At 40.1% G+C, this 60,948-nt stretch overlaps 4 protein-coding genes and 1 long non-coding RNA gene across 5 annotated transcripts; 3 read left to right on the top strand and 2 right to left on the bottom strand.

Annotated features, from left to right (window-relative positions):
- Positions 1–332: 332 nt before the first annotated feature.
- On the bottom strand, positions 333–8,029 carry LOC111856619 (DDB1- and CUL4-associated factor 12-like). The gene is made up of 9 exons (XM_023836735.2): positions 7,599–8,029; positions 4,379–4,675; positions 3,813–4,055; positions 3,541–3,601; positions 3,225–3,415; positions 2,992–3,057; positions 2,476–2,638; positions 1,884–2,062; positions 333–1,708 (listed from the first exon to the last, which is right to left on the bottom strand). The coding sequence occupies exons 1-9, from the start codon at positions 7,653–7,655 to the stop codon at positions 1,550–1,552; spliced, it is 1,416 nt and encodes a 471-aa protein (XP_023692503.1). The 5' UTR covers positions 7,656–8,029; the 3' UTR covers positions 333–1,549.
- A 3,087-nt stretch (positions 8,030–11,116) lies between these two features.
- Positions 11,117–26,082, top strand: LOC111856588 (ubiquitin-conjugating enzyme E2 R2). Its single transcript, XM_023836683.2, has 5 exons — positions 11,117–12,586; positions 23,257–23,343; positions 24,126–24,223; positions 24,308–24,442; positions 24,850–26,082. The coding sequence occupies exons 1-5, from the start codon at positions 12,410–12,412 to the stop codon at positions 25,109–25,111; spliced, it is 759 nt and encodes a 252-aa protein (XP_023692451.1). The 5' UTR covers positions 11,117–12,409; the 3' UTR covers positions 25,112–26,082.
- LOC140581990 (uncharacterized) lies at positions 24,950–30,056 on the bottom strand. Its single transcript, XR_011985037.1, has 3 exons — positions 29,833–30,056; positions 29,588–29,695; positions 24,950–25,037 (listed from the first exon to the last, which is right to left on the bottom strand). It is a non-coding gene; the product is annotated as an uncharacterized lncRNA (long non-coding RNA).
- On the top strand, positions 30,048–33,021 carry LOC111856586 (Rieske domain-containing protein). Its single transcript, XM_023836681.2, has 4 exons — positions 30,048–30,376; positions 30,753–30,948; positions 31,205–31,239; positions 31,346–33,021. The coding sequence occupies exons 2-4, from the start codon at positions 30,780–30,782 to the stop codon at positions 31,619–31,621; spliced, it is 480 nt and encodes a 159-aa protein (XP_023692449.1). The 5' UTR covers positions 30,048–30,376; positions 30,753–30,779; the 3' UTR covers positions 31,622–33,021.
- A 19,417-nt stretch (positions 33,022–52,438) lies between these two features.
- LOC140587692 (uncharacterized) lies at positions 52,439–59,951 on the top strand. The gene is made up of 9 exons (XM_072709231.1): positions 52,439–52,610; positions 55,389–55,697; positions 56,628–56,687; positions 56,938–57,057; positions 57,476–57,571; positions 57,867–57,986; positions 58,405–58,500; positions 58,801–58,920; positions 59,373–59,951. The coding sequence occupies exons 1-8, from the start codon at positions 52,578–52,580 to the stop codon at positions 58,879–58,881; spliced, it is 915 nt and encodes a 304-aa protein (XP_072565332.1). The 5' UTR covers positions 52,439–52,577; the 3' UTR covers positions 58,882–58,920; positions 59,373–59,951.
- The last annotated feature ends 997 nt before the right edge of the window (positions 59,952–60,948 follow it).

Here is a 60,948-nt window from a genome sequence, read left to right as displayed (position 1 = left end):
AGAATGTGTAACCCATGATACTTAGAAAAATGGTAATGCAAGAAGTAATATTGCTTCACATAGTGAAATAGATTACCTTGCATTTTCTTCCAAACCATTTGGAATTGACCACAAGTTTAATTTAAACAATGAGAAGTCACTTCCTTAAAATACATGGCCACCAATGTGATCTTTTCTTAACCAAACATAAGTGTCTGTTATAATGTTAAGAGCAAACTTCACTGAATAATATGGCTGATATACAATGTTTTACCTAAAGCCATTGGAATGACTGTTTGCATCTGTTGTTAGATGTGTAGGCTTTGAACAAAACAGTCAAGAGCAACACCCACTTCAATAGAAAAAGGTACATCAGTAGTCTTTTATTTTAAATACTTTGTTTTGCTCGACGTGTAATTTCTTCACTTCATTTGTAAAAACATGGTTGTGAATATAGAAAAACCAGGCACCACAAACTCTTAGCTTTATGCATGTGTAATATTTGCACACAATTTAAAAATAATTTTATAAAAGTGATGGTTATTTGTCATGTGGCTGTAATGGTGTGTGTTTTTTTCATATTATACAAATAACTTCATAAAAGACAAATGTCAACCAGAGTTAGTCTTTCACAGAAAGACAGGCCTACTGAGTAATGGAGGACAGAACAGCTTGATGGGAAAAGGGAATTCCATGAGAACACAAAGACAGACAGACACACACACACACACACACACACACACACCACAAGATAATACAGGGTGATTATAGTGGAGACACCTGTCAGAAAAAGGGAGGCTATAATAAATAACTGACAATTAAGACGACTAAAAAATAAATGATTATGAAAAATCAATCATAGTAAATAAAACTGGGTGGGGGACTCAAGCCCAAAATCTTTCAAAGTCAAAAAAAAAAAAAAAGGTTTCCCTCCATGTCATGGTACCACTCTAAAATAGCAAATAAAATCTCTGCAGGATTGAAAGACTGTGGGAGAACAGGGACAGTACCTGATTAAATCATCTCATTATTCTGATGTTCCTTTCTTTATATTCCACCTTTGCAAGACATGCAATCATCCTCAATTCTCCCTTAGGTATTAGCCAAACAGATTCTGCTAAAAGCACTGAACACAATAAAAGAGGGAAATACATTTTCTTTAAGCCAAAATATAAATATATTAAATCTCCAAGAATCTGGCAGAAGATTATTCATTTCTCCCCATTTAGTTAAAAAAAAAAAAAAAATCAGTGAGCTGTGTCCGAAGCTTACTTCTTCACATCACCCCCCCCACACCCCCCCTTTTCTCCGTCTAAACATAAAGCCTTATTAGGCAAGCAAAGACCTTCCACAAGCGAACAGAGTAAGTATATGACTTAAAGACATAACCAAACTTCATAAATCAAAAGGAATACCTAATGCGGTTTCTGAGAGAATAATGCGTAAAGAAAGCATCAGTGGAAACAGACAGATTTTTGTGGGATGAGAATGATTTTCAATGAGAGAACAGTCAAGAGGAAACAGAAAAAAAGTCTTTGATGAAAAGGCATGATGATTATACATTTACACGCTAGTTCCACAGCCCGGCATAATTCCCATGAAGACCAGAGCAAAGGGGGCCACCAGCCACAAAAAGCTTTGTTCCGGAGGCGTCGTAGCAATGCGTGTACACAGCATTGGGAAAGTAGCTGTTGTCTGAGAAGTAACTCCTCCATGTCTCGTCATGGTTCTGAGAAATAGGTGAGACACCCAATGAAACAATTGCTCCTCATCACCAGACTAAGGCTGCTACTACATAAACTACAAAAGACAATGTTTTGTTAGAGACTAAGACACAGCAAAATTCACATAGTTCTAGAGTTAGACATGAAACGACAGTTCAATGGAACCAAAGAGGGACTGACCAGCCAACCCTTGCCGGTAGTTAGCTTAAGGACTCCCTCTCCTGTGCGTGACCAGCATCCACAGTTTGAGATGTTTGTCTCTCCTATAAAGCGCTGGGCTCGGATGTCGTAGAATAGCAGGGAGCCTTGCCCTGTGCCCACCGTCACAACATGCTCGTAGAAACTCACAGACCGGATGCCTGAACACAAAGCACGTTCATCACTGATTAATACCCTTTTCAAATGACTCTGAATCTGTATGAAGGGTCATGGTAATATGAAATGGCCTTGAAAAACAACAGACTGAAATCAGAGCATTTAAGGTTTTTTTTTTTCCTAAATTAATTTTGAAGAGAATAAAACCATCTATAATAATTTGGACCCTTTGCCATCAAGAAATGGACTCTACACAGATCAGCTACTTTAACCCCATTTACAGCAATACCCACATTTCCCATTTCTATGTAAAATCTGCCTCCTGCAGTTACCTGCACTAGATTACTAAGGAATTTTAAAAGCAAGTTACCGAACAGAAAATGTTTGCATTGTAAAAGTATTTTTTCTGCTCAACCCAAAATTAACATACCTTGTATATATCAGAAAGTGCACTTACCACTGCCCTGTTCCTGAGAGTCCACAGACTTGACGTTGTGAAGAGGTTGGCGAGGGTCCAGGAAGGACACGTGTGCCTGGGACCCGACAGCGTACACGGACCATTCCTCCCCGTAAGCCAGGCACACGTTCTCTTTGCAGTGTGGTAACTTAGTCGAGAGCAGCTGCAGAATGAGAGGAAAGTTCCCATTACAAAGTTCTGTTAATAGATTTACAAATCAGTGAGAACTATAGTACAGTGAGCACTGCTAATTCAGACCTCCTGCAAACCTAAACACTGATCATTTAGCCAAGTAACGAAAGGAAACCCAGAGCAGCTAATACTGCAATGTTTTACCAAGTGAAAAATCAGTAAGCCACGGGTTAAAGGGCCAATCAGCAACCAAATACACACGATGATTCTAATCATGATAGCGTCATAACTTTCATTTTCTCCTAAGCCAAGTATTAAAGAAGCATAAGCCAGCCAAAGATACATAAGGCCCAAAGACAGCCATCTTGATAAAACGGCATTCACCTTGCACAGACTATGCTCTGCTTCCCACAGGTGGAAATACCCATCCAGGGACACAGCCCCCAGTTCCTGAAACGGAATGGTTGATTAAAGCAACAATAAATGATAACAAAATGAGTTTCCTAAAAATGGTAATATTTATCTGCACAGATTAGCATCAGAATATAATGCAATACATATTAAATTTAGGAAAAAAAGTACTGATATATGCCACCCAAAATCAGAAAACCAGCTACCTTGTTGTTGTTGTTGAAGGCAAGTGCACGCACTTTGCAGTTGTAGGGGTTAGTGTACTCCTTAGGGAGGTCTTCCAGGGCACGGTGGGAGATGTGAGAGTAACTGGGCACTCCATCATCCTGGCAAGCGTTCCTTTGACTGAGCACCTCCTCTGACACCTCCCACAGCCCCATGGAGCCATCCCGGGATCCTAGGTATTTTCAAAGGGATGGACAATTGGAGCAAAAAGAAATATTTATATGAATGAAATATGTAACATGAGATATGACTTCATATGTCCTTTATTCACTTGTCAACCTATTTCACTGCACTTACCCGATACAGCCATGGTATCACTAATCCACGCAATGGAGAAGATCCAGTCATTGTGCCCATCCTAAGAGGATTAAACAAACAGACAGAAGGTATTGGATTGAGACCACTGTTATCCCAACGCCCCTCAATGACATACTTAATTTAGACACCTCTAACATCTCTTACACACAGCTGGCTTAAATACATTTTGAAATATGTGGAAATAAGATAAGTATGTGAGCAAACAAAAATGAACACACGTAAAGTTTACGTATCCCATATGTAGCACTTACATCTCCTACACAAACAGGGTCTAGCGTTGGCAAACTGTAGATAGCCAGACTGTTTGGATTGTCTCCACCGGTAGCCAGCAGGGTCCCTGAAGCGTTTATCTCGATGGCATGGATTCCACAGCCCTGCTGATCTATCCCAGACACTGAAGAGACCCTAAACCCTAGCCCTCCATCATGGACCTCCCTGTCCTTAAGCATGGGTATTTTGGTGATCTGTCCAGTCAGCACATCCACGATAAAGAGCTGCAGGAAAATGACAAGTGCATTTAATATTATTTAAATTCACATGAGAACACTAGACAGACACCCTCACAGAAAGACAGACGCATGCACAGATAGACACCCTCGCAGAAAGACAGACGCATGCACAGATAGACACCCTTGCAGAAAGACTGACGCATGCAGACAGACACCCTTGCAGAAAGACAGACGCATGCAGACAGACACCCTTGCAGAAAGACAGACGCATGGACAGACAGACAGGTACCCTCGCAGAATGACAGATGCATACACAGGCAGGCAGACAGACAGAAACAGGCAGACAGACACTTTCTTTTTCCTCTGACCGTGTTGCACTTGGTTCCACACACCACCTGCCGCTGGTTGAGCCACTGGGACGCAAACACCTTGTTGAGGCATCCTAGGGAGAATTCCCTCTCTCTCAGCATGGCCGGCAGCCGGGCAGCAGCAAATCCCCGCAGTCTGCGCTGGAGATGCCGCTCATGCTGCTGCCGTGGCTGAAATTCCCGGCCTTGGAGGGCACACACCACAGAGCGCTGCCGGCGCCATGACAGCCGCGGGTGCTGCGAAGAGGAGGCGTCGGTGGAGCGCAGACGCTTGTAACTCGAATGGCACCAGCCCAGCTGTCAAAAGAGGCATTCATGAAGTGTTACTTAAATGTATGCCGACATATGATCCAGTGTCAGTTAGCCTCATTCAGTATGACAGTGTATGCTTTATTTGCTAGGTTATATCAGGCGATTATGAAGCTTAGGTATTATTAGATATTATTTCCAGCATAACTGTGTGACCCTCTCCATTGAGATGCTGCTGAACTACGACATGCATACACAGACATGCATTTGATACGTTTCTGACATTGTTCCTTCATCCTTAAGTATTTCAAAGCTAAATGTGTGTAAAGCACATGGCCCGTCATGCTACCACCTTTCCAGACTAAAAGAACCATTTTGAATATCTCTTAAGAGCTTTATGTTGCCCATAATTACTCAAAACCAAGTGTGTAGATGATGGGAATGATGAAGAAGGTAGTGATGATGATGATGATTATTATCAGTGTTTCCCTTACCATTATATTTGGGGGGCGCCCCCCCCCCCCCTTGGCACCTCCTGCCCCCCCCTTGAAGGTCAAGTTAATTTCATTTTATTTTCTATATAGCGCCAGATCACTACAAAAGTAATTTAAGGTTACCTTTCCTATAGAACAGGTCTGTACATTGTGCTTTTATTAAATTGCCTTGTAGAACTGCCAGACTGGTGACGCAGTTTTAGGCGGTTTATTTTTCCACGCAATGAGAGGTCTTGCATATATTGTGTCATCTGACTGGCGCTTCTGATCGGCCTTTATAGACAGCGCCGGTCAAATTGGTTAGAATGAATATCAGCCGATAATGATCGATGGCCGATCAAATGAACCGCCCTTAGTTTAGCTGTCTCTTTCTTCGATGCCACAACAGTGCTTATCGATTCCACTATATACCAGCAACGTAGTATGTGGCACGCTCCACTAAGCAAATTGAATAAACAAAGATTCGCCCTGGTGACTATTGTGCATACATCACATAATTGCGATTATGGTGCGATGTGTTATTGTGCAGCCCTCTTGTTCCCCTGTTTGTGTTTTGATGGCTTTGTCGGTGCTTGAGCTCCATTGCTGATCACCAAGGAGGCGATATTTCATCGCAATGCAAAACATGTCACAGGGGGATACAATGCCAAATTACACTGAACTTTCATCAAGCATTTGTTATATTAATAGAGGAAAACCGTGATAATTATTGCTATAGTTTTATCACCCAGCCTTAAATGTAAGACACTAGCAGATTCTCAAAAAACGAATTTGAGAGAAAAACCATAATAGGGCACTGGTTCATCCAGTATACCAGTTTTAATTTCCTGTATGGTATGAATCGTTCATATACCATCATACTGCAGCATAGCTGAAACAACAACTGTAATGCTTCAATAGGCAGCAAATTATATTATATTGTTCACTGCTAGAAGTGCTGTGGATTGTTGTGCAGAATGTATTGAGAGGGAATCCCTGCTAACTCTGCGTACCCTTCACACTGACAGATATAAACACAACGATTCTACATATATAACTGTTCAGCATTGTAGTATTTATAGCTGATTCACTGTGCCTGAAAATTTAGATTACATGTGATATAACTAGTTCTGCAATTAAATTCATATCAGTAAAGCAAAATCCATAAATACCGATTTCTCATGGCAATAATTAAGATCATGCCAATTAAGCAAACATGTAGTAATCAAAGTAAATACACAATAAAAAAAAAGTTATCTAATAAAAAAAATATTGGTTATACTATCAAGCTAGATGTAAATGATTTATAATTAATAAAAACACACCTTTTCAAAAACATTTGCGAACATTTTATTGATGTAAATATTTGCTTTATCCCATAATCAATCAAAAGAAGCAATGAGCTGAAGTCACCTCTGTAAAGTCAGAATTGCTGTAGCATTCATTTAACAGGAGGAAAGTGAAAGACACTATGTAGCATGCACTTGTCAATGAAGGGTCACCTCCAACCTACCACTGGCTCTTTGTATCTGATCATGATTAAAACTGCATTCTTTAAAAAAAAAATTAAAAAATTAAAAAAAAACACAAACTACATACAACCAAGCCACCCAACACTTCACAGGGTAAAAAGAAGGAACACAGGAACACATTTCAAAATTCACTCCACCGCTATTTTCCGTAAATGTGAAGGACAGTAATAGGGGGACTGGCAAATCTATATTGTTATCTAAAAAGAAGAAGCATTTGATTCCACATTAGAAAAGCAAGTAATAATCGATTTTTCTATCAATGATTTATTGAAAGTTGACCCTTGGACATAAATCTATTACCCAATAACGAATAATAATGTCAATAACGTTAATAAGGTAAATAAAACTTTAATGCCTATCATTCAGATGTCGATTTAGATGCATGAAACTTTTGCTTCTCAGTTTGCTCTACAGGAAGGCGAATAATTCCCAAAAATGACCAAGTACTTTTGACAAATAATTCCGAGGACCAGACCACATAAAAATAGCTACATACACAAACAATACGGGCCGCAAGGTACCGGTGCATATTGTCATTCCTAGTAAATATATTGCTATCTTCGTTTGTACGCAAAACAGATAACACCGGTGTGACACTGCAGATAATATGCACTAATGCCAGTGTGCAATTCAAAACAAGCGATTAATTTACTATAATAGACTATATTTTATATTTATTAGATCAGTATGTTTGCTGTTAGATAAATAAAAAATGCATTATGGGATACATGAATCATCTGGCCTGACCCAGTAAATTCGATTTTCGAAAGATTATAAAAGTAGCGTATTTTACCTAGGCCAACTCGACACTTCCCCGTGTGAAATCGCAGCTTTAGCTCAGATTTTATATCGGGCTTCTCGCCAAGTGATTAACATATAATGCGGTAGCTCATCAGCCCTGTTTTGTGGGCAGCGGCGAACTGGGTCAAGACCGAGGACAGCGCGACCCCGTCCGATCCAGCCTACCTGTTGTTCCTTGGACTCTGCCGCCTTCCTTTTCCTGCTAACTGTTTTTCTCGCCATAGTCCGACACACACAGGTCCCTGACCCACATGGAGGACAGCACTGGCGCCGGGTACTGGATCATATAACGGCACTCCGTGTTTTTTTTCGCTCGATGCGAAACAGATGACCTAAGGGCAACCGTGTCGCTCGTTAGCACTACGGCTAACTACTTTAAACACGACGGACAAAACGTGGCCCTACTATCGTCGGTTTACCCCTCCCTCAAGTAAGCAGCGAAACACCCCCTAAATAAATGTCTATGCAAGTTTCCCTACAACATCTACCAAGGGCTTCATAATAGCCCTTCGGCCTGCTTAGCAAAGCGCTCCTGCACCGACCTAAAATTGTCTGAACGCTGCGTCACTAACAGCACCGACCGGGCGTGCGCAGGCGCACTAAACTCAATCGTCGACAAACCAGGGGGCCAGACGTCCTTGCTTCATTAGCGACTTTAGCACTGTATTACTTTTTCCCTTTCTCTTTCAGATGGCTAGTTAAAATAACTTAAGACCGAGCCTCCTATTTTCTCCCTTTTAAGCCACCAGGACTATGTTATGCAGCTAGTGTCGCTTTCCTGGGCATTCGAGTCCGCAGCAAAAGCAACATCGGGGATAAGAGAAATTAATTCAAAACTTACATACAGGAAGCAAGAACAGTAGGAGGCACAAGGCGATGTAGGGGCCGGTTCTAGTCCTAGCACTGCGAAATTACTAAAATAAAAAGTAACATCTGTGATTTGAATAATCAGTGACCTGTTGAGAGAGTAATATAATCATGATAACATTCATTTATCTGACTTAAAAGCTTTGAGATATTTTTTCTTTCATACCAAATAGGATAGGCTCCAGATTCCCTGTCATCCTGTAATAGATAAGCAGGTGGAAGATGAATGAATCACTGGGCATGAGCAGGCACACTGAATACCAAAATGATCCCGACAGACAATTAAACCAGTTCCATGATGATATAACAGTAAAGTTACACTCGGCATGCTTCTGTTACCCATTTCTGTAGGATGCCAAATTATCTCTCTGAGATTTCCTTCTGCTCCAGGCTTATCCAGTACAAGCTTGCGGTGACATGGAGCCTATCCCAGTAAGGTGGTCACAAGCTAGGGAACTCCCTGTATAGGATGTCAGACGCCTAATCATTTACTAAGGGCAATTCAGAGACACCTATACCGCCTGTTTTAAATTAAGTTATTAATTCATTAATAAACTTATTTGACCTAGGGGATGCAGTCTGGGTACTCAGAGGAAAAAATACATGAACACAAAGAGAGATCAGCTGGAAAAAATTAGACTACTCAGGAGTTTCCAGTACACTAGAACTGCCTTCTGTATTAATCTATATACTTTAAATATTCAGACTTTTAAATGTTATAAATAGCTATGTTTTTGTTCTTATATGACAGATATTTATGAGGTGATTGCCTTGGTTTAACATTGGAAAGTTGGAAGTTTTGTTAGAAATTGTTTTGATGGCTGTCTCTGTGCTCCACTGCTGATCCTGACAAGCAGTCACTGAGAAAGTGAGAAATTGTATTTTGTTGGAAATTGGCATTTGTGATTATAAACAACCTCATGCAAAGTGTCAGGCATAAATATCCAGTTCTGTGAGACTCAGCTATATAAATTACAAAAGGGTTGTTTCGCCAATTTCCATCCATCCACATATGCAGTACAGGGTCACGGAGAGCAGATGGTGACAGGTTAAAAAAGTTGCACTTGGTACCTTTAAAGCTCATGCACAAATTCATATTAAATAGTTCTAGCAAAACAGGCAGGTGCTCAGGCACCCCATTGTGTGTGCCTGATGGTGTATCATCAGTGTGTCTCATAGGGTTTGTCAGTCCACACTGAGCACAGTCACTCACTACTCACCGTGGAAGGAAAACTGTGCAGAGGTGGGTAGAACATGCAAACTTCACACACACAGAGCCAGGTACCCACTGAAAATTCACCAGTGTTCCACAGTCTGTATCTTTCTTACTTTAGGTAAAGACATTCACAGGAGCAAACACTGTCATAGGTTCAAAGTTTAACAAAAGAATTTGCCCAAGATGGTTTAAATTAAAATCGATCCATTATAATCACACTATTGTAGTTTTAGTGCCACACATGCAAGAGAACTTGGGTCAGATCCAAAAATAAGAACCAGATACATAGATACCATGCATACAGGAGATCATGAAGCGAGCTGTAGGCCCCCCAACTGGAGGTGAATTGTGACTGGTAACTGGCTCTAAACATCTCATTTGAAAGAGGAAGAGCAATGCCTCTCTCTTTATCCCACTCTTCAGTGTCTGTGGTGATTTTTGGAGAAGCAGAGATCACACTGGAAAGCTTGTTTGCAACCCCATTTCCAAAAAAGTTGGGATGGTGTGTAAAATGCAAATAAAAACAATGAAATGATTTACAAATCATATAAACCCATATAATATGATGATGAAACTCCCAAATTCTTTGTAAAATTACATTGAGGAATAAAATTCTTAAATTGTTGCACAATTTGCACACGCGATCTGTCACAGAGTGGTGAACCTCTCCCCATCTTCACTGCACAGAGACTCTGCTTTTCTGGGAGGCTCTTTTTAAAACCAATGATCTTACTGACCTGTTGCTGATTAACCTAATTAATTGTGAGATATTCAACCAGGTGGTTTGTTCTAGCATTACACAACTTTTCCAGGTTTTTGTAACCCCTGTCCCAAATCTTTTTTAAACGTGTTGCTGGCATCAAATTCAAATCGAGCATATGTTTGTCATAAAACAATACAGTTTCTCAATTTCAACGGTTGATATGTTGTCTTTGTTCTATTTTCAATTAAATATAGGTTTATATTATTTGCAGATCACTACATTCTGTATTTACATTTACATTTACATTTTACACGGTGGCCCAACTTTTTTGGAAATGGGCTTGTAGCTTTCCGGCTGTCATGCTTCATATTGCTGCAGGGCAATGGGGGACAGACTTCACAATGCAGAGTGGCAAAGAAACATTCTGACACTCTGATTTCATTAGGCTTGCTGTTGAGTTGTGGTTCACTGTGGTTGTCATTTTCATACGCAGAAGAAACAGCATGGCTAAGCTTCCAAATATGGAAAAGTCCACCGGCATGGAGGTGCATCTGTGACTGGATATATGTAATATTGGCTTCCTATTAAAAAATGCTTATACTAATGAATCAGGTCATGTGCCTTTCCAGAAAAATGTGCTGTAGTTGTGATGTTTTAATAATAAGGGTTTGTGTTAAACACAGTTACTGCTTGCTGTCAGTAGGTATGATACAGTTAGTAGTCACGTAGCATTTTATTAGGTTAAATATATGAGCACATTTATGGATGCCTGTGGTCTTAAGCGCAGTTTGCACCACCAGACACTTTCTGTTTTTAAACATAACGCGGGTTGACGGCGGCGCTCGCGTATAGGCGCGCGCCCGGTCGCTCCTGATGCACGCTGCGTGCCGGAAGCTACGAGGAAAACAGGAAGACAGCTCAGGCATCCTGACAGAAACCAGTTTTACACCCTTGTGTGGGTCTGTGCGCGTCTGCATTGCGAAAGTCAAATCCGCGACCCGTGTTCGCCGCTTTGGAGGAGAGCGGGTGTGGATCGAAGCGGGAGCTAGAGACAGAACACGCCATTAAGGCAGCTTAGCGGTAGAAGATCGCTGCGCACATGTAAACAGAGGAGCATACAGCTGTGCACACACAAATACAGACCACCATTGCATAGGCTGCAGGACGCGCACGGTGCATAGCAAGAAACTGGGAACTGCTATCTTTTTTCCATTTGGACTTAAGGACTTGAACGGAAAGGAGCGAACTGTTTATCAGATAACGTGAATTTGAAGGATATACCATACGCTGGCCCATCCGTCCCTTCTCGCCCCCCTGAGAAAAAAACTGCTTTGGCAGCAGCTCAGCTTATATCAGCTGGTGTTTAAGTTACCCGGCCGCGGCGCTTTCTATGCATGGTGTAGGAAAGGGTTGAACTAACCTCCCTGCTCACATGCGCCCGTCATTTATCATCTCATGCTCTTGTAGACCTTTAGGGGAGTCTTAACTGCATTTGTGCTATCTTTCTGTCATAATCTAGTCTACTGCCTTGCATTTTAGTGTTACGCATTTTTAACTTAAATCAACATGAGTGAATCCGTAAGAAAAATGTTATAATCTATTATTATATTGAGTATTGTCGCTATCTGAGGTAGCTTAGTAAATCTGTTTGCATAAACTAATATTTTGCTTGCAAGTTAGCGTACAGTATGAAGCTTTGTTGTCCACCTGTTATGTCATTTAATTCCTAAATTTTACAAATTTGTTTTTATAAATATGTGTTGAATTGCAGTAATGAATGCCATCTGGAACATTGTTTCTTAAAACCTACATTTATTTGAATGTTTATGTGGTCTCTAATGAGAGTAAATGCTTGCTTTGTCTTACGTCTTGCAGCCCAAGATTTTTATTCACCTGCAGTATTTCAGCTAGTTGTTTTCTGAGTCATCACTATTAATTTGAATTAAAACTTTAATTTGATCAAGAATTTCACGGTTTCTGACACCTGGATTTTCTGCATGCCCGACATTTGGTTAACTGAGCAGCTGGAGAAGGACTTTTTCAGCAAAACACAAGAAAGAGTGACTTGTGCTCCTACCATTGACGGATAATCAGACGAGTTCGGATACCATATCCCTACATATTCTCGTTCGTCCACGCAAATATTTTTCCTTGCACCATCTTGACTCGACTCTGTGGAGCAGGATCGCAATGGCGCAACAGCAGATGCCGAGTTCTCAGAAAGCTCTCATGTTGGAGCTGAAGTCCTTGCAGGAGGAGCCAGTTGAGGGATTTCGCATCACATTAGTAGAGGAGTCAGAGCTGTACAACTGGGAGGTGGCCATCTTTGGACCACCTAACACACTCTATGAAGGGGGCTATTTCAAGGTAAGCTTTGCATCATCTGCCAGTCTCAGGGAAAGTGGTGCCAACATAGTTTATGGATATAAGTAAGATAGACACAGAGGTAGAAGTACGTTTTTTTTTCCCTCTGTGTTTAACTGTACAGCATCTTATTTCCGTGTTCTCCTCTTATGTAGCTGCAAAACACTATTCTGACGGGTGAAATTTGAAAGACCACGCATGAAGAAAACCTTTTATCTTGTTTTCTAGATAAGATATTTTATTTATTTTCCATTTCTACAAGGTACATAGGAATTCATCGTATTTTACATACCTCTTCTTCTTTTTTTGTTTTGTTTTGTAATGAGAGCCCCCAGTTTTGGAGTCGCAGCACAGGGTCTGCCAGCTTGCAGTGTCTCTGGAGCAGGTGGGGTTAAGGGTCCAGTGGTGATCTAGATGCTCTGCTGATGATTCAAACCCATGACTTTCTGGATGCAGGCACAGATCCCTAACGCACGTAGCTACACACTGGCTAGTGTGTTCCTGTCATTTGCATCAAATTACCCTTTTTGTGTGACATTCCTTCAAAAGTAATGAAATAGCTTAGATTTTTAGATTGTAGATTATAGATTTGTAACTTGCATTTCGCACAGTTAACTTGGGAAATAATGGCAAAACAGAAGAAAATGAATGAATGTGGATTTCAAGTTTAAAATTTGATCTCCTTGTGCATTACCCTGTTGGCTTATATTGGTGATTCACATCTTATTCAAGCTCTTAGGTAAATTTATTATCCATTGCTTTGTGGCTTGAAATCTCACATTTGATGTACTACCAAACAATGTCCTGTGATGCCCAAACAAACTAGGTACTTTTTCTCAGTCATGAACGGTATGGTAAATCATTCAAAATGCATATCTGATGGCAGGGGACTGGATTACAAATATCTAAGCTGAATTATTCTATTGTTATATTTGTCTATATGCTGGTTACCAACTTGGTTTGAAACATGACTGTTCACATTAACATTTAATGAACATAAATGAGCAAATCTATTTAAGTATATTATTGATTAGGTTCTTGGTTGGACAAAAACCATTGTTCAAAATGCTCCACTTGTACTACAGTCATTTAGACTTCTGTATGCATTCTCTTGTCATAATTGACCCAAAAGCAATACATAAGACGGAATATTCCATTGTTCCATTAAGATGTGATGAGACATCTGAATATCTTCCTTATTCTGCTGGAGGGGAGTGTTCATGTTTTGTTTATAGAGTATTCTGTGTGAATTGTGACACCTATTAACTTATACAAGTGAAATCTTACAAAAACACTCACCAGTGAAGAGTGTTTTATGTTGGTAACGCTGTAGACCACTCCTGTTTGTTTGGATTGTCCATACGTCAGACAAGCATCATGAAAGTCTGAAAGAAGAATGATAAAACAAATGTTTTACAACTTTAATATTCAGCTGGCTTGAGTGTCGACAGTGTCTATATTCACAAATGTAAAAATGTAAAATGTGTCTCCATCCACCCACTTATCCTGGTCAGGATCATGATGGGGCCTGGAACATATTCTGTGGGCATACAGTATGTGAGGTAACTTAGAGATGCAGGAGAACCTCCATGTGTTCACATGCAGAGCTGTGCTACCCAGTGAACCACCCACAATGCTTTTCTAGCAGCAAAATAGCTGTTAATTTAGTCTGTCTGTCTGTCTGTCTGTCTCTGTGTACAGCATTTCCTTCAGTATTTGTTTTATGACGTCCTATGTTAAAATCAAATGCATTAGCCAAACCTTCTTGAAAACCAGTTTGAAGTAAACAAGCTCTCAGCATGTGATGTGTTCTTAAAAAAAATTCCCCAGTATTATGCATTTTCTATACATTTTAGTATTATTTACATATTACCATATTACTGTAAACCAAGCACATAAAATGATCTGCACGGCTATAGGAAATGATGCACATTGAATTTCTAAATGTCTGTCTTAACTGCATTTGTCTATATCAGGGTTATTCAACTCACGGTCCTCGAGGTCCGAGCACTGCTGGTTTTCCAGCCTTCCTTTACCTGTCAGTCAGGTGTGAAGCCTCTGACCAATCAGAATCAGTAATTATTAAACAACTACCTGGGGGAACTGAAAACACGGCCTGGATTTGGAATCGAGGTCCAGAGTTGAAGAACCCTGGTCTATATCTTCAATGGCGTAGGAGAGAGTTTGATATTGGGGAGGAGGGGGGACCATGAAGCCAAATTAAATATTGGGGGAGAACACAACCTAATGCAGAAATTACAAATTGAGAAAGCAGAGTCGATTTGCAAGTGTGTCAGTTAAGGTGTTTAGTGTGATGTGGTTATGTGTGAATTTAAGTGCACTAATGAACTGAACTAATGTCATTACTAATGATTACAACCTTTTAATGCTCAGCCCCCTTGTTTCACTTTTGCCCAACCTTACATTGCTGGTGGCTGTTTTTTTTTCCCCCAGCCGATCAAATTTAAGTCTCCCACATATAGCTTCTCCAGGATATTAATGGCATCTCCAAGGACAGGATCTGAAACTGAGAAGGAGATGGAGGAAAATGCCAGTGGTCCTGGATCCTTCCTGTTTCCTTTGCTGATCAGTAATTCTGTCCATCACTAATACTAGATCAGTGGTGATTCAGCCTGCGGCCTGGAGTTGTGGCTCAGGTATTGTGCTCTCAGATGAAGGGTCACGGTGTCCTGGTTGTGATTATTTAAAGCTGAGCTTGGGACTTTAACATAGTGCAATGCAAAAGTTTGGACACCCCTGGGCAATTTACATATTTTGTCAGTTATATAAGTGAAAAATAGTAAACATATCCTACGGGGAGCAGTGTGTTAAACACAACATATTGCTTTTTATTCCATGAACATCAAAACATAGGGACGCATAAAATAGTAATTGTGGCATGTGCAAAAAAGTATTTAGTGACACCCCTTAGGTAGGTATTGCAGCTTGTAAACACTGTTTGTATCCAGCTAAGAGTCTCTCAGTCCTCGTTGGGATTTTTTCCCGCTCTGCCTTGTGGATCACTGCTAATTGTGACATATTCTTGGGCCGTCCTGCATGCACAAAATGTTCAAGATCTACCCACAGATTTTCAGTAATGCTTAAATGTGACGGCCATTTTGAAACCTTCAACTTCCTTTCCTTCGAATGGCTCCTGGTGTATTTTGATGTATGTTTAGAAGCTTTGCCGTGTTGTAGTCATGCCATTTTCCATCATCAGCTTCTTGGCTGACTGTATAACATTTCCATTTGTTAATATTTAGTGGAATTCATCCTTCCTTCTACCCATACAATGTTCCCTGTACCACTGGCTGTCACACAACCTCAAAGCATAATGCATCCACCCCCATATATTACAGCTGGCAAGGTGTTTCTTTTCCATTGCGCTGTTCCTTCTTTTCTCCAAACATACCTCTGGTGACTACAGCCAAATAGTTCAGTCTTTACTTCATCAGTCTGCTGCACTTGATTCCAGAAGGCCTCTGGCTTTTCTAGATGCTGTTTTGCATACCTCAGATATTGAGTTTTGTGATGAGGTCGCAGGTAAAGCTGAGCTGCAGTGTGGAACAGTGCACCACCACCGCTCTGTCAGCCAAACCTTCCCATAGCTCCTCGAGTCGTATCAGGCTTTGCCTTTACCTTTCTGGCCAGGATACCTGCAGTTCTTTCTGCAAGTTTCCTTGGTCTTCCAGATCTTGCCTTGACTTCCACAGATCCCCTTAACTGCGATTTATTGATTACATTACGGACAGTAGAAATTGCATGCTGGAAGAAATCTTTTTATAGCCTTCCCATGCTTTGTAGATGTCAGATAGCTTTATTTTCAGATCCTTACTTAGATGCTTAGAGGAGCCCATGGTTGTGGAGAGACAGATCAGTGTTTGTAGTGACACAAAATGTATTAAGCTCTGCAATTGTCAAATGGTGACAACTACTAATGGCTACTAAGACAGATCCCTGGACAAATAGAAGGGGGTCCAAACTTCTGCACATGCCACAATTACAGTTTTATTTTTTTCTGTATTTTGACATTCATGGAATAAAAAAGTAACATTCGCCAATATGTTGTTTTTAATACACTGTTTCCTGCAGCAGTTGTTCACTATTTTTCACTTACATAAGTGAATAAATATGTAATTTGACAAAGGGTGCCCAAATTTTTGCATACAGCGGTATTTTGAACGTACAGAAAGGTAGCCTGCGTCTATCTAGGTAGCAAAGAGTACATGTTTAGTAGGTGTAACAGCCTTTCCTGTATGTTTCATTTTTTTTCTCAAACAGTCTGTTTGTATCTTGATTTGGACTACATAAATGAAACCTCAGACCATAACTTGTATGGTGGCTTAAAAATGCTTGGTCATTTCTTGTGTGGTGTCATATAATTATGCTTAGGGAATCTGACTCATAAAGGGGTGTGACAGCTATTTTACGCTCATCCATAGCAGTTTATTATTTGTACAGTATTCTTTGGAGATTTTTTTATACCCCATTCATGGGAGCCCAGCAGTAGCGGCAAAGATCGTTCAGACACTGGAATACTATGATGATGATGATGATGATAAATATAATTTTTGCACGGTAAAAGTCTAAGTGACATCTACCCTCTGTCCAAAACCACATTTATGAAGGATTATCGATATTCAAAAAGACCTCATTGGGATTGGGATAGGTATTTGTTCCCATGTCTGGAAGGTTTGTGGGGTTACATCCTGTGGCCGACGCTGTTGGACCTTGGAGCAACTGCTCAAATAGTGCTGGGCGACCTTGCTCTCTGACCTCTGCTCTCTGACCCCAAGCTCTCCCCACTTGTATGTCATGGAAACCCCCTGCCAAGTAAATTTAAATGTGATTTTTAACTGAAAGAACACATGAAACTTCAGAGAAGACACCCAGGAAATAGAAAAATGTTCAGAGGGATTTGTTTCTCCAAATTAAACATTTTTGAGGCTACATATGTCCAACAAATCTAATAGCTATTTTAAAATAAAGAAAATTCTTAGCATTTGATTGAATAAATTCTTGTATGTATAATAAATGCTTTTTACAGTCTGTGGCCTTTTCCTGTGGATGCGTGAAGCTTTAAATCCTGTTAGTTTGGTGTGACCAGCTTTGCGCAACGAGATCTGATGGACACGAACAGATAAGCGTGGCGGGCGGTGCTCCAGCGAATGTGCCGTCAAGCCTGAAGGCAGAAGTCTGCATGTATTTCAGATTTCAGAAATATGAAGACAGTGAAGAGCTGGAAGAAAGCAAAATTGTACGTAAGATGTGCAAAATGGAGGTGAAATACTGTGGAAATACCATTTAATGAAACATCACCAAGTTGCAAAGACAAGCGATCTGAAACTTATTGTCAAAGTTCATTAATGCAAATGCTTTGGGGTCAATTCTTAATGTGCATATTAATATTTTTAATAGTGCTGTCAAATGATTACAATTTTAATCAGATTAATCACAGGGTTGTTGTGGATTAATTTAGATTAATCATGATTAAATATCATTCATTTTTAATCTATATTAATCACAATTCATTTTGCATGAGAAAACAGACTCAAGAAAAAAGGGAATATATATGCACTTAACATGTGTATTGAACATCTTGAACACGAGTCGGATGCTTTCCATCTGCCACAGAAGTGCAATACCATGGACCCATATCAAAAAGCAAGATATTTTGCTTAGCTGGACAACTTGTCGTATTTAAGGTACCTCAGTTTAAATGGTCTTTATCTTCGTTCACTTACAATTAGCCCGAACTACCGTAAATCCAACAAATAATCTGACTAATCATGAAATCCAATTCTAGCCTGGTTAATTGCCATTGTTATCAATATCAGTTGATAACACATTACAAGCGGTGCTTTACGTATAAAACTCCGTAGCAACACGTCCACAGATAAGTTGGACGGTATAGTGTGTGCGACCGATTTAATGAGCCACAAATGAGAAGTAGTGCTTAAACAGTATAAAACTACAACTTTCCCTTCTGTTGATAAAAGGCGCAGCCATCTCGGATTCTGAACTCGGGATCCTCTGTGCTGCTCCGAGATATTTCTCGGATGTCTGAGAAACGGGAGCGCGCATGTCGTCACTTCCGGCTTCAAAACTCCGGAATACGACTCGGAATACGAGTTCCCAGGGCAAATGGAACGCACTAAAACTGCCCGAAATGGGTTGACAGAGACATTTCAGGGATTTTGAGTCATTCTGCGCTGCAGATGGGCTAATTGCGTTAAAAATTTAAATCAGATTAATCATGATGATGGATTAATCTGTGTTAACCCGTTAATTTTGACAGCCCTAATTTTTAATAATGAACCAGGTGAGAGGGTTTCTTGTACAACTTACAAAGTTAGTTCACTGAGAATCTCTTTCCTAAAATTGTACTGTAAGTGAAATATCCCTAATCGAATCAGAAATCGATCGATTCGGGACCTTGTGAATCAGAATAGAATCTCTTTGGGAAATCAGTGGTGATACCCAGCCCTGGTTTTGAAAGGTTTATATACCACCCCAGATAGATGCAGAGCACACATTGTGCTAGCTGGTACACAAACACATACCCTTTGAGATAAACTTATCATCCTCTGTCGTACCACACATTGTTGTGGTAAACTTGTGGCACCTTCTTTTGTTTGTCAAAACAAACATGAAAAAGTTATCAGACGCTAGCATAGCACACTGAACACAGGCTGTAAACACTAACGCACCTATATACCTGAGGCACAGGGCAACAAACCCAACCCAAAGCTAGGAGACCCTTAAATCTTTTTACCTAACTATAAGTATATACTGAATCCACTTTCTGAGCTGCAGGACGGTCTGTGGCTTCATTCCATTTTGCTCAAGAACTCCCACAGGAAAACAAGCGCCATAGAAAAGCTTCTTTTCATGCCTGAAGGTGCTTTAAGAGATGCACCCTGTCTCTTGGAGACAGAAGTTCTTGGATTCGGTTTGAAATAGTATGAGTATTAAGTAATCTTAAGCAAATCACAATCTAGGAGGAGTAGACAAGTTCAGATGGGGAATGAAGAGCAATGCTTGACAAGAAATGAGATAATGTGTTTCATTTGCAATTTATTATTTTCAATTATTTAATATAATTTGCAATATTAGAAACTGAAAAGAGGATTACTGTGTAGTTGTCCTAATAGCCAAGAAAATGTGTTTGTGCAAAATGTTACATTTACAGTATGTCTAAGAACCATACAGTGCAATCATTTGCCATTCAAATGATGTCATCTTTATGTTACAGTACATTAAAAGCACTCGAAGCACAATTGACCAGTTTGAATTAATATGGACCTGTTATGAAAATGTCCAGTGTATGAAAAAGACAACTAGCAACAAGATGGATGGATTCAGTCATCTGAACACTGAACAGGCCATTAGGAAGCCTGCAGACCAAGACAGAAGGCAGAATGTTCTATAGGAATACCATCTATTTCAGTGGTAGCCAATCTCTTCCACAAAGGGCCGGTGTGTATGCGGATTTTTCTGCATGATTTCATATGGGCAAAAGTACATTTTTTTGCCCATGGTACACATTTCTGGTACGAGGTAGGCAGCAAATCACCTCATGTAACTACTTGTTTTGACAAAACACATTTAATTTTCATCCAACTTTTTACTGGTTGAATGAGAGATGATTAACTTTTTGTATATTATATCACTTTTATCAAATCCTTGAAAGTATCCCCCACAGCTATTTAAATGTACGATTATGGCTTTCTTCTCAGCCTGCTTATATAAAATGAGGCCAGAGAATTACACTCCCTGCCTCTTTCCAAACTGGAATTTGGTCATTAAGTACAATTGTAAGCGGCACAGTGGATTATATTCTGAATGGGAGAACACCCTCTTGCAAGTTTTTTAAGGGACTTACTGAACTGGGAGAGGTGTGATGTCATCCTGCCAGTTTTCTGTTATTCTGCTTATAGTCTTTTTTGTGTTTCTGTGTAATTCCAGGGCCTGTCATGCCCGTTCTCTGTTCCTTTTCATCCTGTTCTCTTATCTAATAAATTTAATAAGTTGCCCAAAGAGTGAATTGGATTGGCTTAATGCTTATCTCCTTAGTTCTCGAATGGCCCTTTGGGTATTTCAGCATCAGATTACTGTCTGCAGTAACTCCCAGAAACATATAATAAAAGGAGCATTCCCCTGAAAATAGCATAATGCCAAGCAAACAGTACATATGCTATATTTTGTATGTATCTGTCCATCAGTCTGCGCATTCTTGTGTCACACAGGTTTCTGCCAAGTACCGGTACTTGGGTTTCCTCCTGCAGTCCAAAGACTTGCAGTTAGGTTAAGTGGCATCTCTGAATTGCCCATAGTGAGTGTGTGTCCTGCGAAAGACTAGCATCCTATCTGGAGTCTACTTTTGCCTTGTGTCCTGTACTGGAAGAAAGGTGGATTTTTCTTTTGAGATTATAAATTTGTTTTCATTGAATGTGTTTACAGCTTACTGTATTCAATGTCCAGTACTCAATGTCTGGTGATATTTAAGGTGTTTGACCACACTTTATCACTTTGAGGCTTGTTGATGTGCTTTCATGTGTATAATACTGTTCGTGATATACAAGCATAATGAGGCTTGTTTGTATTCTGCAAATTATGAGGGTCTGATATCAGTATTAGTCTTCAAAAACATTTCTGCCCCACCCAGTTGCATTTTATATGTATGCTTATTTTGATTTATTAGAGTTTCACAAAAAAAATGAAACTATATTCTATCATTCATCCATCCATCCATCCATCCAAGCACAAGGCAGGGAATAACCCAGAACTGGGTGCCAAATTATCACAGATATCCTGTAATATGTTCTATAATTCTTAAACAAGCATGTTCTTTTGGACTTTAGTAAACTAGATTAATTTCAGATTAGTTTTTCGGAAGGTCAGAATGTGTTTTGAATGGAAAAAAGTGCATGTGTGTGACAGTTTCACCATGAACCAATTTATATGAGTATATAAAAAAGGAAAACACCTTATAGGTCTGATTAATGGTCAGGTCTATTTCGGGTTGGCTGTGATAGAACTGGAGTAAGTTTTATTGAGAGTGTGACTAAGTGGAAAATATTTGATTGATCAAGAGTGGAATAATTAATTATTATGAGTGAATGTTTTATAGTTCGGTTGAATAAGTAGTTGACTGTGCAAAGGTGTATTTCTGCAGCTTAGATAACGTGTGGAATGTTGAAGGACCATGTTTTATTAAAGATAGCTTGTGGTTTAGCAAGACTGTGGATGGATTTGTTTGCCTTCAAGCTATCTGACAACTCTGTCCTAAATGTGGATCCCTCCAATAAAGGCCCTGATATATTTAGCACAGAGAAAGACCAGACTTCCACCCCCCCCCCCCCCCTCCATGCCACCCCAACCCCTCCAGATTGCTCCCACCATAACCCTGCCTGTCTGACTTGCTCTGGGGTTGGAATTATATTATGTAGCATGGCACAACACAGCATCTCGTTTAAGCTCTCACAGTGAGTCAGCATGACTGAGACTGCTGGACCTACAGACCTTAGATACAGGATATCTTGTTTTCTCTAAAAAATTGACCAAGAGAATTTTATTCAAAATGATTCTGTGAGTATTTAAGCAAAATTTTCTGAGATACGGGAAAAATAGATACATGGTCATGGATAAAGACTTTTTTTTAATATTAAACTAATTGTGATTTAATTCCATTCAAAATGGAAAGTCTATCGTTCAAGATTTGCTAATCATCAGAATTCAGTCAGATATCAAAACATAAGTAGGACATGTATTTACTACTTATGTATAATTAATTTACATGCTCAGTTTTTCTGAAAGGTATTCTAATTCTTAGACACTTGTCCATCTGAATATTTACTACCGTGAAGGAGACTCTTCGACCTACATGGTGTTGGCTGATTGTACCATTTTACTCCTCAGAGTAACTTAGAGTAACACTAGTACTTAGACCTCTTTGCACTGGGTAGTGCATAAGGCCTCCACCAAAGCCCATGTGGTCTCTGTGAGGCACATCTCTCCAGGTAGCCCCAAGTCCATCCCGGACCCTTCATTTCTTTCTCCTCTGTCTTCCTCCAAGTCTCCTTGTGCTTGCCTCTGTTTCTCCAGCCTGAGGGCTGCTCTTAGTAGAGACATTGGTGGCACACGCAGCACATATTGGATCCATCTCCATCGACGCAATAGTGGAATGCTATTGGAGAATTCTTTATGAGTTATCACTCATATGTCAGAAAGAAAAGCAGATGAATGGGGCAAGGTGGCATGACATTTGTGGTCGTTTATCCTCACCCAAAGGAAAAATCTGGCTAAAAGGGCAAATTCCCACTAAGAGTCATTAAAACTTGTATCTAGTACTTGTTTTTTGATGGTTTACTTCAGTTTTTCCCAACCCGATCCTAGGGGACCCCTAGACTGTCTATGTTTTTGCTCCTTCCTGGCTCCCTGCCATACAGTCCACATTTTTGCTGGAGGGGAGCAAAAACATGGACCTTCTGGGGGTTCCCCAGGACTGGGTTGGGAAACACTGGTTTACATCATTTACAGGCTTGTTAACGTACTGAACTGGTGTAAGGTAACATAACCAAAGGCCTTCAAAGAAATTGCTATTATTTTTTGCAGACTTGACAACCTTCTCATCAAAACTGTTGTCTTTTTTGCTTTGTATTTGTCCACAGGCTCACATCAAGTTCCCTATAGATTACCCCTACTCCCCCCCAACCTTCAGGTTTCTTACGAAGATGTGGCACCCTAATATCTATGAGGTATGGCATCTTTCTTTACACACAAATTAACACATGACTGCAAAGATAATACCTACAGCTGAAAAACATACATAGATAGAAATAAATAAAACACATTAATGTATGTTAGTACCGTTACTTAATTACCTACCATTAGTAGGTAATGGTGCATATAGCATTGTGAAGGGGATGGGAATCAGTCATCTTGATGACTGATAGCTTTGCTGTCATCCATCTTTTGGCAATAGCCTCAAATGTGTTTACAATGTGTTGTGCCCTACAGTCCAGTTTGTTGCTCCCGAGTTGCTTCATGATATTGCTCCCCCAGTAGACCACTGCATATTAAATTACACTGACTGTTATGGGCTGGTAGAACATCACCAGGAGCTCGCTTCACCTCAAAAAGACTAGCCTACTTTGGTCTTGCTTGTACAGGGCTACTCTATTTACCCTGCTGTTTAGGTGGGCATCCAAGTACTTCTATGCCTACATTGCCTCCACTTCCTAAACAAACTGTAGAAGTCTCCTGTATTTCCATTCTCCATCATCAATGACCCCAATAGTGGTGGAATCATCAGAGAATTTTTGTATATGGCACAATCTGTTGGATCAACAGAAAGAGACACAAGGACCACAAGAGGTGGAAAATTCAGGTTCAGAAAGTAAAAATCCAGACCAAGAACTTTCCACCTCTGGTAGGTTCTGTGGGGCGTGTAGATTTGTGCATCAAATGAGAATGAATAAGAACTTGCTCTGTGTGTGTTTATTTTACTGTATGCCTAATCAACAGTTGTTTTTTGCAGAATGGAGATGTATGTATTTCAATCCTGCACCCACCTGTGGATGATCCGCAGAGTGGGGAGCTGCCATCGGAGAGGTGGAACCCTACCCAGAACGTCAGGTATCATTGGCATGGGCTGGTATAACAAATAACACCACTGGTATATATGACAAAGTACAGTTACATACTTTTCTACATGTTCAGGACTATTCTGCTGAGTGTAATCTCACTGCTGAATGAGCCCAACACTTTCTCACCGGCCAACGTAGATGCCTCTGTGATGTTCCGCAAATGGAGGGACAGCAAGGGCAAGGATAAGGAGTATGCTGAAATAATCAGGTTGGAAAACATTCCAGAACAATAATAATGATAATAATGTAATAACCTTCCCCTTAACATGGTACATGTTTAATAGAACTGTCATTACTATAGAAAAGTACTTAATATAAACTGTTCTAGGATATTTATATATAATATAATATAATGTGTAGTATAGTACAGTAGAGTATTAGTATATAGTGTGTAGTATAGTATAGGAAATACGGGTGTGGTATAGCATATCATTAGCATAGCATAGCATAGTATAGTATAGTATAGTATAGTATGTTACATAGTACAGGCCAAGGCGGGACAGAATATTGTGTAACTTTTGAAGCAATGTAAGTATTTGAAACTAGCTGTATGTAATAGTAAAAGAATATTACAAATGATAGTAACACTTTCACTCTCTGATTCTCTGGGCTTAGGAAGCAAGTTCTGTCCACTAAAGCAGACGCAGAGCGAGATGGAGTCAAAGTTCCCACCACGTTGGCTGAGTACTGCATCCAGACCAAAGTGCCTTCCCACGACAGCAGCTCTGACTTGCTCTATGATGACCTGCATGACGATGACATTGAGGAAGAGGATGACGACGATGATGGGGAGGCAGGAGGGACTGGTGGAGAGAACAGTGGAGAGGGTGCTGATTGTTACAATGACGATGAGGACTCTGGCAACGAGGAGTCCTGACCTTTCCCCCCCGTGGCTTCTTCATTCCTTCAACACCTCCTCGCATTAATGTTCCTGTTCAGATGCCCTCTCCCTGAATATGTCTTTGCACAAAAGCACGTGTGTCCTAGTCTGTCTCCTCCTTCCTTGTTCACACTCTTCCTTGTGAAAGCCAGGGCTTTTTTTGTTGTTTAAAAGAATCCAGAACCAGCGCCTTCAGAGCCACATCATTTCAGAACCTTCCTCCCAAAACCACCATTTGCAGACGAGTGTAGCATTATCACAAAATACCAAGATCGCGCAACAAGAGCATTTCCAGATGTTCCTGCTAAAAGCCACCAAATCAGTAATGTCAGTCCTAAACCCAGCATTGACATAACATTTCTAGTAGACAATCTTCTGCTTTTGGTGGGCTTGTCCCGTAGTACTACAATATGACCTTTCTTTCTAAAATGAATCATTTGCTCACGATTTCTGAAACAAATCATTTGCTCACGATTTCTGAAACAAATCATTTGCTCATGATTTCTGAAACAAATCATTTGCTCACGATTTCTGAAACGAATCATTTGCTCATGATTTCTGAAATGAATCATTTGCCCATGATTTCTGTACTCATCATATTGAACCATCCCTCACTGAACCATATTTGCTCTACAAATGGCAGCAACACTATCTGTCAAACCATTAACACCCATCTTAATAGAATGCCCCATGAAAAGATCCTTACACTTGAAGTCCTGTCTGCAGGTGTGAACTTGATTTACTGCGGCACTGACTGTCAGGATGCAAAGCAGAGTCAGGGTCTAAGAATTCTTCAGATATATCCTGCAGGTCATTACTGTTTTATTTTCTGTACACTAATTTTTGAAGCTTGCACAAAATGTTCCTTTGTGATGAACATAAGTTTTTGTTTTTTTTGAGAAAGTAAGGGCTTTGCATGCATATTTCAGAGTACTGCTTGACTGGATGTATAAATGGATATCAGCTACTGTTTTGTTTCCATGTTTTTTTTTAAATACTTGCTCAGATACTTGCTCAGATACTTGCTCATGTTATCTGTGTTTGCACCATGTGCCCCTGCCTCCTCGCAAGTATGTTCCTTTCCTCTCTCCAAGAGGAATGTCTCACAGTCTGCAGTTGATGGCGCAGGGAGAGAGGCAGAGGACTTCTCTCCCCTCAGCTTTGGGACGACAGAGCAGGATTCCCTGTCAGGGATGTGGACGTGCAGAAATGACCTGCTAATGATCACTACCTGCTCAGTGGATGCACAGAACGCCTGACCTCTCAAGGTCAAGCAGGGGGCCAGAGTGCACCATCACAGCACAACTGCATGCCTGCTTGCGCGTGAACATAAAATTGACTATTTTTTAGTAGTCGCAACCTTCCAAAAGCTGCATATACACAACTGCAAATTGTATTTTTTACAATGATAAACCCAGCATAGGATATACAGGTAACACAGCCTCTTTCAGTTCTGAAGAAGACTTGATGCAAGTATTGGATTCCACATGCCTATTCTCTGTCTGTTCCATCACATGTGTCTCAATCACATTTTTCTACATCAAGAGTAGCAACAAATATGATATGGGTCTGGGAAACGGCAGTTCATTGTTTTTGTGTCTTCTGCTCTTTAAATTGTGACCTTCAAAAATCTAGGCGTTGTTAATGTGATTAATATTGCGACGCATGAAGAACATGTGAGGAAGTAATCAGACAGCTTCTGGACCGTGAGTGTGGAGAGTTATGGCCTTGTCTCTGGAGGGAAAGGCTTCAGAACACAGTGTACATGTGAGCAGAGAAGCTTTCTTGGTATATACAGCTTGTGTTGGGCGGCAGAGAACTTCTGGAGCACCATATACTGCTTAAGAAACAGCTTTATGGAGTTTCCCAACAGCATTTAACAGTCATAAATTGTTGTGAAAAAATAAGAACAGCTCGATATTTTTTTTCTTAGCAAATCTGCTCTCCCACTTCTGATAACAGATAAGAAAACCACACGTACTATTAAACCATTAAATAATATTTAAGTGTTGCTAGTGGTTATACACAATTGATAACAAAATATTGTGTAGTTTTTCCATCCTTACCTGTTGTTTTGTGAGGAATGAGACAATTGATGAAAATAACTTGCTGCAATAATGGAATACTTTCAACATGTCATGAAACAAAAGTGTAGCAGATTGCCCTTGAGTTACTCGATTTAATGAAGCCTGCTGGTGAGATGGTCTCTCCTTAAAAATCTACAGGAAAGCAATAACTTGTTCGTGGTGTAGCTAGAACCTATCCGAGGTACTATCGGATTGTTGATCTGAAGATAAAAGCATTGTAGCAAACTAGAATAATTCAGTGTCAGTTGCTCCAGATAAAGAATGGGCGTTGCACAGTCAGTCATGTAGGTGTGTCCATCCTCTCACCTGTTACAATTTTTCACTGTAGTATAACAGGTACTGATGTGGACCAAACTAGGTTTGGAGGTGTTCGTTATTATGCTTGTGAATCATTAGTATAGCCGAAGATACTGGCGGAATTGCGACAAATAATACAGGAAACAATGATACTGGAAAAACTCTGGACTTACACAGATGGTGAAACGATTTCACAAAATCACCCTGTAACATACCACATTGTATAGCAGACCCCTCTGATATACTTAGCAAAATGAATGTTTGTATAGAAATTGTCATATTTGTGGATTTTATTTTGGTTTTGGTCTAACAAATTAATGAAGATCACTAAAACTGGTGGCATAAATACTATTTAAATCTGTTTTGCTCTGCTAAAGTTCCCATAAGCCAGTGCTTTCTGTCTTGTAAAGCATGATTATGGAATAAAACACAAGCTGTTAGGTTTTACCCCCCATTTGTCACGTATGTAGCTCTAGAGTACTAAGAAATATTTTCTATGTAAAACCTCACAACTGCTCCTCAGTTACAGGCACAATGTGTAACCATATGGTTGGAGTATAGATAACTGTGTATATGTCCACCATTCCCTGGGGAATTGCCATTGCATCCACGTCCACATCAGTGACCCAAATGCAGCAAATCATAGTAGAGTATTTTAAGATTTTTACTGCTGTTGTAGCAACTTCTGCCTCATATTTCAGCCTTCTTTTGTGAAAAGCGTTGCAGTTGGTTTTATGTGTCTAAGAGGAACACACCCTGTTTAGTGTGCAGGTCATGTGACTTCTGTGTTCGCGCTCTGTAACACTCCAAGCTGATTTTATTTTTGTTAACAGACGGTATTTGTCATGAAATGCTGATTACAAGGGGCACAAAAAAGAGCTACAAGTTTAAATGTAGGAACTTAATATTCATCTGTCTTCATCCTAAATGATATTCATGCTCAGTTTCTCATGTTGTATACTGGTTAGGTCATTTTTATTTTTGATTTTACCTTCTCTGGGCAATCAGCATTTCTTTAATTCCTTAATTTCTCTCTGTCTTTCTTAGTCTCACACCGTAGATTTGTCTCTTTGCATCAATTTAATGACAAATATTAATGTGAAATAAAGTGTGCTGTGTGATTGATATAACATAAAGTGTATTATCTTTCCTTCCATCCTCAAACTGTAGCATAAAATGACTGAGTGAGAGTAAGAGGTTTGGAGCACACACACCACAGGACAAACCTCAGGGACGAGAACCTGATTGCAGCCGTGCCGTCCGCAGGTAATACCTCAGCACCACACTAGTTCGAATGGAATGGAACAGGGTGAAGTTTTTTTTCTGCTGGCTGGAGTGACAATCCTGCCACCAACCTCCAAGTTTCCCTGTAAGTAGGAGGACCTGCTTGCAGGGCTGGATGTAGGTTAACATCATACCCAGGATGACGCAATTACAGGTTAAAGGTGTTGCTCAAGGGCCCAATGGAATAGAATCGCTCCTGGCATTCACAGGATTCCTTTTCACAACATTCCTGTTGATGGTGCAGATCCCTAGCCTCAGAACTATGATTTACATAAGAAAAAATAAGTAAGTAAAAAACAAAATAACTGAAAAAATTTAATGCATGATGAATTTTACTGGAAAACAGGTGCTATACACATCGGGATGTTCAAAGAAAACGTGTGAGCTTAAATCATTGGTCTGTTAACAGTGCAGCTTACTGGTTTTGTATAAGACACTAAATGTGTTGTGAATTGAGGTACTGTGTATTTGAAATATGCCATAAGGCTGGCATTGACTTTGTGATTTGGCACAATATGTTACGACTGAAAACAAATGATAGCATGTAATGCAACTGGTATACAATTCCTGCATCACCCATGCCTTTTGACAAAATAACGGAAGAACAGGAAGTAACAGCCTCTTTCACTCTTTCAAGCAGTGTTTCAAAGCCTGTTCAGTCTCACAATAGTATACTAGTAGCAGCCAGCCTAAGATTCAAGGTCAGCCTCAGTTACCTATCTTGTAATAGATAAGCTTATGCTTGGATCCTATGACAAGGAGTCTTTTATTCCTCTGCACATGCAAGTATATGAGATGGCATTACCTTGTGAAAAAGGTCCGAAGGTTGGCTTGGAGGTACAGCCTCCTTTAATGATGACATCTCAAGTTACAAGATGAAGACAGATGCTAGTCTTGCTGCTGGCTGCGGATTCTGTTGACCCAAAGCACATAAGTTTATCTAGTTTTTCAAATTATATATGCCTTTGGTCTGGATACAAATTTGAATAACCTGTAATATTTTCAACATTTTTTAAACTCTTGCTCATTCTCAAACCTTAAATGCCTGACCTCTTTCTCTATGTCTGCTTTCACTCCCAGAGATAATTTTTCGTGCTCTTTTTGATTTTTTAGCACACACACTGCCACACAACCGCATACAATAGGTGATTTAAAGGCACCAGGTAATTTGCACTTCATGTTTTGGTCTGCGAAAGGAAAGTCACTTTCGCCTTCTACTTCAATCCCGCTCCGAATCCCGTCCGGCTTTTCCGCCTCACCTTCTGTTTCCGGGTCACCTACTTCCTGTACATCTTTTAAATAGACGTATGTCGGCTTCAGATGCAGGTTCTGTTCGCGTATTTGTGCTGTTTTTGTTTTTAAAAATGTTCCTACTTTCGTTTGGATTTGTATTGGTTTTTGACAGATTACGATGTTCCTAAACCTCTTTACGATTGCTATTTAACTATTAACGTTGGACTGTGTGGACTCCTTGGTATAGCACTTTTGCACCTCTGCAACGTTATTATAGATATGACTTAATATCTTGTCCGGTGTAAGGACTGGCTTTTTTTTTTTAAATGGCTTCGTCTTTTTTCTAACTTGAGTCAGTGAGGTATGTCTTTTTGTTACATTGTGTGGTAACACTTTACTTTAGGGGGCACAGATAATGTAGCGCTACACTCTTGCATAATGTATTAATTAACCAGAAACTAAGCGTTAGTTACCAACTAATCCCATGTTCGTTATTAATAAATCATAACGGTTCGTGTATTTCATGCAAGTACTGCACTTGTTCATAGTTTGTGCTTGAGTAGTAATTGAGTTAAGTTACTTGTGCCCATTAAGTAAACTCTTACCCAGTTTGTTTCGGCCAAGAAAACTTTATTTTTTCCTCGGACATTTGGCGTGTTTGTGTATTATCGTACGATTCCGTTTGATTATCCATTATTCTCCCGATTTTAGTAGGCTAACAATTCGTTTTCATGCAGCCTGTCTTTGCTGCTGACCTGGTCCTCATGTCTGCTGAAGAGAAGAATGAAGACCCATCGCCACCATCCTCCTATTTTATAGGGAAAAGAGAAGACATAGTCAAGGTCAAAAGGGTGACCAAATTCATAAATGGAAGGGATGTATTGGTCCTCTACCACAATGGCACTTTCCATGCTATGGACATGCGCTGCTATCGTAAGTACTCACTGCAAGTTACCATGTAAGCATTCATATCTCCTCAATATTTTAGTGGTTTCTCTTGACAGTTTACAAGATTTAATTTGCACTCACAGTATTTGTGATTGGATATATGTTTTTTTTTTTTTTTTTTGGTTAGGCAGTCTTCTATTGTTAGGTTGTATTTAAAACCAGTTTATGCTTATTGAGGAAAATGCTCCCAGATAACAGCATGAAATCGTAACATTCCCTATCTTCACGGACATCTTCACAGATTCTGGAGGACCACTACAAAATGGAGATATCGAGGCAGGTCATGAATTTCATCATATATGCTTACTTAAATCCTGTCTTCATCACTTTATATGTAAAGATATCATCAGCTGACCTGTTTCTTTGTCTACTCTAAATACAGGAATTCAGTGGCAAACTTTGCATTGTATGTCCGTGGCATAAGTATAAAATCACACTGTTGGAAGGCGAAGGATTATATCAAGCTGTGGATCCAAGTCAGAAGGTCCTCAAACCCAAATGGGCCTCCAAAGGAATAAAGCAGCGGGTTCATCTGGTAAAGGAAGTAAATGGAGACGTTTTTGTTACACTGAATGACTTTTCTGGTTCTATTGACTCTGATTATTACCAGTCAGAGCAATACAGAGCCATTTTTAAGAAAGCTGAGAATAAAATGTGATTTTTTTTCTCTCTCTACTCTATTAAACAGGTCCAAAAGTAAGCACTAAGGTGCTATAATGGTGGTTCAGTGGGGAGCATGGTTGTTTCTCACCTCCACGGTTGAGGGCTTGAATCCCACCTCGATGTGTAGAGTTTGCATGTTCTCTCCATGTCTTGTGGGTTTTGTCTGGACACTGCTTCCATTGACACAGTCCGGAGATGTACAGCTAAGCTAATTAGCATCTCTGAATTGGCCGTAGGGTATGATTGCATGTGTGTAGGTGCCCCGTGTTGGACTCCTGCCTTCTTGTCCTCTGTGCTGCTGACATTACATCCATCCATCCTTCCATCCATTGTCCAACCCGCTTATCCTACTGGGTCGCGGGGGGTCCGGAGCCTATCCCGGAAGCAACGGGCACGAGGCAGGGAACAACCCTGGACGGGGGGCCAGCCCATCGCAGGGCACACTCACACACCATTCACTCACACATGCACACCTAAGGGCAATTTAGCAACTCCAATTAGCCTCAGCATGTCTTTGGACTATGGGGGGAAACCGGAGTACTGGGAAGAAACCCCACGACGACACGGGGAGAACATGCCAACTCCACACACATGTGACCCAGGCGGAGACTCAAACCCAGGTCAAATTACAAATGAAAAATTTTTATGTTATACAGTATATTCTTATTTCTGAATATATAAACATCTGAAAGATTTCTGGTGATGAGACTAATTTCAGAGAGATGCTGATACCCAGATACCTCCTATTCTGCACAAGTTTACAGTCTGCAATATTGTATATTTTCTAAACCAATTTTCCGTAAATGCTTCATCCAGGACAGGTTCACGATAAGCACAGGGAACAAGGGGTGGCGCCGCCTTGGATGGAAATGCCAGTCCACACTCAGACGCTATCAATAGGCAGTTTAGAGACACTAAATCATCAGTGCTCTTCCATTGCAGGGAAAAGCCCACACAATACAGGGAGAAAATGTATATACCACACACATATAAATGCATTGTAGTATTACAAGGAGTTAAAAAGTTATTTCCTGCTAAATAATTATAGGTGAAAAATAGATAAATCTTACCGTGCAACTGCCTTTTTAATATTTCAGAAGAGCTTGAAATTATATCATTTGCTTAGCTGTTTTTAAACAGCTTGTTTGGTGGAGGAAATGAAAAGTGTGAGTGTGTGTGCGTGTATATATACATACATAGATACATAAATGACTGTGTCATCTATGTATTTTTACATGGCAACTGGTAGATTTATCTTTACAGAATTTACAACTCAATGTAGGATCAGAAATGCTTCATGGAGATATGAAGAAAGCAGAACATCCGGTGACATGGTCCTTTGCGGTTTCATTTTTAATCACTATATTTTTTTGCATTAAACATTCATGTCTATTACCTCTCCTTGTCTTTATTCAATTCACTGCAATGCAATGCAGGTGGTCTTATTGGACCAGTTTGCTCAAACACATTTTAACCAACTAATTACCAGGTTTTTAGGAGTGTTTCAGCAGGGAAATCTAAGAAAAAAGAGAATTCTGCAGTGTGTCATGGTATGATTAATACCATGTAATCTGGAGACTGCACACTGCTTCACATGTATCATGTATTGTTATGTGTTCATAGTATGTTCAAAGGGAGATACATTTAAATTCACTTTTTATTTTAATTTTCCATAATTGCTTTTATAAGCAGTGTTAAAAGACAAATGCCTCTATGTTTACATACAAGAACTCTAAATAAATATAACATCAAATGAAGTCTGAGGTGGTGTGGTGGTCTCCACCCTGGATCTAAATGCATGGGTTTGCATGTTCTCCCCATGTTGTCGTGGGATTTCCTCTGGGTTCTCCGGTTTCTCCCTACAGTCCAAAATCACGCCGAGGTGAATTGGAGTTGCCAGATTGTCCGAAGGTGTGACTGTGAGTGTGTCCTGTGATGGGTTGGTGCCCCATCCTGGGTTATTACCTACGTTGTGCCTGTACTTTCCAGGATAGGCTCCAGACCCCCGTGATCCTGCAATGGACAAGTGGGTGTAGAAGGTGGGTGGATGCATTAAATGGGATGATAACTATACCGAGTAACAGACTATAGTGTGTTTGTGTTCTGTACTGTCCTTTCAGTGGGTTACCATGATTTCCTGACTTCCAAAGCAGAAATGATTTCACTAAGTTAACGAAGGGAGAAAAACAGAGAATTTGGGAATGTCATTTAATTCCAATGATAGATGTCCCTCCACCCGCCAACATTGAATTAACTAATTACTAGGGTTATGTGGGGTTATTTGTAGAGTACTTTGTGTGGCTAAGTAGGCTAAGCCTCTGTGCCTGTGATTGGAAAGTCGCCACTTTGGGTCTGGGCAGAATAGTCACATGGCCATGTACCATGAGTATTTGTATATAACCTACCAACTGAAACAATCTGACATAATTAATGAAATATGGAAAATTCTTCTAGGTCAAGATGGGATAAGGGTGAAGACATCTACTGGCATAGAAAATAGTTGGTATACTTCACTGATGCGTTGCTGAAGTATGATTCTGCTGGTTGTAGCATCGCAATAGCTTCATAAATATAACTTACACATTCTTTTGGCGTCATTACTGCACCTTTATCGAACACATTGTAAAAGCATTCTGGGTTACATTCCAACTAATAAGAAAACTTCACTAAAAGTAGTAAATTGCTACTTTCCAGTTATTTTTTCCCCAAGCCTGTGAACACATAATTTCCAAATGTTTTAAAACATATTGCTTATAAAGTTTTATTTATTTTATTTAAAAGTTACATTATTTTAAACTGAACTAAGTTTACATCTATTAAAGGAATTCTTATGAAACAGATTTCCCTCTCGTAAAAAACGTATTTGCAGTAGCCAAACCAAAAGAGTTTTTTTTTAAGAATTGTCAGCACTGATGTTATTTTCCTTTAGACCCCTTTAAACATCCAAGAGGGACTGTCAACAGTGCCCTCTCAAATGACCTATTCTAGGATTCTGTTAACGCTTTGCAGTCAAAACATCTAGAGAATCTGTAGCATGCTGATAGAGATCGTCATTCCGGACATATTTTTTCATCTAAGAGAAGCTGTTTTTTTTCACTTCTACTGTTTTTGAAGACATACCTAGTGCTTTCTTGCCATGCTTCTTGAAGAATTTTTCACCCACCCCTAAGATTTCCATGGTTACCTCGTGCAAAATATTTAGAAGAGTAATATCAAGATCTTCTTGTTGACCTACAAGTATATTCACGGCTTAAATAAGATTTTCAACCCTGATATAATTGCCACACTTAGACTTGATGCAGGGTTATTCAACGCTAGAATGCAAATAGTATATTACTCTTTATCTTCAAGCTACTTACTGGTCTGGGTGATAGGACTGTGCACAGTGTGCAGCCTATCAGAAGCGGGGAGTAAGATAGGGGTCTGCCCTGGGTGGGATACCAGGACATGCTAATATATTAAAGGCATTGCATCTAGCTTGACAAGTAAATACTGACAAGTCAGTGATAAAAACGTCTTTGTCTAGATCAATGTTTTTCATCATGGACCTTGAGGGGACCCTAGACAGTCCACATTTTTGCTCCTTCCCAGCACACGGACTATCTGCAGGTTCCCGAAGGACTGGATTGAGACATGCTGGTCTAGATGAACTTACTTCTCCAGTCTAATCACATCAACCTAAGACAGGGGCGATCCCAAAACAATACTATTTTTATTATATACACTTACTGATTTCTCAGCTTTTCACGTAGTTTGAACATTTGCAAAGGATCTGCAAATATGCAGTGCATATACAGTGGGTTAGAACTTCGAAACATCAGAATGTTTATGATAACCAACTATTATGTTTCATGTTTACAGTTTACGTACATCTTTATCTGTGTAATATATATTTATATATAACCTCAAACATTCATGCAATTAATATCATACGTATTGCCTCATTTAGTCACATTCCTACAGAGACACATTTTATATATTTGCTGTTTTTTCCCCTTTTTTTTTGCTGGAAGTATCACTCGTAGTTGCTTATTGCATTTTGTCATACCTTTTGTGTGCAATGACAATAAAGGCATTCTATTGTATTCTAAATGATGGCAAAAAAAGTACAACCCTATAAATCTATAGAGCATTGAGCTTTGCTGACAGCAGATACACTGTGGCTCAGAGCATTACATTTATGGGTGTGCACCTCACTGAAGGTCTCTCTAGGAGCCAGCATGTATCATCCTGGACCAAGAAGGCCCCAGCAAACTCACTTTCTGCAGCACTTGAAACTAGCTGTCAGCTGGCTGGCTTGAGATATTCAATTCGAGACAAGTCTGCACTCACATATACGCTCATTTACTTAAACTACTTAAATGATCTCATGCGTACGCGAAAGTAAGGTCATTTAAAATGTTTGCACAGGTCCCTTCAGGGACTCTGTACATTTGCATTATGACAAACCACAATGACATTTCAGGGGTGAATTTCCCGAAGCCCTCTTAACGCTACGTCGTTCGTTAGTTCTATCTTTTAACACAGAACTTAAGAACGACGTAGCGTTAAGAACGACGTAGCGTTAAGAACGCTTCGGGAAACTCACCCCAGCTCAGTGCATGGCTCCACGTATCACATCTGAAACTTACAATAAAAGTTAATTTGACTTCTCTTTAAGACATGTTATGAACTAAATGGGTATCCTACAAATTCTCTGTAAGGCAGATGTGAATTGCATAAAGTTTATATGAAATTAAATTGATATACTTTTATATTGATATCAGAATTTGATATGTCTGGTATAAAATCCGATGCATGCACCGAGATTCTTTCAGCAAATGGCAGGTCTGTGATGTATGTGGACATTGCGAGTCATTTGCATTTTACAGGTTAATGTTCTATACTCTTTATTAGCTGTTAGTCATATCCAGACTTACTAGGTCCCAGCCAACAAAGACGCATCCACCTTAATATCACTATCACCACGTCCTCTTGAGGGGGCTGTAATAAAGCCCCAACTCAAGAAGCTTAATCTAGATCCTTATGACTTACTAAGTTATATGCTTTGCCAAACTTTCCATTTAATATATAATTTAAGAGAAAATCCAGTGACTCGGTCCTTTTAACAACTCTGAGCTATTAGTTAAGTTCTCCCCAAGCGAGCTTGATGGGCCGAATGGCCTCCTCTCGTTTGTATAGTTCTTATGTTCTTTATAAGTGGTCAGAAGCTATATGGACTGTTTAGGCCAGCAGTTGCCTGTTTTCAGAAATTTCAACAAGATTTGAAATGCTTTTGTTTGAGTTCAGTTCAAATAAAGTTCCTGTTTGTTTATATTGCCCGTGCCTCTTGACTGTCATGGGACATTTACTAAATTATACTATAGCCTATAGTAGCCTATATCACGTGTATAATTATTTTTAAATTAAATGATACGGGTGTATACGTCATTATGACACTTCAGGCTCTCTTAATGACTCGAGTACACCTTTACTAATAAATACTAAATTCATTGTGTTCACAATAAAGCTAAATATTATATAATAAAAGTACAATATTTTAAGTTATTAACAAAATTGGTGGCCGAAACCCAAAGCAGGCTTCGCTGTACGGGGTGGGGTGGGGTGGGGTTGACGGTAAAAGTTGTCGGTCGGGGCGGGGGGGGGGCGGAGTTGCACGCCCTTGCCAGAATCTGCCACCGATCACGACAGTAATTTTAGCATGAGCAATGTAAGTTAAAGAAGGTTTATCAGGAGTGGTTAAATACAAAAAAATTCTGACATCACCGACGCATAACCGCCCGATTTACGCCCATCGCGTTTCGCAACAAACCTAAGAAAGTCTCTGCTAAAAGCTCTTATTTATAACCACGGAGGTCGATTTCCCCCAGTCATTTCGTAGGTTACACGTTTTACGGATTTCGATTTCATCTTAATAGCGCTTCTGCGATGGCCTACGCAAAATACTGGATGTGGCTTGTGAGTACTGACGGAAATTAAAAATGGAATTAGAGTTACGGCATAAAAAATATGATCCTTGAAATAAGGTCCTCAAACCAGTTGGTATATGTTTAATTAAGTATTTATGCAATAGTTATTACCTAGGATGGTAAAATTGTCATTATGAAAATAGTGTTTTTGACGAATAGTTCATTGATAATGAATTGATCATTTTTTCTGATGTTATATTATGTTACACTATGTTTGGGACGTTGATTGTTTTAAATGAAGAGTTTCACTAACATTTTTTTCTTTTCACATTGTTTGTATTCAAAATTGAAGAATATGCGTCCTGGTGATATCAGAAGAGTAGCACTTTTCAGTTATCATTGTCTGACATCCGTCTCTTTGCATAACGAAATGATCCGTAATGCTCCAATGCAGTGTTACAGCTGGAGCCGGCGGTCACCTGCGCACATTTTAGAGGTGCCAGTCCACAGGCTGGCCAATGCAGGATGAAACACATGAATACACGGAGAAAACGAGCTTAAGTTTAATATACACAAAGGCATGGGGGGATTCATTAATATAGATGTCTTTGGATATTAGACTCATAATCTAGTAATGAAGAAAACTAATGGGTTTTTTTTTGGTGGAGTTCACTTGTCAGACTATTTTCTTATAGTTATTACTGCCTTAAAGTTATTCTACAGAAGAGCCAAGAGAGTTAGTTTCCGCTGTGACTAGATGGCTGGAATGGGTCATTAGTTCTATTACAATAAAATGGCGTGTTTGTTTAATGTGAAATGCAGCTAATATACCTTAGGAGTATATAGCCTAATGAAATTAATACTTGATATCGAATGAATATGGCGTAAGTGTGAAAAGTTGGCATTAGTTTTCAGCTAATTAAGGCAGGGGGAATGGGAATGAAAATTATGACTTGCCAGGTGGGCTGTGACAGATTTTAATTGGTTATAAAATTGCTAAGTAATACCAAAGCACAATTGAACTATTCATTTAGAATTTAATAAAGAACATGGTATCCTGATGAAAACATTAGGGGCTGGGGCTGGGGCTTGGGGGGGGGGGGGGAGAGAAGATGTAGGGAATATTGATTGTTGTGAGACTGAGCTCATTCATCTTATTATTGGTTGTTCACGTCCTCCATTACACAAAATTTTTCCAAGAACTATATTTTTTCCCCAATCCACAGGGTCTCCTCATAATATTCCCAAAGTATGCAAGCTTCAGTCTGGTAATTTGTGATTGAATGGAAATAGATCAGAGGCACAAGACAATGAACGTGAGACAATATAAATACAGCAACTGATGATATTTAACAGTAAATAAGGTGCTGGACAAAATTGTGGAAACATTTCCGATTTTTAGAGATTGCAGAATTTTATTCCGGTTACCCCAGTTACTTATTTAATCATCCAGTGTATGATACTTGTGACCATTCTTTGATTGCTTATAAACATTACTGCCAGTATTTTGTGTAGTAATTTTTAAATCATAATGCCAAAATACTAGATGTTTCCACAATTTTGTACACCAGTACAGAAAGATTCAAGCAAATAATTATAGTGCAAAAATGGCCACAACTAAATTTTATTCAACTGATAGGGGTTGAGTAAATGTAAGTGTTTAAAATCTTGTTCCGTACTCTCTATCATTACCATCTATCTGAATGACAGGAATTCTGATTAGTGCACTCATTGTACCAAAGTTTCCATTTTCAGGGAATGCATCCACACCCAAAAAAACAGGTTTATCTTGTTGAAGCTGTAGTCATTAGTTTAGCTTGCTACAAAATATGTAATGCCATTATTCTTAAAGCTGTATTTGAAAACATTATCATTAAAAATATACCATGGACATTGGTATATCTCCCCCAGAGAGCAGAAGAAACTTTGGGAGGAAGCAATGTTAGAAGGGGAAGCTCATCCTCCTCTGATTGGCAAAGGGCAGGACAAGTTTACAGTCTTTTAGTACAGGGCCAATTCAGGCAGATGGTGGGATGGCACAGGTTAGCGAGCGGATTGTGGTTAGATGGGCAGGTTGTTTAGGTCAGATGACAGGGTGGGACAGGGAGGTGGCAGGTTGAGCACAGACAGGTTACTCCCTTGTATCTGGACCTCTGAGTGGTTCTTCATACCTTGTTTTGTAATGTAGTGCATAAATATAGTCTAGCTTGATGGTGCTGTGTGTCACAGTCATGTTACATTCAAGACACTGTCTCTCATATTTCCTTCTATTTCTATACTGCAGCAAACCCAGAACACAACACCCTATGACAGCAAAAGCCGACTTCCAGTGGATGTTGTGTCTGTGGTAAGTATCCACCCCCTGTTTACTAGACTGTATTCACTGTGACTCACGCCCAGCTTAAGACAAAATACCATTCAATCTGCAAACTAGATAATGTTCACTTATTGTGTTATTTGTGTTCAGGATGATAAATGTAACATCAGTCAGGTCTTTGTTTAACACTTAATTTTGTGTATAATTTTCACATTGTGGCAGGCAGGGAGCAACCTCATATCTTTGGAGTTCAACTTAAAATACCCAGGTGTGGCAAGAAAAACAGAAAATGATTATTTATTTGATTCAGGAGAAAACAGAGAAATGGGGCATCAAGACTGAAATGCACAATGAATGTGTTGATGCAGAAATTCTTGTATAATGAAATATATTTGACACTCCCTTTTCTGGAACATTACAAAATATGACTCATACTATTTTCATTGGCTTGCAAGTAAATCGCCAGAACTTCTACTTCACCTATAGCTGTCACTGTATCATCCTGGATGGTAGATATGGATCTGTGTCACTCACAAGATGAGAAAGTAGAGAGCAAGTTAGTTCTTGACAAAGTATCAAGGAAGTATCCCTCTCTAAATGTGGTGCTATCATAGAAAAGTGAGATAATTACACAGAATGATGTGTCTGCTAGATACTTTGACACCTTTGGCTCTTCCTCATCCATTAAATACTCCAGACCTGAGGACCACACGACGCTGAGCATTTTACCGACGGACTTTCCCTGGGTTAAAAATGTCCAACTTACGAACAACTCTTATTTACGAACAGACCACCATAATGTCTGTTATATAAAAAATTTGAGTTACAATGATTCGTAATAACGAACGCATGCACTACTTTGTGATGTTCAAGAAAGTGTTGCGTGGCTTCAGCAGTTTGTTGGCTCATGGTACAGTATAGTACCATATTTAATTAATTTTATTATTACTGTATACTTGTTATCGTAGTAATAATGTGCTGCATTATTATTTTTCTGATGGCTACAAATTTGACTTAAAGACAGACCTGGGGAACAGATCTCATTCATAACGTCTATGGTCTGCCTGTATTTGTAATTTCAGAAGAAGAAGTAGGAGATCCACATCCCTCACATTATCTATCTATAGATATAGTCAGATTAATAGTAATACTGTTTCTAGTATCATAACCTATAATGCATTCAGCAGAGGTATTAATTGATTGCTTGGAGGATCTCAGTGGTGAAGGGAGGTGTGACTTTTCCACTGAGGTTGGGACTCAAACAGACACCCTTCCGATCCCAAGCACAGAGGCCTGTGAGCCACACTCTACCATCATGGTACTGTCTGACCATGTTACCATGGGGACCTTGTGTGATGCTCTAAACCCACATAATTCCAGGGGCACTGGCTGCTCCTTTGGACAAAAACGTCTGCTGAATGAATGCATGTGAATGTACTGAAGACAAAAAATACTTGTATTTGTAAGACTCCCATGTTTGTGTATCTAGAGTCATTCGAAGCACGTGTCTGCCTTCAGTAACTTCTCAACCAACCTGCCTGCTTCAAAGCCAGCACCAAAGGCTCAACCTGCAGCTATCCTTGAGGTACATAATTCATCGCAATCAAGCATCTTCACAATGAAAATAAAGCTACACAGAATTTGAATTACACATATTAATAATTATAATATATTGCCAACTGAGTAATTGAAGTGGTGCATGTATAGTACTAAACAGTATATGGTAACATTATTATTAATTATCACTGAGTAAACAGGGGTAATCTGTTTTATCCTTACAGGTATGATTGTTGTGACATATTGATGCAATGGGACATTTTAGAGTTGACAATGTTATTGATATAAATGCTGAAATTTCTTTTGGTGCGCAGGAAGGCATCATAAAAGCTGAGATAAGGCCGCGATTGGGTGAGAGAGACGACACTCTACCTCCAAATTACAGGTTTCCAAAGGAGCCAGTACCTGTTGCACCAGTTGCTGTGGAAAACACGGTATTTTCCTGTCCAGACAAACCTTAATTCTCAGCTGAAATAGAGATCAAATCTTTGGTCACACTTCCAATTTATCACTAATCCTAGAGATTCTGCTTATAACTGATAAGGAATTTTACTTGTTTGTTCATCTTTTCATTGACCATTGTATTGAATATCAAGTAAACTGGAAATAATATAAGGTCGCATCTGTTTGACAGCAATGGTTAAGTATGGAGGGAATTGAACATGAACGTTTTTCCCTTTCAGCCTGCGATGGACTCTGAGACAGCTCTGGACATACTGACTGGAGACTTTATCCTTCCTTAGTTACCACTGAAGGGGCGGCATGGTGGTGTGGTGGTTAGCACAAGTCTCCGCCTCGGCTCCATGTGTGTGGAATTTGCATGCTCTCCCCATGTCATCGTGGGGTTTCCCCCCCACAGTCCAAAGACATGCTGAGGCTAATTGGAGTTACTAAATTGCCCATAGGTGTGCATGTGTGAGTGAGTGTATCCTGCAATGGGTTGCCCCCCCACCATCCTGGGTTGTTCCCCACCTTGTGCTCATAGCTTCTGGGACAGGCTCTGGACCCCCCCCCCATGACCCAGAAAGATAAGCAGGTTCTCCACAAATCAAAAACATTGATTAGATCACTTGTGATTGCTCTACAGGCCATCTAATGATGATACCTCCAGTGATAGTCCTTTTGTGAAAGCTTGTTTTTAACATTGTCTCATTATCTGGGCAGCTGACAACAAACACCACATGAAAACTGTAATATCTGTTCAGTTATAGATACTGTATGTATAGGCCTCATAGCATCCATGTTCCTAATGGTTGACAGTGGACCAAACATCAAGGAGTTGGTCCAAAAACAGTAATACGTATAATATCCCTTTTAACCAAAACACATGCAAACAACTTTGGAATACCAATATATCTATCTTTAGAAATTCCTGTAATAAACTATAAACATAATCTGGCTGTAGACATGTGGATAAAATAAATAAATTGGGGAATAATTTTGTCTGCTGAGTCTTGTGATTTATAAGTTATGGGCTGCAATTTTGTCAAACGATTAAAGGTCAGTAGCAGGGTTGGAACTTAAGAATTTTTGCTTCTGGCCAACAGGGTTAATTCGGCAAAAATGTAGTCTAACATGGAATTATTTTTTACTAGCCAGTAGGCCCGTGTTGTGTTTTGTACTCACACTTTGTCTAAATTACTTGCTTCAGGCAAGTGTGTAAGCTTAATTCTTAGCCCTGCTTCCCAGAGGCACAACCTTCTTTTTTTATTCCTTTTCAATTCCAGACAGATTAATCACCACACATGCCTGTGAGCAAACCTTACTCTCGTATAGGCTTCTTTTAATGCCTGTACTTCATGAACACCACCAACGGGCATTGCTTGGTGTCTTTTGAGAGCCTGCCTGCCTTTCCACTGGTTATACAGCTGGAAGTGAGAGTTAAGTCAAGGTTCATATCAGAGCGGAAGAAAAACCGAGTGGTGACACTCCCATAGAGACCCAGTGTAAAAAATGGAGCAGAAATTTCCGGACAACAATCCGGGTCACGGGGATGGTGAATAGTTCCTAACATTACCATCCACAGCAAAGAATCATGCTCATTTACCCAGTGCTTTAAGCATTGTTGATAAAATAACAACATTTAATGCATTACCTGTCATCAATATAGTAAATACTGTAATGTTGTTTTTATATTATGGAATATTATTTAGCATTGTACGACAGTTAGAGAATGTAATCTGTAGCATATTACCAAAAAGCAGGCCAAATACTCATGATGTAATCATTACAATGTAATCAATTATGTATCTGTACCTTATGTTAGCCTCAAAGCTTCTGTTGGCTATTTTATTTTAGCCCTGGTTATATGAATATCCACCTTAATTAGCTTTGCAGCTTACCAGGCCCTGCAAGCCTGAACTCTGAAAAGCCTGCACTGTTCCACCCCAGGCAAAGGTCCACTGGCTTCAACAAGAATGGGCCCAAACCACCAGATCACCATATCAAAGGGTACACCTTAACCCGCACTGGGTGGCCAGAACCCCACAGCCAGATTGCCATGGGAATGTCAGGCTGCCTGAAGACAGAAACACATACTACACTCAAGTACAGGAAGCACCACCCCAGATTACCATTAGGGACACATACACCCATGTTCGGTCTGAGAAGTGATAGATCAGTAGTTCAGCGAGCCACACACAAAAGTTCAAACCCTAAAAATAATCAATCACAACATTTGGTCAGAAAATTCGATCTTCAAAGACATTCCATCACTTGGTTTTCAATACTTAAGGAAGAACTCCAAATACAACGTCATTAAGTTTGCATTTCACTCTATCATTCTGGTTAACTCACTGAAAATGCAATCTTTCATATTGTGATTTTCACCAACAATGAATTTCCCAGAACATTTTTAACGACAACCATGACATCGTAACGTATCTTTTCCATGAAGTTGAAGATGGAAGTCCTTTAGTGACCAGGGGTGGGGGACGCATTCTGTCATCAGAGCTCCCACATCGTGCTGTGTGAATTTCCATCTGTAATCAAATACTTCCCAAAGTTACTCTGTGCACATTCAGCTAAGATATGTAATTGTTTAACTTTAGATGAGTTTCTATGTCTGGTAAAATGCATGTTTTGTTGTGTTAATTGTGAATAAATGTTGTTTTGATTACTTCTCGGCTGTCTGACTTTGCTAACTTCAGTATGTTTCCAATAGATGGGGCTCATTTCCCTGGTCAGAGTTAAACTGTCATTTCACTCGAATAAGTTGAAATCGTTACATATAAATCTTGCAGCCTCTGAATTGTCCCCATTTCTCTGGGACCCGATGCGACTGCCCAAGCTGAATTACGGTGAATACCAGCTCTGAGGCACACACAAGCTGAGTTATGGTGAATACCAGGTGAGCCTCTGAGGAACGCACAAGCTGAGTTATGGTGAATACCTGGTGAGCCTCTGAGGAACGCACAAGCTGAGCTATGGTGAATACCAGGTGAGCCTCTGAGGAACGCACAAGCTGAGTTATGGTGAATACCAGGTGAGCCTCTGAGGCACGCACAAGCTGAGCTATGGTGAATACCAGGTGAGCCTCTGAGGAACGCACAAGCTGAGTTATGGTGAATACCAGGTGAGCCTCTGAGGCACGCACAAGCTGAGCTATGGTGAATACCAGGTGAGCCTCTGAGGAACGCACAAGCTGAGTTATGGTGAATACCAGGTGAGCCTCTGAGGCACGCACAAGCTGAGCTATGGTGAATACCAGGTGAGCCTCTGAGGAACGCACAAGCTGAGTTATGGTGAATACCAGGTGAGCCTCTGAGGCACACACAAGCTGAGTTATGGTGAATACCAGCTGAGCCTCTGAGGAATGCACAAGCTGAGTTATGATGAATACCAGGTGAGCCTCTGAGGAACGCACAAGCTGAGTTATGGTGAATACCAGGTGAGCCTCTGAGGCACGCACAAGCTGAGTTATGGTGAATACCAGGTGAGGCTCTGAGGCACACACAAGCTGAGTTGCGGGAAGCACCAGCTCAGTCTCTGAGGCACACACAAGCTGAGTTGCGGGAAGCACCAGCTCAGTCTCTGAGGCGCACACAAGCTGAGTTGTGGGAAGCACCAGCTCAGCCTCTGATGCACGCACAAGCTGAGTTATGGTGAATACCAGGTGAGCCTCTGAGGCACGCACAAGCTGAGTTATGGTGAATACCAGGTGAGCCTCTGAGGCACACACAAGCTGAGTTGCGGGAAGCACCAGCTCAGCCTCTGATGCACGCACAAGCTGAGTTGTGCACCCATAAGCTCAGATACGCCAAATGCTGCCTGAGCTTCTGAGGAGTTATATGAATCGCTGGGCCTGAATGGTCATCTAAGCTGACATTGTGTAGCTATTCCTCAATCTATGAACTGAGCACTACATAGCAGATCCATGGATCGCACGGGGATCTGATGTACTCCACCATCCAGGATAAATGAGAGTTTAGCAATAGCAAGGAAAGCCCAGGAGTAACCTGAATAATGGAAATGTCATGACTAAAACACCCTAAATAAGTCTTTAATTAAATTGGAGTCACATATGGCTTTACTTTGCTTTAAAGAGTAAGGTAACTTTCAAATGCACTCGGAACGACCGACATGCATTCAAAGCCTTTGACTATCCATTTGGATTTCGTTGTTTGACCAGTGGGTGGCTCCCTACACCATTATGTTGAAGATTGACCATATTATCAATTAATATGTAATGTGTAGCCAGCTGAAGCTGCCAAGATTTGGTACTGAAGAGAAGGGAATTGCCTGAGTTTGCCAAGAGTATTTAAAGTAATTTAAATTATTTAAAGCTGAGTATTTAAAGCAATCCAGTAGAGATGGTTGTGCCACAATTATGTTCAGCTGAGGGACCAAAGAAATTACTAACAACCTTATCACCTAGGGGTGTGGATCAAGTGAGGAAACAATAGTGAATGGCTGCGGGAAGGATGATGTTTAAGTGATGAGTCATTGTTAAAAGACAAGAAAATGTATAAAATCAGTGTAACCCAGCATAGGACACACTCCTGCAGGGTGTCCAGTCTTGGTTGTAACTTTGTTGTTGCAATAAAGACAGAATCTGAAGATCTACACGAGTGGCTCCTGACTCCTGATTGCCAGGGAAGGACAAACCATAACAATATGTGCTCAGAATTACAGTACAGTCATGTGAAAAAAATTAGATATTTCATTCTTTATCAAGAAATATCAAAATATCAGTATTAAATATTCTTTCAAATTATGTCTGTAGATAAAGGAATTGCATAACCTATGAAAAAACAAGAAACAAATTCACTTATTTAACAAAGGGAATTAACTAATATGCCAATTCCTACTGAGGAAAGAGTTAGGACACCCTGTGCCCTAATACCTGGTATTTCCCTCTTTGACTGAAATAACCTCAATGAGATGTTTCCTATAACCATCAATCAATCTCTGACATCGTCTGCCAGAAAATTTTCCCCACTCTCCAATGCAGAATTCCTTAAACTGTGTGATGTTTGAAGGGTGTCTTCCATGCGCTTCCGCTTCAAATCACCCCGCAGCACCTCAGATTTGACTTCCATTCCAGAACTCTCCAATTCTATCTTGTAAGCCATTCCTTGGTAGATTTACTGGAATGTTTTGGGTCATTGTCATTTGCATGGTCAGCTTCAACTTCTGGACAGATGTTTTCACATTGTCCTCAAGCACCCTCTGATATGATGAAGAATTCATAGTGGATTCTATGATGGGGAGCTGGCCAGGTTCTGCTGCAGCAAAGCAGCCCCAAACCATGATCATTTCCACCCTCATACATCACAGTTGGTATGAGGTTCTTTTGCTCAAAATCTGTCTTTGGTTTACGACAAACATGCCCTCCTTTACTGCGCCCAAATAATTAAATTTCAGATTCATCTGTCCAAAGCACGTTGTTCCAAAAGTCTGGGTCTTTGTCTAGGTGGTCTCTGGCAAACTTCAGTGTTGCCCAGATGTTTTGATGAGAGCAAAGGTTTCCTCCTTGCACAGCTCCGATGTAAACCAAACTTGTGCAGTCTCTTTCTGGTGGTAGTGGCATGTACCTTGACATCAACTGTTGCAAGAGCTTCCTATATGACCCAATATGACATTTTTGGATTTTTGGAAACTTCTTTCAACATGTTGCGATCTGCTCTTGGACTGAACTTGTTAGGACAACCCTGGCTATGTTGGCAGTTGGTTTAAATGTTCTCCTCTTGTAAATTATTTTCCCAACAGTGGAATGGCTGATTTCAAACATTCTTGAGATCTTTTTATATTCATCCCAGACTCATATGATCACTATAAGCCGTTTTCACTGTATTATTAACTCTGTTGCTTAGCAACGTGTAGGCAGCTGAAGCTGCCAAGATTTGCTACTGTAGAGAAGGGAACCACTGGGGTTCGTTCAGAGTTCACTGTTGGGTTAAAAAAAAATCTAGCAGAGATAGTCGCACCACAATTATGTTTAACTGAGGGACCAAACGGTAAAAGAAATGATTGACAAACTTATCACATAGGGGTTTGTATCAAGGGGAAGCACAATGATAGTAACTGGTCCAGAAAGATGCTTGGAACATCCCCTGTGATAAATATCTTGATAAGAAATAAAAGTGTATAAAAATCAGTGTAATCCAGTATGTGACGCCTTAGTTGTAACTCTGTTATTAAAATAAAAGGTAGACTTTGAATTCTACTCAAGCAACACCTGACTCCTGTTCGGCTCCAAGGGAAAAACCACAACACTTCAGACGTGACCGCCTGTTGCGCTTTCGCTGATGTTGTGGTATCAGATTCTGAAACCAGCTTTTCTGGGTTCGGGGGCGCTGACACACAACAATGACGGGGTTAACGAGCAATAGCACAGCTGGGAAGAATTTAGAGCGTTCTGAAGGGCCAGCAGCGACCTCTATAGACAGGACAGGTGATGACACAGTACTTACATTTTTTCCAAGAATTATATATTTTTCCCAATCAATGCACAGGTTCTGTTCATAGCATCTGTAAAATCATACATTGAATGATTACATAAGTAACTGTGGCAACAGTTTTTCCACAATTTTAGCCAGTAGTGTGTGTGTGTGTGTGTGTGTGTGTGTAGAGTAAGAGAGTAAGTTGATGGTGACAATTCCAAGCAAAACCCTAAATAACTCTAAATAAATATAGCATCAAATGAAGTCTGAGGTGGTGTGGTGGTCTCCACCCTGGATCTAAATGCATGGGTTTGCATGTTCTCCCCATGTTGCCGTGGGGTTTCCTCTGGGTTCTCCGGTTTCTCCCTACAGTCCAAAAACACGCCGAGGTGAATTGGAGTTGCCAGATTGTCCGAAGGTGTGACTGTGAGTGCGTCCTGCGATGGGTTGGTGCCCCATCCTGGGTTATTACCTACGTTGTGCCTGTACTTTCCAGGATAGGCTCCAGACCCCCGTGATCCTGCAATGGACAAGCGGGTGTAGAAGGTGGGTGGATGCATTAAATGGGATGATAACTATACCGAGTAACAGACTATAGTGTGTTTGTGTTCTGTACTGTCCTTTCAGTGGGTTGCCATGATTTCCTGACTTCCAAAGCAAATCATTTCACTAAGATAATGAAGGGAGGAAAAACTGAGAATTTGGGAATGTCATCCATTTCCTATGATAGATGCTCCCCCCACTCCCAATATTTAATTAACTAATTACTGGGGTTATGTGGGGTTATTTGCAGAGTACTTTGTGTGGCTCAGTGGGCTAAGCTTCTGTGCCTAGGCATAATGCATAATTTCTAAATGTTTAGTTACATGTCATTTAAAAAAGTTTACATTTATTTAAACAGCACTAAGTTTACATCTATTTATGGATATCAGGTGAATTCTTATAAAACGGACTTCCCTCGTATGAAAATCTTATTTGCAGTAACCAGACCAAAAATGCCCTCTCAAAAGATCAATTCTAGGATTCAGTTGCAGTCAAACCATCTAGAGAATCTGTAGTATGCTGATAGAGATCGTCCTCCCGGGCAGATTATCACTTAAGAAAAGCTGTTTTTTTTCACTTTCACTCTTTTTGAAGGCACACCCAGTGTCTTCATGCTATGCTTCTTGAACATGCCATGCTTCCTGAACAACTGTTCACTCACCCCTAACATTTCCATGGTCACCTCATTCAAAATATTTAGAAGAGTAATATCAAGATCTTCTTGACTTACAAGTATATTCACGGCTTAAATAAGATGTTCAACCCTGATATAATTGCCACACTTAGACTTGATACAGGGTTATTCAAGGCTAGAATGCAAATAGTATATTACTCTCCATCTTCCAACTACTTACTGGTCTGGGTGATAGGACTGTGCAGCCTATCAGAAGCAGGGAGTAAGGTAGGGGTCTGCCCTGGGTGGGATACCAGGACAGATATATTAAAGGCTGTTAGCTGGTTCGAGTGTCCAAGGTGAGTAATAAAACAACCAATCAGGAGACCCAGAGGCAGAGATGCTGTTCAACAAAGAGTTTCCTTTATTTTTTGGCACCGTGTTCACTAAAATTCAGCCCTTTGCCTCCAGTGGCGACTGATGGTCTATTAAACAGGGGATGGACATTTTAGGCTAGTCCCCCCCTGACCTAGTTTGAAATAAAAGAATATACTTTACTAACCCAGTAACAAACAAACCCTAACGAAACAGGGAGCAAACTCAAAAACACTATATCTATGTTTTTACTTACAGTGGGATATGTACAAATGAAAATTGAAAAAGTAACACAACAACAACAGCCTCAAAGCCAGGAAAGTGCTGCTTTTTCCTCAAATTATTTGACTACTGAACAGTCTGGACCTACCCAGTCTAAGACTCATATTTCCGTCTTTTGTGATTGCGAATTGACCCTAACCTGCTTCTTGTTGGTTTGGTGGCAATGACCCTCACCTGCTTCTTGTTGCCCCTAGTCTATAGTGTTTGATTGCTTGTAATGGTTCTCCCATAGCTGTCAAGTCCCCCGTTTTGGCCGGGAAACTGCCGTATTTTACCCCTCTTTCCCGCCGTCCTCCCGTATTAGTATTTTCCCGTAAATCTCCCGTATTATCATAAAAAATTTCCTCTGCCTCTCCAAACTGAACTGTCAGTAGCCTCGCGAGAACTGCCACCAGCAGTAGTCTGCCGGTCATTTACAACATTAACCAGGTCATAAACGCGGAGGTAAAAATGGCAATGATGTGTGCCAAAAACAACGTTACTTTCACTTTCTGTGACGACTTCAACAAGGATACAAAGTCTGCAACAAATCTGTATAATAAGTCATTAGTGAATGCCAGAGAGCCACATGAGAAATTAAAAGAAAGTGTGTAATGAAAATAAAATGTAAATGACAAGTGGTTATTTTAGATTTCTTGCACACCTGTCTTAAAACGGAAGGGATACTGGAGCTTGGTTGGGGTGGTGGGATGGCTCGCGGTGGGTGCCGGAAAATTTCCCTTATTTTCAAATCCAAAACTTGACAGGTATAGGTTCTCCCCTATGCCTTGTTTAGGCTTTGTTACCCTTGTGTAGGGGTATAACGAGATCTGGCGATATTACAAAATGAGATTTCTCGGCAGAGTGAAAAGCGGTCTCGCGAAGGCGTTGCAAATTAGCTAATATAAGCGTGTCGGCGTCTGACTAAATTGCCATAGTAGATGCCCCAGACACTTTTAAATCTTTTGTATGGCAGCATTTTGGGTACCCGGCGGAAAATATAAACGGCGAGATAATGACAGACAAAACACGAACCATCTGTAAGCCTTAAAATAATGCCATACACAGCGGCTATCGCTACTACTATGCAAAGCCATTTCCAGCACCATCATATAGCTCTGTACTTAAAATCCACTGCACCGGTGAAGAAAACATTAAATGTTTTATTTTTGTTATTTATATTGTTTTATTTAAATTCTATTAAATGTTCAATTGAGTAGTCAAATACGAGAGAAGCCTGTCATTTGAGTTTGAGGTGAAATATTTTATGTTGTTAGATATTTGTTCTGTTCTTTACTGCATATGATGATGGTGATTATTTAAAACATTTCACCATACATCTGCATTATTTAGCATTTTTTTGTCTTTCAAATTAATCAAATAAAAGGCTGCTTTCCAGTAATATATTTCCTCTTTGAAGTTTTGCTTAAAATATTGTTAAAATATCGTCTCGTCTCCTTCTCATGAACCCAATATCGTATCTCGTCTCGTCTCGTGGGCAAAGTAGGCTATATCGTTACACCCCTACCCTTGTGTGTGTATATGTGCCTGCCCTTACTTTGTGCTGGTTTTTGTTGGTTATTGCGGTTTGTTCCTAAGTGTTCTCTGATGCTGCATTCTCTGTTGTTGTAGGTGTTTTCCCTCATAGGGTACCTTCCCCTGCATTCTAGCCCTTGTAGGCTATCGTCTATGTATTCCACCTGCCTATTCTTCCCCTCGTGGCCCTTTTTTGTTCATGTGTTAATTCAATTCAAATAAATAATATAGCCTAGTATTTCACGTTTTATGATCATTTATATAATTATTTTAAAATAAGACTGGTGTATACATGAAACTATGACACTCTATACTGTCCAAATGAGTCATGCCCACCTTTACTAATAAATCTTAAATTCGCTGTGTTCACAGTAAAGCTAAATAGTTTGATTAAAGTGAAAAGTCGAATATGTGAAGTTAACAGGATTGGTGGTCGAAGCCCCTACGTTGCGCCCAAGGCAGGCTGCACTGCACGGGCGGGGGCTGAGGAAAAAGTTGTCGGTCGAGACGTCGCCCGCTCCGGGATGCTGTCTCTAGCCCTTGCCACGATCTGCCACTGATGACGGCTTTAGACAGTAAATTAAATTGTACATAATAGTACATTAGGCAATTTATTAATTAGATTTGATGGTTTTTACCAAAGTTAAAGTTTCATACTGCAGTTTGTGAGTGTGACATTATAATGTGATTTTACGAAGTAATTTTAGTATAAGCAGTTTAAGTGAAAGTAAAGAAGGTTTATCAGGAGTCCTTAAATACAATTTCTGACGTCACCGACGCATCACTGCTCGATTTACGCCCATCAAGTTTGGCAACAATCCTAAAAAACTGTCCTCTTATAAAGTGCTAATGAAGAAACACAGAGCTGGATTTCTTCCACTCATTTCGTAGGTTACCGGATTGGCAGATTTCAATTTTCACCTTAATACCAAACACAATCCCTGAGTGCTGCTGCGATGGCCTACGCACAATACTGGATGTCCATCAATGTGAGTACTGAAGGAAATTAAAAATGGAATTAGTTGAGTGCTTGAAATAACATAATCGAAAGCCAGCTGGTATATATTTAACAGTTTAAGTTTTCATATATAATATCAGCAAGATATAGCAAAATAAAAGTGTTTCAATTTCTTACCTATGATATTAGTATTGTAATGATAAATAGGTCTATGGTGAATAGCACATTAATAATGAATTGAACCTTTTTTCTGATGTTACATTAGATTGCACTATGTTTGGGACGATGATTGTTTTACATGAGGAGTTTCGCTAACATTTCTTTCTTTTCACATCCTTCTCTTTGCATAACGAAATGATCCGTAATGCTCCAATGCAGTGTTACAGCTGCTACAATGCAGTGTTACATTTTAGAGGTGCCAGTCCACAGGCTGGCCAATGCAGGATGAAACACATGAATACAGGGAGAAAACGAGCTTAAGTTTAATATACACAAAGGCATGGGGGGATTCATTAATATAGATGTCTTTGGATATTAGACTCATAATCTAGTAATGAAGAAAACTAATGGTTTTTTTTTTTTGGTGGAGTTCACTTGTCAGACTATTTTCTTATAGTTATTACTGTCAAAGTTATTCTACAGATGAGCCAAGAGTTAGTTTCCGTTATGACTATAGATCCTGGAGTTCTACTACAATAAAATGTCTGGTGTTTTTGTTGAATGTGAAATGTAGCTAATATACCTTAGGAGTATATAGCCTAATGAAATTAATACTTGATACTGAATGAATATTGTGTAGGTGTGAAAAGTTGGTATGAACAACTACTTTTTTGAGGTAATTAAGGCAGGGGGAATGGGAATGAAAATTGTGATTTGACAGGGGGGCTGTGACAGATTTTAATTGGTTATAAAATTGCAAAGTAACACTTAAGCACAACTGAACTGTTTAAAATTTAATAAAGGACATGGCACCTGGATTACAACTTTGGGGGCCGGGGGGAGGGGTGGTAGTTGTGACCGTTTTCATATAATATTCATAAAATAGTACATTAATGGCACTGAAGTTATCAGCTCAAAGGTAAAACATTTAGGTTGTCCATTAACTGGTAGGTAACACAGAATATGTTCAAATTAAAATCTGAACAGCAATGTACTGTATTTAGGCTGTCCTCCAGAATGTACTGTCTTCTGTCTGAATCTTTTATGGAGCCCCTTTGGTGTCATGGTAGAAAAAATATTATCTCATAGTAATCTGTGCTCTCGTATTGGTAATTTATGCGCTCGAGTTACTAATTCATGCTGTCGAGTTACTAATTCAAGTTGTCATGCCCTGCTCGTCCGATCTTCCTGTGAGCCATGCCCCCCTCGCTACTTCGTATGGAATCCCCGTGTTACCAGCTGTGTCTAGTCTTGTTCAATGTAGTCTGGTTTATTTAAGTGCTTCCATGTTCGTCTTCCCCCAGTCTTGTCATTGACGTTGCTACCTGTTTTGCCCCATGTGCCTTGCTATTTGCCCAACAAATCCCTCGTTTCCCTGACTCCCTGGTCTCCTGCTCCTCTGTCCCCTCTCTGTGCCCATTCACCATGTAACAAAAGTTACTAATTAGTGCGCTCAAGTTAATAATTTGTTTTCTTGAGTTACTAATCCATGTGCTCAGGTTTTTAACTCGTGAGACATAGACAATTAACCAATCCAGGAGGGTACAGGGCAACGAGTAATCAGGTAAACATACAAGGGCAGGCACAAGAACAGGCAACAGGTAAAACTAATAATTAAATTCAGGGAACTCTAACAAAGATACTAAGAAACAGGATCTATGCTAGGGGAATAACAGAAAGGTAAAAATACAAACATGGGCACAAAGCACTAAACCAAATCCAAATCACAAGACACAGGAAGAAGAAAACTCATACAAATGAAACACAACGCAAAAACAGAGGCGGGATTCAAACACAAGACAAAGAGGTTTAGAGGCAGCCACATGCTCAAAGAGTTGAGCCGTATGGCCAATAGGGCACAGGGGAAAACACAAAGACTGACAACAGGAGGGACAGGATGACCAGCAACACCTGCTGGCTAAACAGGGAAGGGACACAGAGTGGAACAACAGGAGCTGACCCTGACATCCTATTGCTGATTAATTTGAGATCATGAATTAATTATGCATGTCAAAACTAATTACTAGGGCTTGTGGATTACATCTTGATATCTTTTATGCCAGGAAGAATTTGCTCCGTAGTTGGATCTTTCTATAGATTCATAACACTGATGAAATTTTCTTATTTAGTTTAGTCTCTGGCTTTATTTGTGTTGGTTAATTACAGGATATTTCCATTCAACTCAATTGGGCCAGATAGTAAGTTGAAGGTGACAATTGCAAGGAAAACTCTAAATAACTCTAAATAAATATAACATCCAGTGAAGTCAGGGGCAGTGTGCTGGTCTCCACCCTGGATCTACATGCATGCAGTTTGCCTGTTCTCCCTATGTTGTCGTGGTTTTTTTTTTCTCCAGGTTCTTCGGTTTCTCCCTACATTCCAAAAGCATGCTGAGGTGAATTGGAGTTGCCAAATTGTTCATAGGTGTAACTCTGTGTGTGTATGTATTGTGATGGGTTGGTGTCCCATCCTGGGTTATTCCCTGCCTTTCGTATGTAGTTTCCAGGATAGGATCCAGACCCCTGTGACCCTGCAATGGATAAGTGGGTGTAGAAGGTGAATGGATGGATTAAACAAAATACACTGTAAAACAAGGATTTAAGTAACAGACTGTAGTGTCTTGTCTAATGTCATTTCAATGGGTTGCCAGGACAGACAGGTGCCGGCAAGGAGCCAGGAGATGAGGTGGGCGTCGGCTAGGGGCCAGGAGATGAGGTGGGCGCCGGCAAGGAGCCAGGAGATGAGGTGGGCATCGGGTAGAGGTCAGGAGATGAGGTGGGCATCGGGTAGAGGTCAGGAGATGAGGTGGGCATCGGCTAGGGGCCAGGAGATGAGGTTGGCATCGGCTAGGGGCCAGGAGATGACGTGGGCACCGGCAAGGAGCCAGGAGATGAGGTGGGCGCCGGCAAGGGGCCAGGAGAGGAGACTGTGGACATCCTCGGCTTCTATGGTGAAGAAGGTCAGTAGAACATGTGCTTACTGGTTGGGTGGGGGGGCGAAGTGACAGTGGACCCTGGACAGGGTGCGGAGGAATGGTTGGGAGGCAATAGGTCAGAGGAACAGCCAGAAGCACAGGGACCAGCAGGACGGCCGATGGGTCCAGGATTCAGGTACCTGCGATGGGTCTGGGACTTCAGGTTCTTTAGGTAAGATGACGAGGTGGCACAGGCAGGCAGAAACGCAGGTAGGCTGGAGCACAGGCAGGTTAGTCCAGGTCACAGTAGGAGGGGAAAGGGGAACAGAGCATTAGCAAGCGCAGAAATGAAAAGCGGCAATGCAAGTTTCATATAATAAGCAAAAGATGATTATGGTTATATGTATTACTTGTTCATAAGCTATTTATTTTATTCCATCTTGACAATTGTTTGTGGAGTAAATGAAAATAAATTTCTGTAATGGATGGTTTTACAGTCATTTTAATGTAACCTATTATGATATAATACTGTTGCTTGTTTCAGACTATGTAATTACAATGTTCGATTAAAAATAAGTTGCGCACCAGATATGGTAAAAAAATATATAAATTACCTATGTCCATTTGGGGGCCCCGTAGATTGTCTGGGCCAATGACTTTGCAGAATTTTTAGACAGATAATATAAGACAACAATTGTATTGTATGCTTGTTTGTAAGATCTACAATCCTTTTTTTGCTGTTAAGTAAAAGTACTCTATCATGCCGAACAGACTCCATTTATCTGATACAAAGTCACTCTTAACGTCACAAGTCACACAGATGTAACACAGTATAAGTACATAGATTACTACATTCCTTATACCTTGTTTCATTATGTAGTACATAAATATAAGATAACTGGTGTTTGTGTGTGTCACAGTCATGTTATATTCAAGACACTGTCTCTTATATTTCCTTCTGTTCGTATATTGCAGCAAACACAGACCACAACATGCTATGACACCAGAAGGTACCCAGTGGATGTTGTGTCTGTTGTAAGTATCCACCCCCTGTTTGCCAGCATTTATTCACTGTGACAAATGCCCAGCTTAAGACAAAATACAATTCAGTCTGCAAACTAGATGTTTTCATTTGTTTTCAGGATAATGAAAGTCACGTCTATGTTTTCACATTCATTGTCAGTTATTGTTATTGGTATGATTGTTGTGACATGTTGATGCAATGGGACATTTTAGAGTTGACAATGTTATTGATATAAATGCTGAAATTTCTTTTGGTGCGCAGGAAGGCATCATAAAAGCTGAGACAAAGCCGCGATTGGGTGAGAGAGACGACACTCTACCTCCAAATTACAGGTTTCCAAAGGAGCCAGTACCTGTTGCACCAGTCCTTGTGGAAAACAAGGTATTCTGCTCTCTCCTACTGCCCGGACAAGCTCTAACTCTCAGTTTAAATAGAGATCAAAGTTTTGGTTGCACTTGTAATTTATCACTAATCCTAGAGATTCTACTTATAACTGATAAGGCATGAACTTAAGGGAGGTGTGACTCTTCCACTGAGGTTGGGACTCAAACAGACACCCTTCCGATCTCAAGCACAAAGGCCTGTGAGCCACACTCTACCCTCATGGTACTGTCTGACCATGTTACCATGGGGACCTTGTGTGATGCTCTGAACCCACATAATTCCAGGGGCACTGGCTGCTCTCTGATCCTCACTCGAATGTTGCTTTGGACAAAAACGTCTGCTGAATGAATGCATGTGAATGTACTGAAGACACAAAATACTTGTATTTGTAAGTATCCCATGTTTGCGTACCTAGAGCTATTCGAAGCCCATGTCTGCCTTCAGTGATTTCTCGAACACCCTGCCAGTTTCAAAGCCAGTGCCATTGGTTCAATCTGCAGCTGTTGTTGAGGTACATAAATCACAGTGATCAAACATCTTCAGAATGAAAATACAGATACAGGGAAATCATTCATTTTGAATTACATATACTAATACTTATAATAATTTGCCAACTGAGTAAAAGCAGTGGCGCATATATAGTACTATACAGTGTATGTTAAAATTATTACTAATTATCACTGAGTTAACAGAGGTAATCTGTATTATCCTTACAGGTATGATTGTTGTGACGTATTGATGCAATGAGACATTTTAGAGTTGACTATGTTATTGATATAAATGTTTAAATTTCTTTTGGTGCGCAGGAAGGCATCATAAAAGCTGAGACAAGGCCGCGATTGGGTGAGAGAGACGACACTCTACCTCCAAATTACAGGTTTCCAAAGGAGCCAGTACCTGTTGCACCAGTCCTTGTGGAAAACAAGGTATTCTGCTCTCTCCTACTGCCCGGACAAGCCCTAACTTTCAGTTTAAATAGAGATCAAATTTTTGGTTGTACTTCTAATTTATCACTAATCCTAGAGATTCTACCTATAACTGATAAGGAATGAACTTAAGGGAGGTGTGACTTTTCCACTGAGGTTGGGACTCAAACAGACACCCTTCCGATCTCAAGCACAAAGGCCTGTGAGCCACACTCTACCCTCATGGTACTGTCTGACCATGTTACCATGGGGACCTTGTGTGATGCTCTGAACCCACATAATTCCAGGGGCACTGGCTGCTCTCTGATCCTCACTCGAATGTTGCTTTGGACAAAAACGTCTGCTGAATGAATGCATGTGAATGTACTGAAGACACAAAATACTTGTATTTGTAAGTATCCCATGTTTGCGTACCTAGAGCTATTCGAAGCCCATGTCTGCCTTCAGTGATTTCTCAAACACCCTGCCAGTTTCAAAGCCAGTGCCATTGGTCCAATCTGCAGCTGTTGTTGAGGTACAGTACATAAATCACAGTGATCAAACATCTTCATAATGAAAATACAGATACAGGGAAATCATTCATTTTGAATTACATATACTAATACTTATAATAATTTGCCAACTGAGTAAAAGCAGTGGTGCATATATAGTACTATACAGTGTATGTTAAAATTATTACTAATTATCACTGAGATAACAGAGGTAATCTGTATTATCCTTACAGGTATGATTGTTGTAACGTATTGATGCAATGAGACATTTTAGAGTTGACTATGTTATTGATATAAATGTTTAAATTTCTTTTGGTGCACAGGAAGGCATCATAAAAGCTGAGACAAGGCCGCGATTGGGTGAGAGAGACGACACTCTGCATCCATTGTACAGGCTTCCATAGGAGCCAGTACCTGTTGCACCAGTCCTTGTGGAAAACAAGGTATTCTGCTCTCTCCTACTGCCCGGACAAGCTCTAACTCTCAGTTTAAATAGAGATCAAAGTTTTGGTTACACTTGTAATTTATCACTAATGCTAGAGATTCTACTTATAACCGATAAGGAATGAACTTAAAGGAGAGGTGTGACTTTTCCACTGAGGTTGGGACTCAAACAGACCTATTCCAATAGTTCCTGTGGAAAACACAGTATTTTCCTGTCCAGACAAACCTTAATTCTCAGCTGAAATAGAGATTGAATCTTTGGTCACACTTCCAATTTATCAATAATCCTAGAGATTCTACTTAAAACTGATAAGGAATGAAATGTACTTTGTTTCTCCTACATTTTATACATTTCATCCATCCTGTTTTAAAAATTTCGTGTTTAACAGCTTGGCCCTGTTGAAGTTTTACTTGTTGTTAGTTCATCTTTTCATTGACCATTGTATTGCAGGTCAAGTAAACTGGAAACAATATAAGGTCACATCTGGATGACAGCAGTGGTTAAATATGGAGGGCTACAGTGGAATTCAGCATGAATATTTTTACCTTTCTTCCTTTGATGGGCATACTGACTGGAGACTCTATGCATCCTCAGTTACTTCTGATATCACTCCCTCAGTACCATGTTCCCGGTGTTACATGGCGTGTGATTTTTTGTGGTGCGGGGTATGACTGTTGACTAACCCTGTTGGTGTGTTTTCATCCCACATCCCATTTACATCTCTTCTGTTACACCCCGACCCTAGACAGGGGATCGTAACACTGGGTTGATTGATTGATTGATTGACTAACCTAATATTAACTCTCTTTGTAAGCCTCATAGCATCCATCTTCCTAATGGTTGACAGTGGACCAAGGAGTTGGTCCAAAAACAGTAAAACATACAATATCCCTTTTAACCAAAACACTTGCAAACAACTTTGGAATACCAATATGTCTATCTTTAGAAATTTGTTCTTGTAACTAATTATAAACATAATCTGGTTGTAGGCATGAAGATTAATAGACTAATAAATAAATTGGGGAATAATTTTGTCTGCTGAGTGATTTATAAGTTATGGGCTGCAATTTTGTCAAACAATTAAAGGTCAGTAGCAGGGTTGGAACTTAAGAATTTTTGCTTCTAGCCAACTGGGCTAGTTAAGCAAAAATGTAGTCTAACATGGATTTATGTTTTACTAGCCAGCAGGCTCGTGTTCAGTGTTTTGTACTCACACTTTGTTTAAATTACTTGCTTCAGGCAAGTGTATAAGCTTCCCAGAGCCACAACCTTCTTTTTTTTTTTACGTCTTTTCAATACCTGACAGATTGATCAACACACATGCCAGTAAGCAAACCTTACTCCACCTCCTGCAGGCTTCTCTTAATGCCTCTACTTTATGAATGACATCAACGGGAATAATTCCTTTGCTGCACGATACCCATTTTCATCAATGGATTGCAACTTCTTGTGTCCACCCAGAACTTTGTTGGTCAAAATACTGTGACCTGCACACACCAACCAACAAGACGATACTACAGCCAGAACAGTTTTCTAAATACACAAATAGATTGCTTTGTCTCTATAGAAACGCCCTTAAAGGGAAAGCAAAGACGTTTCTAGCCCAAATCCTTCAGTAGTGTCCACTACACATCAAAGGGGCAGTTTACTCTAAAACTGAAAAAAGTTATGTTTTAGAGGGACTTTAATGGTATGTATCGATCTAGGTAATTCTGCTGGGAGTTAGGGTTAGGGTTAGGAGTTTTGGAGATATTAGCTGAAGAACTTCTCTCAAATATAATTGGAGTGAATGATATTATTTCTGTTGTGGTTAAAGCTCCAAAAAATACATTTGAGAAATTTACCAGCAACGTCAGTCCATTTTCTGAAACTGCTTGTCCTATTCAGGATTGTGGGAGCTCTGGAGCTTATCTTGGAGACTATGGGTGAAAGGCAGGGAACAACCCAGGGTGGGGTGCCAACCCATTGCAGGGCACAGTCACACACCATTCACACACACATATGGGCAATTTGGTAACGGCAATTT

The sequence above is a fragment of the Paramormyrops kingsleyae genome, chromosome 2 (genome assembly GCF_048594095.1).
Source record: "Paramormyrops kingsleyae isolate MSU_618 chromosome 2, PKINGS_0.4, whole genome shotgun sequence".
NCBI lineage: Eukaryota > Metazoa > Chordata > Actinopteri > Osteoglossiformes > Mormyridae > Paramormyrops > Paramormyrops kingsleyae.
This window is presented reverse-complemented; position numbering and strand designations above follow the sequence as displayed.

Coding starts and splice junctions, on each gene's coding strand:
- LOC111856619 (XM_023836735.2), bottom strand. CDS start 7,655: ATGGCGAGAAAAACAGTTAGCAGGAAAAGGAAGGCGGCAGAGTCCAAG. Junction 4,676..7,598: donor CAGAGTCCAAGGAACAACAG/GTAGGCTGGATC, acceptor CTCTTTTGACAG/CTGGGCTGGTGCCATTCGAG. Junction 3,602..3,812: donor ACCCTGTTTGTGTAGGAGAT/GTAAGTGCTACA, acceptor TAATCCTCTTAG/GATGGGCACAATGACTGGAT.
- LOC111856588 (XM_023836683.2), top strand. CDS start 12,410: ATGGCGCAACAGCAGATGCCGAGTTCTCAGAAAGCTCTCATGTTGGAG. Junction 12,587..23,256: donor ATGAAGGGGGCTATTTCAAG/GTAAGCTTTGCA, acceptor ATTTGTCCACAG/GCTCACATCAAGTTCCCTAT. Junction 23,344..24,125: donor GGCACCCTAATATCTATGAG/GTATGGCATCTT, acceptor TGTTTTTTGCAG/AATGGAGATGTATGTATTTC.
- LOC111856586 (XM_023836681.2), top strand. CDS start 30,780: ATGTCTGCTGAAGAGAAGAATGAAGACCCATCGCCACCATCCTCCTAT. Junction 30,949..31,204: donor TATGGACATGCGCTGCTATC/GTAAGTACTCAC, acceptor ACATCTTCACAG/ATTCTGGAGGACCACTACAA. Junction 31,240..31,345: donor TACAAAATGGAGATATCGAG/GCAGGTCATGAA, acceptor CTCTAAATACAG/GAATTCAGTGGCAAACTTTG.
- LOC140587692 (XM_072709231.1), top strand. CDS start 52,578: ATGGCCTACGCACAATACTGGATGTCCATCAAT. Junction 55,698..56,627: donor CGGCTTCTATGGTGAAGAAG/GTCAGTAGAACA, acceptor CGTATATTGCAG/CAAACACAGACCACAACATG. Junction 57,058..57,475: donor CAGTCCTTGTGGAAAACAAG/GTATTCTGCTCT, acceptor TTGCGTACCTAG/AGCTATTCGAAGCCCATGTC.